Below are 72,089 nucleotides of genomic sequence, written 5' to 3'. Positions count from 1 at the left end.
ATCAAATCTGCTGCTTACCAGGCATTCATCTTTGTGCATGATACTTATTGCTCCATAGCTTAGTTTCTCCATCCATATTACAGAAGACATTATAGTACCTAGCTCATGGAGTTGTAGGAATTGAGATGCCTTGTACTTATTATATAGCAAGCATTAAATGAATGCTATTTATCTATTATTATTAGTATTATCAATATTGTTGTTACTCTATTCTTCTCAGTCTTCCTCATAGCTGAGCTTTTGCTGCCTTACCCATGTAGTTCTTTCTCCCTGAAATGTCTTTTAGCCACATTAAACTCAGATAAGGAAAATTAGTTTAGTTTTGTATTCCGGTACGAACTAGCTGGTGGTGGCTAGCTGAGGGATAAGTGGAGAAACCTTTAGTGTTACTGTCTCAACTCAGGGTAGATGGCTGGAGATGGGGTGGGAAGGAGGCTATAAGCAGTTGTTAATGGGCAGCAGAAGCATATATGTATTTTCTATCCCTGCTCTAAAAGCTCTCATTGTCAAGTTCTACTTCAAATGCAGTACTTCATGGTTTCCCAACTCAAGTACCTTAATCATAATCTTATCTGCAAAGTCCTTTTGCTGTAAGGTAACACACTGATGGATCCAAGGAATAAAGCATGGAATGTCCTTTAAGATAGCATTATTCTGCCTACTACATCCCATAGAGTAATACAGATAATATTAAAATTTTATACAGTGTTTGTAATGTACAAGGTACAGTTTTAAGTGCTTTTCTTAATAAATTAATTGTCTGAATATTTCTAATGAGGTGGGTACTATTATTCTTCTTCTCCTAGTTGAGGAAACTGAGGCACAGGTAGGTTAAGTAACTTGATCATAGTGCAGCAGTAAATGCTAGCACAGCCAGGATTTGAGGTGGGTACTCCTGGATCCATGTTTTAAACCATTATATTAAATATCTTGTTAAACAATATTTGCTGATCTGAGACTTTAACAACAAAATTAGTTTTAGGAGGCTTGAAATTCATATGAGCTTCTTGCTATCATTGAATATTCCTCCTCAGTGTTCACATGCATATACACAACCTCTACAACATACAGAAATATATTTCATCATGGCACAGTTTATTCTAGGTCTCTGAGTTATTTTTTATTTACCTCTGAAAATCTTATTATTATGATCATTTCATGTTTGTCAGTTTTTGAGGATCCGTTGTTCTTGTGATTAACCTGAAACCATGCTTTACATATTTTATATAGTACTACTGATTAATGGGTAGATGCACAAAAATCAAAACCTCCCATATCCTCTGAATATAGGCCAAGTAAGACAAATGTCGTATATCCCAAATGTTTTCTGCTGCCTTGATGCTAACATTGTCATTGAGGGTCATTCAGGACTCAATGCAGTTGAATCTATATGAGGCTCCATCTATACCTTTACTTGCCTCAGAGGCAACATAAAACATTTTTTAGCCTTTTCCTCAGATTAATGGGAGAATTTAAGTTTTTAATAATGTAAGTAAAGTAATTTTATTTATTTTTAAATTTTTTTATGTTTATTTATTTTTGACAGAGACAGAGAGAGAGAGAGAGAGAGACAGAGCATGAGCGGGGGAGGGGCAGAGAGAGAGGGAGACACAGAATCTGAAACAGCCTCCAGGCTCTGAGCTGTCAGCACAGAGCCCTATGTGGGGCTCGAACTCACAGACCGCAAGATCATGACCTGAGCCGAAGTGGGATGCTCAACCGACTGAGCCACCCAGGCGCCCCAATTTTATTTAGCTTTGAACAGATCACTTTTGCTGCAGGTGGGAATGTTGGACATTAGATGAAATAAAGGCTATTTTAGCATTTCGGGAAGACAATTCTAGCTTGGACTAAAATTGTGTTTGATACATAGAGAAATTAATATCTTCAAGAAATGTTTAATTAGTAAATGTCTTGGTAATGAATTAGACATGGGGGCTAAAGGAGAAGAAGTCTTCAGTTTCATGTCATTGGATTAAAAATAATTATATTTAATTTGTTAGGTCACCATGAAGGATGACCAGAATTAGAGAATTTGGTGAAGATCAGGAAGTTTCTACATGATGAGTTTGATGCACTTTAGAAACATTCATGGAGGGAGATCAGGAAGGTGCTTGAATATATGTCTAGAGCTCAGAAAAAAATTGTGTACCAAAAAAATATATGTGTGTCATTTACATATATTTATAATGAAATATAATGACTTGTATGATATTCTCAATAAAGGGTTTAGACAAGTGAGAAAAAAAGGGGGCCTATAGTTCAGCTTTGAAGAGCCTCAGTCACTAAGGTTTAAATAGGAGAGGATGAACTTGCAAAGTCAGAGTGGCTCTGTATTCAGTTGGTGAGTTACTTAGTATCCCTTTCTTCCAATTTACCCAATATCAACACTGAGTGAATACATAGAAATTAAGCTTCTGTGATTGCAATGGAGAAATAGAGAGGGCAGACAAAGAAGAAAAAAATCCTATTTAGGGTGGTCTGACTTTAAGGGCAACTATCTTCATTAGATCAGCTTCTGAAAATCACTGCACTATCACAATAGATATCTTTTGCTTTGTCTTTGTGTATCCAGAAAAGTGCACTTTACCTTCTTCCCTCCTACTTGCAGTAAATTTCTCTCCCATCACTCCAACACTGGTTTCCAAGAGAGCTGTTATACTTTTATTGACCCAGCTTCCCTGGACACAGTCATTGGTTTAAAAGCAGACCCTTGACCTAAGCTGGATAGGTTGGAGACCTTTTCTTTTCTTTTTTTCTTTTCTTTTCTTTTCTTTTCTTTTCTTTTCTTTTTTTCTTTCTTTTCTTTTCTTTTCTTTTCTTTCTTTTCTTTTTCCTTTCTTTCCTTTCTTTTCTTTTCTTTTCTTTTCTTTCTTTCTTTCTTTCTTCTTTCAACTTGAGACATAAAAGAGTCAGCCTCCGTACCTCACTGGTGAAAAAAGTTTTTGTCACACCCAGTGGCACATATCCAAGGGCCAGGTTGAATTCAGCCATGTGGGAGATGTATGTCTGAGGGACAGAAGCCAATCTACAAGAAGAATACATGAAAGGGAAATAGTCCCGATCCCTGACAATGTCTGAGATTTAGTTATTCATGAGGCACAGCTGCATCCTAGCCCTTAATGTAGTTTACATCCTTAAAACAATAAATTACATTATTTTGCAAAGGTAATATCTCATTATTGGGTAGGCCCTTGACATGCAATTATGCTCTAAATGATTTTTCACACTCTATGACAGAGAGAGCAGCTATGCCTGTTGGTGATTAAGAAGTGGCTGAAAAAGGGGGCACCTAGATGTCTCAGTTGGTTAAGCATCTGGCTTCAGCTCAGGTCATGATCTTGTAGTCCATGAGTTTGAGCCCCGCATTGGACTCTGTGTTGACAGCTCAGAGCCTGGAGCCTGCTTTAGATTCTGTGTCTCCCTCTCTCTCTCTGCCCCTCCCCTACTTGCACTCTATATCTCACTCAAAAATAAATAAACATTAAAAAATTAAAGAAGTGGCTAAGGGAGGTTCACTGTACTCCTGGGCTGAAAGCCTCTCTCTAAAGGGGTATGTTCTGCACTGAGGGAAGGTGGCAGAGGGTCAGCTTAGGAAGGGGGAGGATATGTGTGGTTTTTCATGAATGATGTGTTATAGTTTGGTAATTGCCTCTGGGATCTGGAGTTGCCATTATCTCTTACAAGGTAATGAAGTTGCAGGATGACACTACTGGTCCTGATCTGTTGAATTCTGCTGACTCAATTTTAGTCACTCAAGTGAGGAGGGGGTGGAAGAATGAGCTCTTCTGCCTTTGTAGGCTGCCTCTGAAGCCTTATGACTAAGGACCTCTTCCTGACCACATAGTTTACTTAGGACCTGCCTGAGGCAGGTTGAACTACAGATTATGTGGAAACACTTAGGATGGGGATGGAAGAGTACCTGTAAATGCAACATAATCCAAAACAGTATTTCTTTATGAAAGAATTATTCCTTCCTGATTATCTGAGCTAATGGAATGTGTTTTTTGATGAATTTTTTTCAGACTATCAGGTTCTTTACAGATAGTAATGGTAAAGTGTTTATGTATTGTGGCCAATTATATACCAGAAGGGTGTTGACATTGTCCCTATGTTGCCCTTAATTTACACAGTGAGTTTATAGAGTGAGCATCAACATGCTACTTTACAGGTGAAAAAACTGAGGCTCAGAGAGATTGAATTATTTTAAAAACTTATCCCACTGGTGAAAGGAAGAACTTAACCTCAAATATGGGTTTTCTAAAATTTTCTTAACGTTTCATTTATTTCTAAGACAGGGAGAGACAGCATGAACAAGGGAGGGTCAGAGAGAGGGGGACATAGAATCTGAAACAGGCTCCAGGCTCTGAGCTGTCAGTACAGAGCCCGACGCGGGGCTCGAACTCACGGACCGCGAGATCATGACCTGAGCCAAAGTCGGCCGCTTAACCGACTGAGCCACCCAGGCGCCCCATTATATGGGTTTTCTAAAGACGCATCCAGAAAGAACTGACCTCTGAAATTCTCCTAATATTTAGATCTCTGTAATTATAACAAAGATTGTTATTTCATGGGACAAAATTGCCTGGTGAGCTTGCAACAGAGGGATTTCTTTCTGGGAGCTCCAGCCTCCTCACTTCACCTTCCCAGCCCCGGGGCATGGGGTCCAGTTGGAGGCAGTAGACCTCTAGATGGATCTGATGACCTCTAGAATCTCCAACCCCAGCCTGAGGTTCTTCTTTTTAGACAGAGTCTGGTCCCTGCCAATTTGTATTATCAGACTGCAGTTCTCCTCAAGAAGCACAATGCTAATGAGAGAAAACTTTGGTGAGTTTCAAACAAGAATTTTCATGCCTGTCTGAGTTGATAATCAGGCTTATGCCTTCTTATTAATGACCCTTTCTACTCATGCACCATGATTAATGCTGAGTCCCAGTGGCTTTGTAGATCTGGACCTGCTGGTGTGGAAGCATTTGGAGCACATTGTCTTACATCATGGTTCCCCCAGTACCTCTCCTAAGGCCTTTGTCCCTATCATGAGCTCTGGCTCTAAGGGCAATATTACTGTCACAGCCAACATCTTCCTATAATGCTAAACATTTAGCCCTAACAGGCAGGTTAAGAGAGGAAACCAAAGTGAACCTCTTCCAAGAACAAAGTGTCTTTGCTATTCAAGTGTACTTCTAACACAGTGTGCCCAGGCTCAGAGCCTCAGCGTATAAGGAGGGCACAGTCATCTCAACAAGGTAGTCACAATTCAATTTCATGAAGGGATTAACTTTTTTTTAACCTACGCTAGAGAAACACCAAAGTTGGAATAACAGCCTCTAGGTTTGTTAATCACACTGCAGTCTGGCCACCTAGCATAAAGCTTGGGGCTGGGGCTGGCACTAGACCAGAAATAGGAGGAATTACCATTTATTTTCACCTCACCATCAAACTCAGCTATGGAGTCCTGAGATGGGGTAAGTGTGGGGGGCATCAGAGGAAAGAGAAGACACAGTTCTCTCTGGCCCAGCCAACATCCTTCCATCTCTGCTCACTGAGGTCTCTTTCATGTGCTAGCTGCTTTTCTTCCACTAAGCTCTCAGGTATGACTCCCTTGCTCTCTGTCTTTATACTCACTTCTCTCTGTGTTTTGCAGGCTTTCTCTTGCACTGTTTTTTCTTTCCATTCTCTCACTGCAATATACTTTGTGTCCCTTTTCTCTCCCTAATTCCCCTCCACTCCTCCATGCACATATGCTTTTTAATCCTTTTATTCCTTTTTCTCTTTTATTTTCCCTCTTTGTTCTTCCACTTCTTGTCTTCCCCATTCTTATCTTCACTTTTCATTTTACCTTTCTCATCACCCCATACCTGTCTTTGTCTCATATCCTCCTGATTTCATCTTTGTCTGCCTCTCTCCTTCCTCTCCTCTGAACATCAGCCTGTGCCAGTCACTTCCTGTCAGGTGTCCATCTTGAATACCAGGTTTCCAAAAAAGCTAAAAAAATACAAACAAAAAACCCTCTTCTGGGATGAAGATTCATTCACATTCCAAATATCAGTTATTTTATTCACCTGAATCCTTGCCCAAACTCATCCCACTCAGTACCTTAGAGAAGACCTGGTTCCTGCCATGAAATAAAATCAAGATGATTGGAACACACTTAAAAAATGCTCCCTGAGTCAGAAATTTAGCAAGGTTGGGAAGTTATCAAGGCATAATATAGCAAAGGTCATTTCCAGGACATCTATAAACAGAAAATACATTTTTCCCCTATAGGGATTCATGATTCAGGCCTTGTAGGCTGATAGATTTATTTAATCTTTACATAAAGCCATCACAAGATCATCTTCCCCTCACTCTTAGAAATGAGCATATGTCTTAAATCCTATAGGAAGCATGACCAACCTTCCTCATTAGCTTATTTTGCCAGGTAGATACCTAAGGATGGTGTGAAAAATGAATACTATTTTCAAGATCTGGTGATTCACAGATATCCTGACACTTCTAAAACTTATCAGCACTTAAGGTTGCAAATTTGGGGCAAAAAAGTCTACAGAAAATAACTACTTTTCCCAGGTCTGGCCTAAGAATGCAGCCATAGTTGGAAGATGGTGCTGGCTCTCCCTCATCCATCTTTCCAAGAGTTCTTTTAGGACCTGGAAATTTCAGCACCATGTTTTCACCACTGTTTGTGCTGCTCCAAGAGAGAATTCTATTTTTTAAGACACCCTGTGAGTTGTTTGGAGTCCAACTTTGTTTCCCTTTAGAAATACAATGAAGTGTTTCAAATAGGGGACTATTTTATCCCTAAGGCACAGTTCTATGTCTGAAATGTCATTACTAGATCTATAATTAATATAGTAAATGAAATAAAGTCTTTAAAAAAAAGAAAGTCCTGCCCACCCTGCTTCCACAAAGAACTAAGCCTTTTTCTGTGTGGACGTGGTGAGTTGTCATATCCCAGGCCCCCCGTCCTACATATATGAGGTTATATGTCATTGTGGTTTTGATTTGTGCTCCCCTGACAATTAGTGATGTTGAGAATATTTTCGTGTGTGTGTGTGTGTATGTGTGTGTGTTTTGGTTTTGGTTTTGAGTTGTATGTATTCTTTACATATTTTAGATATTAATCCCTTATGAGATATATTATTTGTAAATACCCTTTCCCATTCAGTAGGTTGTCTTTTTGTTATAGACAGTTTCCTTTGCTGTGAAAAACGTTTTTTGCTTGATATAGTTCCAGTAGTTTATTTTTGTTTTTTCCCCCTTGCCTGAGGAAACACAGTCAGAAAATTTTTGGTAAGGCCAATGTCCAAGAGATTACTGTCTAGGTTTTCTTTTAGGAATTTTGTTGTTTCAAGTCCTATATTTAGGTCTTTAAAAATATTCAGTTTTTATATGTCCATCCACCACAGAGTTTATGAGTCTCTAGGGGAGAGACTTGATAAAAAGAACCTCATCAGAACTTTGCACATAGCACAGGTGAAAATTCTTCCCTGATTTTTATACTATGAAATATCAGAAATAATGGTTCTGTTTCTCTTCCACCTAGGATCCATAAACCAACAGCTGTGCCAGAGATGAAAGAGTAGACCACATTGGAGCCAGTCTATGTGCCCCCTGCATCCTGAGGCTTTTCTCTACTATTCTTTCAAAAGTCAGGTACTAGCCCTCCTGGGCCTTGCAGCTGCCCTTCTTTAGAGCTGTTCCCAGTCCTCTTTGTCACATCTTGGGTGATGACTGTGAGTTGTGGCTGTCTAGAGTAAATTGCAGTGACAGGAGTCACAGAGAGAAGCTGGAAGGATGCTCATCCACTGCTCTGATGGGTGGACACCAGGTCTTCCCCCCTGTTTTGTACTTCTGTAACTGGGGCCCTAGTCTTTTTTCCATAAGGAACATAAATTTGTACCTCCTGTGGCTGAAGAAGAGAAATAGTCAGAGAGCCCTGTACATCCTATTTGGCAAGACTATGTCTAGTCTGGGTGATAGGTCTCTTTGATATCCTTGGGCATAGTGATTTGACTGAAAGACCATGGCTGAGAAAAATAAATGTTTATTAACATCTAGACAAAGCAAAGAGAGCTTTTTAAAAAATCCTCATCTCCCAGGAAGAACTCATAGTTGCTGAAAATGTATCTTCCCATTAGTCCTTCTAATATAGTATTTGAAGACCCACTCAGCACTTCTGTTATCTAGAAGTTAACAGCTCCTAAACCATCCTACATGTTCAGAAATATCTTCTATCTGGCTGAGGCTGAGCTGGAGCCAGAAAAGGGGACTGAGTTAAATTAGATCCAGTGGCCAAGAGAATCCAGGGTCCTTGTATGGAACTTCTGGTGGGGGGAAACTATGTCTCCATGCGCTTCTGAATTAAGGTTGAATGGTTCAGCATTTCCTGACCTAAGTATATTGTTCTCCCAGGGCTGTCAACCAATATCCTATGTAGGTACTAGAGAGATTTGGTTAAGCAATTTACTTAGTAAGACTTTTAGCATGAATGTCTGATAAATCTATGGTGTGAGTCCCATAATCTGCCCCAGCCTTAAGAAGGCACTTGACAGTTAACAAGCTTTTAATCAACATCTTTCTATCCTCACTTATTTATTGCTAGATCCATTCATTCATCTGAATATCTGTCAGAAATAATGCACTGTGCAAGGCCCTGAGTCAATAAAGCAGGGTTTATTGACTTGGGTTCTACTTGTAACTACTATGTTGATAGTGAAAGATCTTAGTTCAATCACACAATCAATATGAGCCAAAGCTTCTTTAACTATAGAAAGGACCTAATAACACTTACCTCATGCTTAAAGTTCTTGTGAGATTTAGATGAGTTAATGTATTTAAAGCTGCTATATAGTGCGTAATAAGTACAAAAAATGATAATAATCATGACTGTTAAGGTGAAATGTCTAGACCCAGAAAGCTCACAGCTTTAAGAATGCAGATTTCTTGGCTCTCCCACAGAACATGTCTGTAATAGATCTTTTTCCTAAACTCCTGCTATTACCCAAGCCATGTTCCAGATGCTCATAGGCTAAATTAACAGTGGGGTTGAGATCGCACGGGATTCAACCTATTATTTCACTTTTTCTCATGTACAGGACAAGTTATTTTTGCAAACTTGCTAAATCATTTCCATGGAAACCATTTCATCATCTGGGAGTCATGTCACTGATACTGCTGTGGAATTTTGTTATTGATATCTTCCGGAAAAAAAAAAACAAAACAAACAAGTGACAATTAGGTGTGCATGGACACTTGTGTGTATGTGTGTTCAGGCACACAATACAATCTTTCTAATGTCTTTTTTCCTTAGAACTTTTGCAAATCAGATTCATTTTTGCTTAGGAAACCATGATATCAATGCCATCATGTGCATCAGCAAAGTTTCTATTGAAGGGTTGATTTGCATTCAGTCAGATTAACAAGAAAAGGGGTGGATCCAGTGGTGATTTAAAGATAGAAATAGATCAGTGGTGGCAGGTAGTCACCATCAATGAAGAAATTAAATATTTTTTAAAAAATCCGTTTAGAGGAAATCAGTCATGTCAGTTTTAATTGTCAATGCCCAATTTGGTGGAAATAATGACAGTGTGTTATCTGAAACATATCCCTAGGCTTAAAAGGCCCTCTTTCTTTTTGTCATTCATAGGTTGCTGTAGATGCTGTTCTCTGTTCACCACACCCCCCCTCCACACACACACACACACACACACACACTTTACTTAGCATAAACTCAATTCAAATCTTGAATGTTCACTGATCTTCTACTATGATCCAAACACTGTAAGACGTTCTAGGTTTGTATAAAAAATTGAAAAGGAAAGGCACATGCTCATAAAGAATTTTAAAATTAATAGTAAATGTACACAGGTATACAAATACTGGGTATGCAAGCCCAGGCAAAATTTCGTAGAAAGGTTATTTGTTAAGATGATAACTACACAGCTTTAGTCAACTCACTTAGCTTTCAATGTTTTTTATTTCCTCATATGCAAATTGGTGGTAAAAATACATAAATTGGCTTCAATGATTAAATGAAAGTTCTTTATGCAAATATAAGGTACATGTGGACATACATTATGCAGGAGTCATTAGAAAAGCCTAATTGTGAAGGGTGTAGCTGAGACAGGTCCTGGTTTCCAACAGTCATATTCCAGTACACAAGGCTCTGAAAGGATATTGCAAACAAAAGGAATGACATGAGCAGAATAAGATGGCAAAGTGCTGCCTACTTGGAGGAATAGTCAATAGCAGAATTGAACAGGAATGTGGGATGATACACAGAAGCAGAGGGGATAAGAAACTGGGAAGGTAAGTTGGGATCAGCAACTGAAGACCTTTGTGCCCAGATTCCAGAGAGATATGGATATTTCCATAAAGCTATGTAGAAGATATTCAAGACATTTGAGCACAGTCATTATATAAAACACAATAGGGACACAATTCAGAGACCTCGGGCTGAGGTCAATGTACAGATGTTTTATTAACTCAAGGAAATGTTTTGTTATCATTTAAAAATTAACTTATTCTCTATAGTTAGGGCCTGCTCATCACCAGTTTGCTATAGGAATCACGCTATTGTTTTATAAGAGCAAATTTACACATTTGTGTTCTTTCTCTATCCTAAGAAACATATGGGGTTTTAATATCTGATTATGTAAAGTTTTGAGAAAAATTAATCTGGTGCCAAGATAGAGAATGCAATAAAGACCAGAAGAGGAGGAAGAAGTTAGGATGGGTGAATTTCATACACCTATACATAGACTTCCAAGCACCATTCTTCTGGATAGAACCTAGACTGTGGTGTTGCAGCCTTGAGGCTGGAAGATTTCTGTGTAAGGGGTTCAGAGTCTGGAACACTGATATATCAGCTATTCATTTGTTTAACAACCAGCTTTAATCACTGATCGCTTACCTCAGGATATGGCCTATATGGAGCATAAGGTACAGAGACATTTTAAGGAGGAATATTTCTATATGTGCAGCCCAAGCTTAAATTTCTTACAGAGAATAAAATCAAAGACATAAACATCCACTATGCTCTGTAGGTCATATGCAAGAATTTGGGGAAATTCCAAAAATATATAATACATACTTCTGGCCTTCAAGAAGTTCACAATCTAAGTGAGAAAGCAAGACATAAATACACGGAAAAAACGTGATGGATTAAGTTAGAGTAGAAGGTATGTTTCAAAATGGAGTATGATTGATTGCCAAATGGATTTAAGTCTCAGTTTTTCTCCTAATTAGCTGTGCAAACTTAGACATATTGGTTAATCTCCTTGAAAATATTTTCTCACTTATACTATTAGAATTAAAATGATTAATTATGTTTTCTTCCTTTCCAGATAATGTGAAAATCAAAAAGAATCAAAGAAACAAAGTTTTGAAGTGTAAGGGACCTTGATAACATCCAATAATCTCTTCAATTTCTGGATAAGGGAAACTGAGGTACACAGGTTCCATGAGATGTTCCAAGGTTACTGAGTTGGTAATAATAATTTATACTATAAACTTATTTTTTAATGTACACATTTTTATCCTATTAATAATTGTTGAGAGTCTATGTTCAAGGTCCTGTTTAGGCTTTGCACACAGAATAGTGAACAAAATGGATATCATATCTTCTGCTCTCTAGGAACTTACAGTCTCTCAGGGAAGACAGACATTGCATAATTACAAGTGCAATAGGAATACCAAACAGAAAATTTATAGTACTAGGCAAGCACATAACAGAGGTACTAAGCCTAGCTGGTGAGATCAGGGAAGGCCTCCTGAGATGGGACATCTATGCTTAGAGAAAAAAGTAACACACCTCTTTTGTGAACAAATTGGGACTAGAACACATGTTTTTTAAATTGAAGGTCATTTTTCTTTCTTTAAAAGTATCTTACAGACTTTGGACTTAATATTCACATGCAAATAACTATACAACTACACAAAAATATACAAAACAACTAATTTCATGCACTGTACAACAAACAATAGATGGCTGATTCCTTAGATGGGAGACACAGGAGGTGAGCCTACAATCACCTGGCTTTCTATCTAGGGGGAATTTCAGGACTGTAGTGCAAGGAGATGAAACCTAACAGAGCCTGAAAGACTCACTATACTGACAAGACAGAGATCAGAGTTTGGGGAGACCAGGGCACCCAAAATTTGCAGAGCAGAGTACCAGAAGGAAGAAGCTATGCAGAGAAATAACCCCAGAAGTCTGCATAGTGTTCCTCTTGAGCATTTGGCTAAATACCAAACTACATATCCATAGGGTGAAAAACACCATGAGTCTAGGCAAAACGAAAATAAAAAATACAAAAATAAGAACTTCCAAGGAAAAAGGATTTATACCTTCTTTTTTTTAATTATAGTATAATTAACCAACAGTGTTATGTTAGTTTCAGGTATGCAATATAGTGATTGAATGATTCTACACATTACTCAGTGCTCATCAAGGTAAGTGTACACTTACTCTTGTTTACCTAGTTCACTCACAAAGGAACTTATAAGGTGCAAAATTCCCACACCTTACACAGGACTAAACATGGTTCAAATCCCAACCAGCCATATTGAAGAAATTTCATTAAATACATGTAATCTTCACTGGAAGAAATATTTCTTTATTTTTAATATGAAATTTATTGTCAAATTGGTTTCCATACAACACTCAGTGCTCATCCCAACAGGTGCCCTCCTCAATACCCATCACCCACCCTTCCATCCTTCCCACCCCCCATCAACCCTCAGTTTGTTCTCAGTTTTAGAGTCTCTTATGGTTTCCTCCCTCACTCTCTAACTTTTTTTTCCTTCCGCCACACCATGGTCTTCTGTTAAGTATCTCAGGATCCACATAAGAGTGAAAACATGGTATCTGCCTTTCTCTGTATGACTTATTTCACTTAGCATAACACTCTCCAGTTCCATCCACATTGCTACAAAAGGCCATATTTCATTCTTTCTCATTGCCACGTAGTATTCCATTGTGTATATAAACCACAAATTCTTTATCCATTCATCAGTTGATGGACATTTAGGCTCTTTCCATAATTTGGCAATTGTTGAAAGTGCTGCTATAAATATTGGGGGTAAAAGTGCCCCTATGCATCAGCACTTCTGTATCCCTTGGGTAAATTCCTAGCAGTGCTATTGCTGGGTCATAGGGTAGATCGACTTTTAATGTTTTGAGGAACCTCCACACTGTTTTCCAGAGCGGCTGTACCAGTTTGCATTCCCACCAACAGTGCAAGAGGGTTCCCATTTCTCTACATCCTCTGCAGCATCTATAGTCTCCTGACTTGTTCATTTTAGCCACTCTGAGTGGCGTGAGGTAGTATCGGAGTGTGGTTTTGATTTGTATTTCCCTGATGAGGAGTGGCATTGAGCATCTTTTCATGTGCCTGTTCACCATTTGGATGTTTTCTTTAGAGAAGTGTCTATTCATGTTTTCTGCCCATTTTTTCACTGAATCATTTGTTTTTTGGGTGTGGAGTTTGGTGAGTTCCTTGTAGATTTTGGACACTAGCCCTTTGTCTGATATTTGATTTGTAAATATTTTTTCCCATTCCATTGGTTGCCTTTTAGTTTTGTTGATTGTTTCCTTTGCTGTGCAGAAACTTTTTGTCTTCATGAGGTCCCAATAGTTCATTTTTGCTTTTACTTCCCTTGCCTTTGGAGATGTGTCAAGTAAGAAATTTCTGCAGCTGAGGCCAGAGAGGTTTTATCCTGCTATCTCCTCTAGGGTTTTGATGGTTTCCTGTCTCACATTCAGGTCCTTCATCCATTTTGAGGGGGTTTTTTTGTGTGTGTGTGTAAGAAAGTGGTCTAGTTTCATTCTTCTTCATGTTTCTGCCCAGTTCTCCCAACACCATTTGTTAAAGGGACTGTCTTTTTTCCATTGGATGTTTTTTCCTGCTTTGTCAAAGATTAGTTGGCCATACTTTGTGGGTCTAATTCTGGAGTCTCTATTCTATTCCATTGGCCTATGGGTCTGTTTTTGTGCCAATACCATGCTGTCTTGATGATGACAGCTTTGTAGTAGAGGCTGAAGTCTGGGATTGTGATGCCTCCCTCTTTGGTCTTCTTCAATATTATTTTGGCTTTTTGAGATCTTTTATGGTTCCGTGCAAATTTAAGATTTTTTGTTCTAGCTTCGAGAAAACTGCTGGTGTAATTTTGATTGGTATTGCATTGAATGTGTAGATAGCTTTGGGTAGTGTTGACATTTTAACCATAGTTATTCTTCCAATCCATGAGCACGGAATGCCTTTCCATTTCTTTATATCTTCTTCAACTTCCTTCATAAGCTTTCTATAGTTTTCAGCATACAGCTCTTTTGCAACATTGGTTAGGTTTATTCCTAGGTATTTTCTGATTCTTGGTGCAATTGTGAATGGGATCAGTTTCTTTATTTGTCTTTCTGTTGCTTCATTATTAGTGTATAAGAATACAACTGATTTCTGTACATTGATTTTGTATCCTGTGACTTTGCTGAATTCATGTATCAATTCTAGCAGACTTCTGGTGGAGTCTATTGGGTTTTCCATGTATAATATCATGTCATCTGCAAAAAGTGAAAGCTTGACTTCATCTTTGCCAATTTTGATGCCTTTGATTTCCTTTTGTTGTCTGATTGCTGATGGTAGCACTTCCAACACTATGTTAAACAACAATGGTGAGAGTGGACATCCCTGTCGTGTTCCTGATCTCAGGGAAAAAGCTCTCAGTTTTTCCCCATTGAGGATGATGTTAGCTGTGGGCTTTTCATAAATGTCTTTTATGATGTTTAAGTATGTTCCTTCTATCCCGACTTTCTCGAGGGTTTTTACTAAGAAAAGATGCTGAATTTTGTCAAATGCTTTTTCTGCATCGATTGACAGGATCATATGGTTCTCATCTTTTCTTTTATTAATGTGATAAATCACATTGGTGGATTTGCGATTGTTGAACCAGCCCTGCATCCCAGGAATGAATCCCACTTGATCATGGTGAATAATTCTTTTTATATGTTGTTGATGATAAGGGTAGGTATTATCTGTGCTTTAAATGTCTGGTAGAATTCCCCAGGGAAGCCGTCTGGTCCTGGACTCCTATTTGTTGGGAGATTTTTGAAAACTGATTCACTTTTTTCACTGGTTATGGGTCTGTTCAAGTTTTCTATTTCTTCCTGTTTGAGTTTTGGAAGTGTGTGGGTGCTTAGGAATTTGTCCATTTCTTCCAGGTTGTCCAGTTTGTTGACATATATTTTTTAATGGTATTCCCTGATAATTGCTTGTATTTTGAGGGATTGGTTGTAATAATTCCATTTTCATTCAAGATTTTATCTATTTGGGTTATCTGCCTTTTCTTTTTGAGAAGCCTGGCTAGAGGTTTATCAATTTTGTTTTTTGTTTTTTGTTTTTTTTTCAAAAACCAACACTTGGTTTCATTGATCTGCTGTACTGTTTTTTTAGATTCTATATTGTTTATTTCTGCTCTGATCTTTATTATTTCTGTTCTGCTGGGTTTGGGGAGTTTTGCTGTTCTGCTTCTGTTTCCTTTAAGTGTGCTATTAGATTTTGTATTTGGGATTTTTCTTGTTTTTTGAGATAGGCCTGGATTGTGATGTATTTTCCTCTCAGGACTGCCTTTGCTGCATCCCAAAGTGTTTGGGTTGTTATATTTTCATTTTCATTTGTTTCCATATATATATATATACACACACATACATATATATACATATATATATTTAAATTTCTTCTCTAATTGCCTGGTTGACCCATTAAATCTTTATTAGGGTGTTCTTTAACCTCCATGCTTTTGGAGGTTTTCCAGTTTTTCCTGTGGTTGATTTCAAGTTTCATAGCATTGTGGTCTGATAGTGTGCATGGTATGCTCTCAATTCTTTTATGCAGAGTTCTAAATATATCTGTCAAGTCCATCTGATCCAATGTATAATTCAGGGACCCTGTGTTTTTATTGATTCTGTGTCTAGATGATCGATCCATTGTTGTAAGTGGTGTATTAAAGTCCCTGGTAGTTCCCACATTCTTATCAATAAGGTTGTTTATGTTTGTGATTAATTGTTTTATATATTTGGGGGCTTCCATATTCAGTACAGAGACATTTATAGTTGTTAACTCTTCCTGATGGATAGACCCTGTAATTATTATATAATGCCTTTCTTCATCCCTTGTTACAGCCTTTAATTTAAAGTCTAGTTTGTCTGATATAAATATGGCTACTCCAGCTTTCTTTTGACTTCCAGTAGCATGATAGATAGTTCTCCATCCCCTCACTTTCAATGTGAAGGTGTCCTCAGGTCTAAAATGAGTCTTCTGTAGACCCAAATAGATGGGTCTTGTTTTTTTATCCATTCTGATACCCTATGTCTTTTTGTTGGAGCATTTAGCCCATTTACATTCAGTGTTATTATAGAAAGATATGGGTTTAGAGTCATTGTGATGTCTGTAGGTTTCGTGCTTGTAGTGATGCCTCTGGTACTTTGTGGTCCTTGCAACATTTCACTCACAGAATCTCCCTTAGAATGTCTTGTAAGACTGGCTTAGTGGTGATGAATACCTTCAGTTTTTGTTTGGGAAGACCTTTATCTCTCCTATTCTGAATGACAGACTTGTTGGATAAATGATTCTCAGCTGCATATTTTTTCTGTTCATCACAGTGAAGATTCCCTGCCATTCCTTTCTGGTCTGCCATGTTTCAGTAGATAGATCTGCTACTATTATTATGTGACTACCTTTGTAAGTTAGAGCCTGTGTATCCCTAGCTACTTTCAGAATTTTCTCTTTTTTCTTGTTCTTTTTTTGCCAGTTTCATTATGATATGTCATGCAGAAGATCAATTCAAATTACATCTAAAGGGAGTTCTCTGTGCCTCTTGGGTTTCAATGTCTTTTTCCTTCCCCAGATCAGGGAAGTTCTCAACTATGATTTGTTCAAGTACACTTTCAGCCCCTTTCTCTCTCTCTTCTTCTTCTGGAATTCCTGTGATACAGATATTGTTCTGTTTGAGTCACTTAGTTCTCTAATTATCCCCTCATTCTCCTGGATTTCTTTTATCTCTCTTTTTCTCAGCGTCCTTTTTTCCCACAATTTTATCTTCTAACTCACCTATTCTCTCCTCTGCCTCTTCATTCTGTGCTGTGGTCGCCTCCATTTTATTTTGCACCTGATTTGTAGAATTTTTTAGCTCCTCATGACTATTTTTGAGTCCCTTGATCTCTTTAGCAATAGATTCTCTGCTGTTCTCTATGCTTTTTCAAGCCCAGTGATTAATTTTGTGACTATTATTCTAAATTCTTGTTCCATTATATTGCTTACATCGTTTTTGATCAATTTGTTAGCTGTTACTACTTCCTGGAGTTTCTTTTGTGGAGAATTCTTCCATTTCATCATTTTGTGCAGTCCCTGCAGTAACTCCAAATCGCAAGGCACTTCCCCTGGGGTGTTCAGGGTAACTTGTGTTTGTGGGTGGGGCTGCAGTCAGACCAGATGTCTTCCCCCAGGCCACTGCTGGGGCCACAGTCAGATTGGTGTGTACCTTATCTTCCCCTCTTCCAGGGGCAGAACTCACTATGGAGTGGTGTGTCCCCTGTCTGGGCAACTTGTATACTGCCAGGCTTGTGGTGCTGCTTTGATGGGATCTGGCCAAGGGTGTATTAGCAGGGGTGGATTTGCAAGGTGCACAGGGGCGGGAGGGGTAGGCTTAACTTGCTTTGCCATCAGTGATCCCCTGCGGGAGGAGCCCTGCATCACTGGGAGGGAGGCAGGCCTGTTGGAGGGATAGATCCACAGAAGCACAGCATTGTCCATTTTAGCGGTACAAGCAAGTTCGGTGACAGGAACTGGCTCCTTTTGGAATTTCAGCTGGGGTATGGGAGAGGGGAATGGTGCTTGCCTAGAGCCTTTGTTCCCCTACCAAGCTGAGCTCAGTCTTCCAGGGCTGAATAACAATCTCTCGGCCTCGTCTTGCCCTTTCTGCTCTCTGAGAGCAGAGCTGTTTACTTTTTACATTCCCGATGTTAAGTCCTGCTGGCTGTCAGAACTAACGGAGTGCGAACTCTCTGCTTTTGCAAGCCAGACTTTGGGGGCTCTGCCTTGCAGGGTTGGTTGTCCTTCCACCGTCCTGGCTCCCTCCCCCCAGTCAGTGTAACATTCACTGCCTCTCCACCCTTCCTATCCTATTTTGTGGGCCTCTTGTATATTCTCGGCTCTAGAGAGTCCATTCTGCTAGTCCTCTGGTGTTTTTCTGGGTTATTTAGGCAGATGTGGGTGGAATCTAAGCGATCAGCAGGACAAGGTGAGCCCAATCTCCTATGCCACCATCTTCCCCTCTGAGCCAAGAAATCTTTCTTGATATTTGTTTTAGAAATTAAAAAAAGCAAGATCTGAGAAAATCAAACTGAGATACAAGTAACTGGATTACCTGTGAGAACAAAGTCCACCACTTTTTTAAGGAGTACCATGAAATTCAGTAATCAAAAATGTAAAAATTCCAGTCATCAATCAAAAATCATTATAGGCAAAAATCAGGAAAATGTGACCTATAATCAGATGAAAAAACTCAATTAATGTATAGATCCAGAAATGAGCATCATGGAATAAGCAGATAAGTATATTAAAACAGCTATTATAAACATGTTCAATATATATAATAATTTTAAGGCAAACATTGATATAATTAGAAAAATGAAATATATAAAAATGAACCACATGAAATATCTAAGAATAAAAAGTAATATGTGAAATGAAAATTTTACTGGGTAAGATAACTGTATATTAGTACAGGTAAAAAATAATGTTTATAAATTTGAAGATATAACAAAAGAACTTATCCAAAATAAACCACAAAGAAAATAAACTACTAGAACCAATAAACCAACAGTGATAATAAAGTGGAATTGTGAAAAAAATATTCAATTTTAATAAAGCAATAAAATTTAAAAAGATGAAGCATAGCACATATCGCACAAAAAGATGTAGAACAAAATAATAGTTTTAATCTAAAAAATATTGGTAAAAAATTGGATATTAAATCTAAGTGGTCTAAACACTTCAATAAAAAAATTGTCATAATTGATGATGAAACCAAGACACAGTTAAATGTCCGTAAGAAAATCACTTTCAATATAAACCCACAGGAATGTCAGAAGCTAATGGGTAGAGAAGGATATTCTATTGGAATATTGCACATAAGAAAGATGAAGTGGCTATGATAATAACAAAGTAGATCAAAGTAAAAGGACTCTTAGTGGAGTTAAAAAATATTTTCTAATGGTAAAGGAGTAACTAAGTCAAGAAGACATAACAATTCTAAATGTGTAAACACCTAATAACAGAGATTCAAAATACATGAAACAAAACCTTACAAGAGTGAAAGGAGAAATAGACAAATTCACAGTTATATTTAGGAACTGAAATACTCCTGGGATTGCCTGGATGGCTCAGTTGGTTAAGCGTCCAACTCTTGATTTAGGTGCAGGTCATGATCTCACAGTTCGTGGAATGGAGCCCCATGACATGGTCCATACTGACAGTCTGGAGTCTGGTTAGGAGTCTCTCTCTCTCTCTCTCTCTTTCTCTCTCTCTCTCTCTCTCAAACAAGTAAACTTTAAAAGAGAGAGAGAAAGAAATTGAACTACTCTTTGCCCGGTAACTTATAGAACAAAATGACATATAATTGTGATATAAAAGACCTAAACAAGTCTATCAGCCAATAGAACCTGACATGTATAGACCACTCTATCCAAAACCACAGAAGACACATTATTTCCAAGTGTTCATATAACATTCAACAAGAAAGACCATATTTGGGGTTGTAAAATAGCTATTAGTGAATTTAACAGTACTAAAGTCTTACACAGTTATTTCTCTAAGCACAATAGGATTAGATTAAAAATCAATAACAACATATTTCAAAAATCACCAAATAGGGACACCTGGGTGGCTCAGTCAGTTAAGCATCTGACTTCAGCTCAGGTCATCATCTTGTGATTCATAGGTTCAAGCCCTGCGTCGGGCTCTGTGCAGACAGCTCAGAGCCTGGAGCCTGCTTCGTGGATTCTGTGTCTCCCACTCTCTCTGCCCTTCCCAGCTCACTCACTCTCTCTCTTTGTCTCAAAAATGAATAAACATATTTTTTAATTGCCAAATATTTGTAAACTAAGTAAAACCCTTGTGAGTAATCCATGAATCAAAGGAGAAATCAAGAGGAAAATCAGAGAACATTTTGAAATATATGAAAGTAACATGATACATGACAATTTGTGGTTTTCAGCTCAAGAATTGCTCAAATAGAAGCCTACAGTTTAGATATATAGAAATCACCCTCAGTGTCTGCCTATGACCACATCACCCTTGGATGGGCTGTAAGAAAACTATCCTATCAACTATTTTGAAAGATAAGTCAAGTGAGTTTTCCTTGTTCTCTTGGCTTCTTTAAAACAAAATGCCAAACATTGATGGGCAAAGCTGAGAGGAGTATCTAGGTATTTTGTCTACTAAAGGCAAAACACTGAGATATTTGGAAATATTGATGTAGTTGTTGGAAGTCTTACTTTTTGAACTAGACTTTTTTTCTTTTTTTAATGTTTATTTAATTTGGAGAGAGAGAGAGAGGGGGAGAGAGAGAGAGAGAGAGAAAATGGGGGAGGGTCAGAGAAAGAAGGAGACAGAATCTGAAGCAGGCTCCAGGCTCTGAGCTGTCAGCACAGAGCCTGATGCAGGGCTCAAACTCATGGATCACGAGATTGTGACCTGAATTGAAGTCAGATGCTTAACCTAGTGAGCCACCCAGGCACCCCTTGAACTAAATTTTGGCATTCCATGAGTCTTAGGCCAACTTTCTTAGAGCTTGAGATGGGAATTCTTGTGGAAGTGATTTACTGAGGAATTGTCCTGAAGAAATATGTGTGATGGAGTAAGGGAAATAGGATAGGAGACAGAAAAAAAAAAGTGAGGTATACACACACACACAAAAGTGAGGTACATTTGAAAGTCTGACCTAATGAGATACTACTACATGCCTATTAGAAAAGTCAAGATCTGGAACACTGACAACCTGAAATGCTGGCAAAGGTGTGGAGCAATAAGAACTCTCATGCCTTGCTAACAGGAATGCAAAATGGTACAGCCACTTTGGAAGACAGTTTGGAAGACAGTTCTCACCATACAAAACCTACTTTTGCCATATGATCCACTACTCATGTTCCTTGGTAGTCACCCAAAAGAAATGAAAACATGTCCACAAAAATCCTGCACACAAATGTAGCTTTATTTTATAGAGTTTTATTTTATAGGAGCTTTATTCATAATTGCCAGAAACTTGAAAGCAACCAAGATGTCTTTCAGTAGGTGATTAGATAAACAGTGTGGTACATGTAGACAATGGAATATTACCCATTAGCTACCCAGAACTAAAAAGAAATGAGATATCAAGAAATTAATTATTACTAAGTAAAATAAACCCAATCTGAAAAGGTTACATATGATTGTATACATATGTATATAGTATTGTATGATCCCAGCTATATGACATTCTGTAAAGACAAAACTATGGAGACAATAAAAAGATCAGTGGTTGTCAATGGTTGAGTGGAAGAGGGGAAGGCAGTGAAAATATTCTATATTACACCATAATAATAAAAACATATCATTATACATGTTTTCCAAAGCCATAGAATGTATTATGTGAAGAGTGAACCCCAAGGTAAATTATGGACTTTTAGAGATGATGATGTATTAATAGTTCATATTTGGTAAGAAATGTACCATTCTAGTGAGTGATGTTGATAATGAGGTTCTGACACTGATTACTAACTAGTATATACATATACCTCCTGACATTGCTATAGAAGAAAAATGGATGGTTGGCTTCCAAGGGGACTCTGGAAAGCTAACATGTATTAACTGACTATAATGTATCAGAGACCTTGTTGGTCACTTAACATACATTATTTGGTTAAGTCACGTGCTAATCTGGAGAAACAATTATTTCTGAAGCCAGATTTTAGATGAGGAAACAGATTCATGCGGTTAAAACTAGGATTGTAACATGGCTATGTAACTCCAACTTCTGTTTGGCATGGGTCATGTGTGGACAATGACATTATGTTTATCATCATTATAATAGACGCCCTTGTTGGGCACTGTCCTTGTGTTTTCCTGTTAGGCAATAATGGGCATTTTTGTGGGTTGTGCTGATTCTCTGGCCCACCTCTGTGGCCTCATCAATCCCATGAAGTCTTCAAAAAACCCTTAAAAATGATGGAATCTGAGGAGGAGATTCCTACTTTCCTATGCTAGCTGGGGCAAAGGTGACCAAATGACAACCATCACCTCACCACCACACTAAGACAAAAACAATAAAAAACCTGAAGAGGAATCAATAATATATTGTTGCAGAGTACCCAAAAGATATAAATTGCTTTCAAAGGGAAACAAACATATCACTTTTCTTTGAAACTGACTAGTGCATGACACAGTCCTCTCTAATAAGAAAGAGTCTCTGGAGAAGAGAGCCAGCAATTAAAATTGTGTATTACTTGTTATAATATTCAAATGTTCCTAGTGACTAGTTACCTGCATGTAAATTGTGTGTCCACGGTAGTTATAATCACTCAGTTAAATATGCTCATGAGTAAGGAGAGAAGAATTTAAGAGAGAATCAGCAAGACTGTCTCACAGAACTTGGAGTATGTTTTAGAAATAGAAAACAAGAAAAAGGCCCATGACTCGGGATGATTACATGAAAACTGCACAGTAAAAGACATCACCTGGGGCACCTGGGTGGCTCAGTTGGTTGTCAGTGGTGTAGGTCATGATCCCAGGGTCATGGAATCCAGCCTTGGTTCTGGCTTGTGCTGAACATGGAGCTTTGCGTGGGATTCTCTCTCTCTCTCTCTCTCTCTCTCTCTCTCTCTCTCCCTCTGCTCCTCTCCCCTGCTTGTGCTCTCTTTCTCTTTCTCTAAAATAAAACATAATTTAAAAGTTTTTTTTAAAGACACAATTTTTCCACTTCCTGAAGGACAGCTTTTTGCTAATTTCCAACTATGAGCTAGGTGCTATCTAGAAACTGATATGCAGGGTGTTGGTGAAGTAGACTCTGAAATGCCCAGTTATGTCACAATGAGATATCATTAAGCAGCAAATGTTGGTGAGGATGCAGAACTGGAACTCTCAACTATTGGTGGAGTATAAATTGCTCTTTTGAAAAAGGTTCTACCAATGTCTTATGACCTAAAAGTATGTATTGACAAAAAAGTTGTTAAATAATATTAATAACAGCTTTATTTAATATAGTGAAAAACTGGGAAAACCCAGGTTTCTATAACTAGGATATGGATAAACATACGGAAGTATATGCATATAATGGAATGATATTCTACAATAAAAAGGAATGAACTGATGCTTCAAACAACATCATGAATGAATCCCTCCCCCCAAAAAATTACACTAAGTAAAAGATACTTTATACAAAGAATATACACTAATGATGTCACTATACGAAGTTCTAGAAAAAATCAACACATACAAATCTAATTCTAGCAAAACTAATCTATGATGAAAATAAAAATCAAAAGAGTGGTTGCCTGATCATGGTGGGTGGAGGGATTTGGAGGCTAATGTAGGAGACACTGAATGAGAAAAAATATTATGAAGAAACTATCAGAAGTGATGGCAATACTTTGTATCTTCATAGAGATTAGGGTTATACAAGTGTCTGTATTTGTGAAAACCCATCAAATGTTCATTTAATATTTTTAATACTTCATTGTATGTAATTTTGTCTCAAAACAAAAACAAATAAATTTTGAACTCTAATAAATATGTATGATGAAGTATTTAGTGAGAAGTGTACTAATGTTTGCAATATTTTAGCAGGTTTATTGAGGTATATTTCATATACAATAAACTTCACGTGTTTAAATTGTAGAATTTGATAAGTTTTGACCTAATATACACTTATAAAATATCACTAAATCTTGCTCATAATTACTCTGCTACACCTCCTTCAACAAATATCAATTTGCTTTCTGTTATGATGTACAGTTTTGAATTCTATATAACTAATTAAAAATATTTCAGTTGATTATTTTTAGAGCATTTTGGTTTAAAAAACTTGTGAATAAATTACAAAGTTTCCATATACTTTCCCCATATTAATAATATTTTGCATTGATGTATTAGTTACAATTGATGGATCAATATTGACACAATGTTACTACATTAGGGTTCACACTTTGTGTTGTACATGCTAAGGTTCTGACAAATGCATAATGTTATGTATCTACCATTACAGTATCATACAGAATTTCATTTCTTTCCCTGTTTTCCCTGCCCCCCAACTAGCCTTTAGCCCCTGGAAATCACTGACTGATCATTTTACTGTCTCTGCAGCTTTACCTTTTCCAGAATGTCATATAGTCGGAATCAAATAGTATGTAACCTATCAGACTGGCCTCTTTTTATTTTGTAATATGTTTTCAAGTTTCTTCCATGCCTTTTTAAATCTTGATTGCCATTTCTCTTTATATCTCTATGGCCAATAATATTCTGTTGCATAGATGCACGACAGTTTATTTATTCACCTGTTGAAGGATATTTAGGTGGCTTGAAATTGCTGGCAATCATAAATGAAAGTGCTATAAACATTAGTGTGCAGGATTTTGTGTGAACATAACTTTTCAACTCAGTTGGGTATATTCCTGGGGCATGATTGCTGGATCAAATAATAAAACATTTAGCTTTGTAATAAACTGTTTTTCTTACATTTTAAATTCCCACCAGCACTATGTGAGAATCTCTGTTGCTCTACATTCTCACCAGAATTTGGTGTTGTCAGTGTTTTGGGTTTTGACCCTTCTAATAAAGGTTATTAATTTGTTTTAATTTGAAATTTGTTAATGACATAAGATGAAGACCACTCTTTCCATGTTTAATAACCATTTGTATGTATGTCTTGTTTGGTGAGGTCTTTATTCTAATCTGTCCATTTTGAAATTGGGTTCTTAATTTTCTCACTGCTGAGTTTTTAAGAGTTATTTGTATATTTTGATGTCAGCTCTTTACCAGATTTATGTTTTGCAAAGATTTTCTTTTACTCTGTCTTTTGTTTTTTAATTCTCTGAACAGTGTCTTTTGCAAAACAGATTTTGTTGTTGTCAATTTTAGTAAAGTTAATATTTCCTTTCATGGGCTGTGCTTTCGGTATTGTATCTAAAATTTTATCAGTAGACTCAAGATCACCTGGATTTTCTTCTATGTTGCGTCTACAAGCTATAGTTTTTCACTTTACATTTAGATCTATGATCTGCCCTGTTCATTTTTGTAAAAGGTGTAAGATCTGTATCTAGATTTTTTTTTGTATGTGGATATCCAGTTGTTCCAGCACTATTTGTTGAAATGACTACCCTTTTTCCATTATACTGCCTTACTCTTTTGTCAAAGATCAGTAGAGTACATTTTTTGTGTCTATTTGTGGTCCACTGTTGATCTGTTCATTTATTTTTTTACTAATCCTAAACTGTCTTGATCAATGTAGGCTTTTAGTAAGTCTTAAATTTGGGTAATACCATTCTTCTGACATAGTTATTTTCAAGATTGTGGTGGCTATTCTGGGTCTTTTGTCTTTCTATTGTTATGCCCAGAATTCGTGATCCCCAAAGACCGCCAGGGAGCGAGTCTGATGCAAAAGCAAAAGAGCCTTCATTCGAGCTATCTCGAGCTCAATCCCGTACATGCACTGACGTAGCGGTGAGATACCAGGGAGAGAGAGCGAGTTTCAGAAGCACAAAGGTTTTATTGGGGCCTAGGGGCAGTTGGTGAGGTAATGGCTGTGGCCTCAGCCGATTGGCTGGGGAAGGGTCATGGCCTCGGCCGATTGGCTGGGGAAGGGTCGGAGTCCTGTTACACAGGTCGCTGGGCATGTTTTGATCAGGAAGTTTGAATGGGTGAGCGGGAGGTTACTCAAGGGGAGGAGGCACGGTCTGAGGTTTCTGCGATTTTCCCGGAAAAGGGGTCATGTCGGGGACATAGTCACTCAAGGTGGAGGACACAGAACAAGATGGAGTCGGCTGGCGTAGGCCTGCCCTTTCATTCCCCCCTTGTCATATAGCTTAGGGACCCAATCATGGGACCAGCTGCATTTATGGTGACAAGGGGAACAGAGTTTGGAGGTTTACGCAAAGTTCTGGGAAGCAAGTGTCCCTGGGGTGGCTCTGGGTGGTCTGATTAAGTATTGTCTCCGAGCTGGTGTCTATGATCTGCCAGGTGATGTTTTGTGGGGGCGTGGGGACTCCTGGCAGCATGAGCAATGACAAGCAGAGTTAACAGAGTTACCAATATTAGGTGGGTCAAATGGACTGTAGCTTGAGCTTGAGCGGGTTGTGTTGGTCCCGCCTGATGGCCCATCGCGTGACGAAGTCCTTCCGGATCGAGGAGGAGTCCTCTGGCCAAACGTGGGTGTGATGGACCCAGGTCGCGATGCCGTCTACTTTGAGAGCGGTGGGGGTTGTCAGCACCACGATGTAGGGTCCCTTCCAGCGAGTCTCAAGGGTCTCTCGGTGGTGCCTCTTGACATAGACCCAGTCTCCCGGCCTGTACTGATGAGGTGTCGGGGTCGGGCCAGCCTCGTAGACAGCACGGAGGCACAGCCAAATGTCCTCGTGTGCCCTCTGGAGCCCTCTCAAGGAAAGAAAAAGTTCTTGATCTTTAAACTCAGCAATAAGTTTAGCTCGAAGGCTGGGAATAACAGGGGGTGGCCTGCCAAACATGATCTCATAGGGAGTAAAACCCAGAGTGTAAGGAGTGTTTCTAACCCAGTAAAGGGCATACGGTAAGAGAGTCACCCTGTCCCCAGTCTCCATGGTTAATTTGGTAAGGGTCTCTTTTAGGGTCCTGAGCTCTGGGGCCTGTAAGCACAATGTAATTTCCAGTTTGCCCCCACTGCCTTGGCTACTGCCTGTGTTACCTGCGAGATAAAACCTGGTCCATTGTCTGATCCTACCATGGCAGGAAAACCATACCTGGGTAAGATGTCTTCTAGTAGCTTCTTAGCCACCATCTGAGCCGTTTCATGCTTGGTTGGGTATGCCTCCACACAGCCAGAGAAGGTGTCTGTAAATACTAAAAGATATTTATAACCATACTTTCCTGGTTTGACTTCAGTGAAGTTGACTTCCCATTGGGCTCCCGGTCTGGTGCCTCTGAGCCTGGTTCCTTTTTTATTTGATGTGGCTCTCACATTGGTGAGTTGGCAGGTCTTGCAGGCAGATACAACTTGCTCTATTTTGGTGTCCTGTTGGTGAATCTTGATTCCGGCATGTCGGATTAAGTCTTTTAATTTTCAGGCCCCCATGTGAGTAGACCAATGCATGTGCTCTAATATTGAGACTCCGAGCCGGTCTGGCAGCACGAGCTCCTTGTTAGGTGTATACCACCATCCCTTTATCTCCTGGGCCATGGGGAGTTTCTTGATCTGCTGTAACTCCTCCAGGGAGTATTTGGGCTGGTCTGGTAAAACTGGGTCTCCCGGGTTTTAGTTGTATGGTCACAGTGGGGACTGAAGTAAGGGCTACTGCCTTGGCTGCCTGGTCAGCCTTTTGATTACCTCTAGCTACTGGGTTATCAGCTTTTTGGTGCCCTTGGCAGTGGATAATGGCTAGCTTGGCAGGAAGCCATAAGGCCGTAAGCAGGTTAAGTATCTCCTGCTTATTTTTTATAGTCCATCCTTCTGCCATCAGTAACCCCCTCTCCTGATAAATTGCCCCATGAATATGAGCTGTGGCAAATGCATAACGGCTGTCTGTGTAGTCAAGGACACAAACTGACCCTAGGACAGGAGATCTGGATCACAACCGCACACACCATTGAAGGGGTCCTGAAACAGCCTCCTGATAGATGAATGAGCAACACACGTGTGACTCATTACCAGAGCCTCCTACTCAACCCTCCATGAGGGTCTAGTTCTTGGACAGGTAAGCCACTGGGCAGTTTCAGGGGCCTGAGGCTTGAGTTAGAACCCCTTTTGCTATTCCCTTATGTTCGTCTACAAAGAGGTGGAAGGGCTTCATAATGTCTGGTAGGCCCAGGGCTGGGGCACTTAGGAGGGCCTTTTTTAACTGATTAAAGGCAGTTTCTTCTTTTTCAGCCTATTTAAATGTTTTCCCCTCTTTGGTAGATTCATATAGGGGCCTGGCGATCTCAGCAAACCCTGGAACCCAGAGGCAGCAGTAGCCGGCTGATCCTAGGAATTCCCTCACTTCTCTTCGGGAGATGGGAGTAGGGATCTTTAGGACAGTTTCTTTTCTGGCATCTGATAACCGCCGCTGTCCGCCCTCCAGGATATATCCCAGGTAACTTACCCTCTCCCTGCATATCTGAGCCTTCTTCACGGATGCCCGGTAGCCTAAGGCCCCCAGGGTAGCCAGCAGGTCCTGGATCTCTCGCTCACAGTCTTTGGCCATGTTGGCAGCAATCAGGATGTCATCTATGTACTGTAGAAGGGTGAGGCCAGGGTGCTCCCTTCTGTACTCACCCAGGTCCTCGTGTAGTGCCTCGTTGAAGATGGTGGGTGAATTTTTGAATCCCTGAGGTAGCCGTGTCCAGGTGAGTTGCCCACTGTAGCCCTCCTCCGGATCATGCCACTCGAAGGCAAACAAGGGTTGGCTCTGGGGTGCCAGCGGCAGACTGAAGAAGGCGTCCTTTAAATCTAGTACAGTATACCAGACCTGGAGGGTGCCAAGGAGCTCAAGAGAGTATATGGGTTGGGAACAGTTGGGTGTATGTCCGCGACCCTCTTATTTACTTCCCGGAGGTCTTGTACCGGTCAGTAGTCATTTGTGTGAGGCTTTTTTGACCAGCAGTAGGGGGGGGGTGTTCCAGGCAGACTGGCAAGGAACTAGTACCCCTAGGCTTCGTAGTCTCTGGATGTGTGGCTGGATCCCCTTCCGGGCCTCCTGAGACATGGGGTATTGTTTGATCCTTACCAGACTCTCTCCTGGCTTGAGCTGTACCAGGACTGGGGTCCTGTGAGTGGCTAGTCCCATCCCCCCCATCTCTGCCCAAACCGAGGGGAATTCTTGTAGCCATTTGTCTATATTATCCTCTCTAAGGAGCGCCTCCTGGTGGAGGCGGTATTCATCCTCCAGTTTCATGGTCAGGACCTGGATGGGGTGGCCCTTGCCATCGGTGACCTGGTTTCAGACCTTGTCTGAAAGTTATCTGAGCTCCAATCTTGGTCAGTAAGTCCCATCCTAACAGCGGGTAGGGGCATTCTGGTATTACCATAAAGGAGTGGGATACCTGGCCGGTTCCCAAATCTACTGTTCTTTAGGTAGTCCATGAATACTGGCTCATACCAGTTGCCCCTTGTACCCAGGACTTCTTGCTGGCTAGTTTTCCTTGTGGGGTGCAGAGGACCGAATGTTGTGCTCCGGTGTCGACAAGGAAGTCAATAGGTGTCCCCTCCACTTTAAGAGTTACCCTGGGTTCGGGGAGAGGGTCCGAACCCTGACTCCCTTAATCACTTAGTTCATCTAGCTCTAGGACTTTTACTCGATCAGTCTTGCTTCCCTTCCCGCCGGCCCTTTTAGGACAATCTCGGGCCCAATGACCTATCTCCTTGCAGTATGCGCACTGATCCTTCTGCAGCCTCTGCTTCCCACCCCCCCCTGGGTGGTTCCTTTACCTTTTCTTGCATCGTCTGCCAGCTGCCAGAGATGGCGGTCTTGTTCCTTGGGGGAGTCAGCAGTGGTAGCTAGTAGTATTCTGGCCAGGTCTCGAGTCTGCTTACTGCTGGCAGCCGCCATGGCACGAGCCTGCTTGTCCTCAGGAGGCTCCTGGTTATTATATACCTTTTCAGCTACCACCAGTAAGTCCTGCAGACTTTTTTCTCTTAGTCTATCTATTTTCTGTAATTTTCTCCTAATGTCTATGGCCGATTGGTTTACAAAGGCCATGATAACAGCTGCCTTGCTTTCTGGAGCCTCTGGATCCATGGGGGTATAGGTACAGAAAACCTCCGTGATCCATTCTAAAAAGGCAGCCGGAGATTCATCTTTTCCCTGTGGTACATTTCCTACCTTGGCCAAATTGGTTGGCTTTCTAGCAGCCATTCAAAGACCCCCCCATTAGAGTCTGGTGGTAGACCCGGAGCCTCTCCTTACCTTCTGCTGTGTTGAAATCCCACTGGGGCTGAGTTAAGGGGAAGGAGGCATCTATCTGAGCCTGGTTGGTGCTGGGATTCCCGTCTGTGCTCGGAACTAGTTTTCGGGCCTCATTGAGGATTCTTTCTCTTTCTTCAGTCGTGAACGGGACCTGCAAAACCTGCTGGCAATCATCCCACGTGGGCTGATGAGTAAAAAGAACAGAGTCTAATAAATCAATAAGCCCTGCCGGTTTCTTGGAAAACTTAGGATTCTGAGCTTTCCAATTGTAGAGGTCACTAGTGGCAAAAGGCCAATAGTGATGGGGCTGATTCCCCTCCGAGTCTGGGGGTCCAGTGGCTCGCAGGGGCAGAATAGTGGAGTCGGCGGCAGAGGCAGATTGCTCCCTCTGAGCCCTTTGTCTGGTAAAGGGCGGGCTACCCACTGGAGCGTTTCTGCCTCCCGCTCTCGGAACAGCGTCTGCCTCCCCCGGAGGGGGAGGATGGTGTTCTTCTGGCATCCTAGAGGGGTTATACAGGGGAGGAAAAATTAATTCTTCTTCAGTACCCCCCTGTAGGACAGGGAAGAAGGGTGCTGAAGGCTGGGAAAGACTTTTCTTCTTTGCCCCCTGCAAAGCAAGAATGGGTTTTGGCTCCGGAGGGAGTGGGGCTAGGAAGGGCTTAAGCCAAGAGGGTGGGTCTTCTACAAGGTCCTGCCAAGTGATAATGTAAGGGAGCTGATCAAGATGGCCCGTCTTAGGCCAAGAGATGATACTCCTGATTTGGTGGATGGTAGGGAAGTCGAAAGTCCCCTCTGGTGGCCATCCGACATTGAAAGTTGGCCACTCACTAGAACAAAAAAACTGCTACCGACCCTTTCAGACTTCCACACTGAGGTTGTTAGCTCTTCCCCTCACATCCTTAAAGTGACCAATCATAATACTTAGAGGAGTAGTCTGAGTCTGTCCCATAACGTCCGTCCAGTAAGTCCACAGAACAAAACAGAGAAACACAAAAACAGACAAACAGAGGGCCCCTAGAAAGTCTTCCAACTCCATGGAAGCAAAACTGAAAGCTAGCTTAGACCTTTGAGGGGATTCCACGTCCCTGCAGAAGGGAGGATCAGAACGTCTTCCAAAACTCCCGGCCCGTGGTCCTCCAGTGCGTCCACTTAGACCGTGTCGGGCACTACCAGAATTCCAGAAATGAGCTCACACAGAAAAGACAGAACAAACAGACAGACACTAACCATGGCCAGTCAGGCTCTCCGGGTCGGGGGTCCCTCGGGGGTTTTGGGGATCCCGGGCCGAGCCCCCAAATGTTATGCCCAGAATTTGTGATCCCCAAAGACCGCCAGGGAGCAAGTCTGATGCAAAAGCAAAAGAGCCTTCATTCGAGCTAGCTCGAGCTCAATCCCCTACCTGCACCAACGTAGCAGTGAGATACCAGGGAGAGAGAGCGAGTTTCAGAAGCACAAAGGTTTTATTGGGGCCTAGGGGCAGTTGGTGAGGTAATGGCTGTGGCCTCAGCTGATTGGCTGGGGAAGGGTCATGGCCTCAGTCGATTGGCTGGGGAAGGGTCGGAGTCCTGTTACACAGGTCGCTGGGCGTGTTTTGATCAGGAAGTTTGAATGGGTGAGCAGGAGGTTACTCAAAGGGAGGAGGCACGGTCTGAGGTTTCTGCGATTTTCCCGGAAAAGGGGTCATGTCGGGGACATAGTCACTCAAGGTGGAGGACACAGAACAAGATGGAGTCGGCTGGGGTAGGCCCGCCCTTTCACTATGTGCACTTTATTTATTTGTTTGGTTTTTTTTTGTTTATTTATTTAAAGTGCACAAGCAGGGGAGGGGCAGAGAGACAGGGAGAGAGAGAATCCCACGTAGGCTCTGCCTGGTTTCTGTCATTTTTGCATTGCAGCCTAGAAACATCCTTGGGGCAGTAACCTGAGTCCATTGTAGAGCTCATCTCCTTGTTTCATGTATCTCAGAGATCATTATTCCATGCTGTCTTGTATATAGTGTCTTAAAAATCTTATTTCATGTTTGTCCAGTTTTTCATTGTTTTACCCAAGAGGAAAAGTCAATCCCTTTTACTCCATTTTGCCAGAAGTGAAATTCCTCAATGTCTACAATTAGTTTTGAAAAGCAACAGTCAGATTTGGTAGGTGAATAAAATGTGAAAATAGGAGGGTAGATATGGGGTGCAACATATATAATAATACAATGTTAATGGTAGAATCTGAGTTTGAGTAAGTGATAGGTCACTATACAATAATTTCAACTTCTGATGTTTGAAATTTATTTTCTTTAAGTTGGGGGCAGGGGAAGTTATGCCCTAGATTTGGATAGATCTGGCCCATCCACTGTGTACCCTGTGGCGGTTACTTGTGCAAATCATTTTTCACTGTGAGGAAGTTCTGCAGGCAGGTGAGATTGGAAGGTCAATCTGAGTAGCCGGAACATTTTTCTGTCTATCTTCTGAGGAGGAAGATCTTGGAGATAAAGATGAGTGACAAATTAGTCCTCCTCCATATCCATTTCCACCAGGCAATCTGCCAGTCTAGCAAGTGAATGAAAAGAAGGGGAGATATGGGGAAACTTAACAATACGGCAAATCAGAGAGCATAGCTTAGAAAGTCCTATAAAAGGAAGAGTATGTATAGACTGCAATGTTTCTTTCTGCTGCCCTTCTTATAGAAAATTATAATATGTCTGGCCCCTTGATGCCTGGGGCTGAGATTTTTTTTTTTCAGTGTAAACTATTTTTAAATAAATTGAAAGCAACAATATTTCCAATGGGGGTCCTGAAATCGCTTTGGGGGCGTTTTAGGTGGTCAAATTCAGAGTTCCCATTCACATAATGCAATCTCTGAGTCTCCCTAATGGTTTGCCAAATGAAGGAAATAAAAGGACAAGCGTAAGAAGCCAGCAGTGTTTTGGGTAGCCGTGTGAGAGTCTGCATGAGCTGATCCAAAGGCTGGTTGACCTTATGTCTGTTTATCTTAATGAAGTAACAGTCCTGGTGTATTAATGGGCTTATAAACAAATATAACAATGCCTCTGCTTTAAATTGGCTTTTCTAAAGGTTTATATGAGACAGGACCATCATTCCATGTTAATCTGCAGATTCAAAACAATCCCAATCAAACTCTCAGAAGTTGTGTGAATGTGTGGTTGTAAAACTGACAAGTTATTTCTAAAAATCACATGGAAATACAAAGGACAAAGGATAATCAAGGTAATGTAATTTTGAAGAACAAAACCAAATAACTCTTGTAGATATCAAGGTCTATTATAAAGCAATACTTGTTTAGGCAATAATTTGGTAGTATAAGGATAGACATTCTGACCAATGGAACAAAATAGAATCAAGAATGAGATATGTGAGTATATGACCACCTGACTTATGATATTAGCATCACTCAGTACATTGGGGAAAATAATATTCTTTTAATACATGTTGCTGAGATAGTCAGACATCCCAGACTTTGATTCTGGAGTTCTCTCTTGTTCAGCAAGAAAGCAGACACAGAATTGAATACAGGAGAGGCTAATGTCTGAGAGGAGACAAGAGCCCTGATTAAGAGTTCTTGTTTCTCATTTCTTAGGATCAGAAGGCTTACAAATATGGACGTTCAAAAAGAGACAATAAGACAATGATCACTAACTCATGCATGTGAGAGAAAAGGGGGTTTCAAAGGTAAGTGGTATTAGGGGTTTAGGTAAATTCAAAACAAAACTCCAGCGCCCAGCAGATGGTTGTTTATAGCAGGCATCATGTCTGTTTATCTCAACTTCTCTAGGGGATAAGACAGAGCATGCTAACTCAGAGTTAACAAGGTTTTTGTTGTTGTTGTTTGTTTTTGTTTTTGTTTTTTACTAATTAGCTCTGGGAAGTTTGCCCAGCTGCAGCGGTGTTTTGCCCTGTTTGCCTATTTTTGGACGCCTTCATCCTGTGGATGCTTTGTTCTATGGTACGGGTGCTTTTTGCCCTGTGACCACTTTCTGCTCTAAGCCTTGTTAACCCATTGGTGCAAGCTCAGGGAATTCTTGAACTTATTCCCCCACATATGTGGAGACTTTGGGCCTGCAAATCAGAGACAGATCCTTACTATACCTCTCATCATAAACAATAACAACAACAAAATGCCATTCTGGATGGATTGCAGACTCAATCTGAAAATCAGCCAGTAAAGCACTTAGAAGCATACACTGGAGAACAGCTTCATGACCTTAAAATAGAGAAAATTCCAAAATATTACATAAGATTTTTAAAAAGGAAAACCAGCAAAACATGTTAATTTATATTATATGATAATTAATAACTTTTGTTTATAAAAAAATTCCATTAAGAGTGTGAAAAGATAACACAGATGTGCAATACACATATCTGAAAAAGAGCTAATATCCAGAGTATCAATTGGAGGAAATACAGATGACCCTTAAAAAATGGGCAAATATCATGAAAAACTCTTCATAAGAGAATATTCAGTTGCTGATAGACATAAGAAAGTAACATACTTATTAGTAATCAGAAAACAAACAAACAAACAAACGAAACATCTGAACTACCATAATGGTTGAGATGGGGAGAAAAAAAGCCCGACAAGAATAGGAAGATAGGAAACATCTTGTCTAGGACAGACTTGAGAATTAAAAAACTGAAGAAGAGAGCCAAGCGAGGAGAGGTCAGATCTTTTTCTAAAGATTCCAGCGACACCTGACCTTGCAAGTAGGGGCTTGCCCTGGCTGCACCTCACTATCCTTGGAGACTCAATTTTCCTGCATTCTAAACATACCTCCACACTGTCAAGCAAATTACCTCACCAGACCATTGCAGGCAACACAGCAGGACTTTTTGATATTCTATTGTGGACCTAATTGTCCTGGCACCATGTATTGAAAAGCCTGTTCTTTTCCTCACTATATTGAGTGACGCCTTTATCATAAATTAGGTTGCCACACATGTCATTTTTGACTATTTTGTTCTATTAGTCAGATTGTCTATCTTTACACCAATAATATATTTAATACACCAGAATTACTTTATAATAGATCTTGAAATCTGCAAAAGTAAGTTATTCATCTCCTGGGGGCTAGGTGGGGGATGTAGAGAGGTATGATTATTCATATTTCCCCCAATAGTTAGGCAGGGGGCCTTTCAACAAGTAGTCAGACAGGGAAAACTTTGAAGCCTGTGTAGCATGCTAAAGATCAGATACCTTTGACATGAAAGATCAGAGCTTTCTTTTTCACATGTCAAGTGTACCTCCACCAATACGTGGTCCAGTGTGTTGACTGATTTTCCCGAGAATGTTGCCCTCTCTCACCACTCTGCTCAGTGGTCCCAATGGACAATTATTTAACCTAGAATAACTCAATATGCACTCACCAAATACTGCCTAAACATGATCACTCTGCTAAGATGTGTATGTGTGGGAAGGGGAAGAACTGTTAAATGCTACCTTCCTTAAAGAGGTGGGGGTCTACAGAAATAAACTACCTTCCCCAAAGAGCTTGTGGTCTAGAGAATTAAACTAGATTAATGCATCAAACATCTAAATAATCCAAAACAGGATATAATTTATATAAAAACAATAGTTTATAGAAAACAATATAGGAATTCAAAGAAAGGTGTAATCAATGAGAGTCATGACCAGTTTCCTTAGATCGGTCTTGAAGCATGGGAAATATCACTGAAAATCCAGCCATTGCTGTGGTTACAGCATCTTAATCTCTGGAGAACCTCACATAATCTTGCCCAGAAGTCACTGTGATTCTCTACTAATAGAGGAAAATGCTGAGTGATGAGTAATGGACCACAGCATAGTCCTACAGGAACCCACCTGCTCATCCCATAAGAATATTGTATTCAACCATATCTTTCCCCAGCTCTCAACCCACAATTCTATACTGTTCCTGTGCAGGGTTGAAGTGGGTAAGCCTTTGCTAGCATTTGCTGGCAGCATGGCAGAGTAGACTCAGTCATAGCTCATCTGCTCTGAGGTACTCTTTGGTTTAGTGTGAAAATCTCATGCAGTGAAGAAAGACCAGAACACACCTATCCAGTGTCTCTATCACCCTTGACATTGTCCTAGGCACAAGTTCTTGGGAGAACAATGTCACCTATAATGAGGATCTCATGGAATATCCTGCTGAGGGGAGATATCACAGTGGAAGCAGAACTTGGTACGCATGATTTTAATGTTCATTTCAAAGACAGCCAAAACCATACTCCACACCAATAACTGAGCTAGAACTAAATTCAAGACTCTGGATTCTTATCAAACAGATTTCATTAAAAAACTGGAATTAAATTCTTTCCAGGTGAAAAGAAAGAACAAGTTTGAGATTAGTCTGGATTTTTGGCCAAAGAAAAAGTGTTCACCCACTGAATTACCTAGGCACTAGATAGATATGCATCAGTAGGAACTTAGAATTCAAGATAAATACAATTTCATGTGCGTACACACAAGGAATAAATGACCTTGAGAGTATATCCAAGGGTGGGTTGGATATATTTTAGTTGCAAAATAGGAGTAGGAGAAGCATAAAAGTGCGTTTAGGAGAATTATGGTCTAAGAAAATGGGTGTGGATGTTTTCTCCTTGAGCTCTCCCTGCAGCTTGTGCACCTTCTGCCAGCCTCTGGGACGCTGTTGTCCAGGGGTGATCTGTCCCTTCTCTGACAATTTGAAAACATGTTAGGGTGGGCCAACATGGCAAAGTAGGGGGATCCATACTTCCTTCATCTCTCAAACAATGAAGTGCTGAAGCCAAAGGACTTTGAACCCCAAAAATCTGGGAGGAAAAGAGACTGAATCTATCAGGAAAAAAATGGGACAACTTGAGAAATGATAGGTGGGTGATTGTGAACTGGGGGAGATAAAATGGGCCACATAGGCATGGAGGGGAGGGATCCCTTTCTTTGGAGAGACAAGGGGAAGAGAAAGAGTGGGGAAGTGTAGGAATGTATCTGGACAAGAGAAAATACTGGGACTGGGACTGGGACTGAGAGGGATCCTATCTCTAAATGTGGGGCTTTATTCACACTGGGGCCAACTCTCTGTTCCTGCACTTGTGGAGGAGCGGAGCCAGCTCCGGGTTCATTGGTAGAACAGGGGCACAGTCTGCAGTAGGAGAAACTGGGACCCTCCCCAGAGGGCTGCCATGATAGAACAAAGCCTGCCTGTGTCCCCTACACCCAGGCAAAGCAGTAAGGACAGCGGTCCAGTGGCAGCAGGAAAAGGCTGTCCTCCCTGAAGTGTGGTGGCAGAGACAAAGCCAGCCTAGACCGCGTATCGAGCCACACAGAAAGGCGCTTCCCCAATGTCACAGTGCAGTTGTTTAACATAGTATTAGAAGTCCTAGTATCAGCAATCAGACAACAAAAGGAAATCAAAGGCATCAAAATTGGCAAAGATGAAGTCAAGCTTTCACTTTTTGCAGATGACATGATACTCTACATGGAAAACCCGAAAAACTCCACCAAAGTCTACTAGAACTGATACATGAATTCAGCAAAGTCACAGGATACAAAATCAATGTACAGAAGTAGTTGCATTCTTATACACTAATAATGAAGCAACAGAAAGACAAATAAAGAATTGATCCTATTCACAACTACACCAAGAATCATAAAATACCTAGGAATAAACCTAACCAAAGATGTAAAAGATCTGTATGCTGAAAACTATAGAAAGCTTATGAAGGAAATTGAAGAAGATACAAAGAAATGGAAAAACATTCCGTGCTCATGGATTGGAAGAATAAATATGGTTAAAATGACAATACTACCCAAAGCTATCTACACATTCAATGCAATCCCAATCAAAATTACACCAGCATTCTTCTCAAAGCTAAAACAAGCAATCCTAAAATCTGTATGGAACCACAAAAGACCCCGAATAGCCAAAGTAATATGGAAGAAGACCAAAGCGGGAGGCATCATAATCCCAGACTTTAGCCTCTACTACAAAGCTGTGATCATCAAAACAGCATGGTATTGGCACAAAAACAGACACATAGACCAATGGAATAGAATGGAGACTCCAGAATTGGACCCACAAAAGTATGGCCAACTAATCTTTGACAAAGCAGGAAAGAATATCCAATGGAAAAAGACAGTCTCTTTAACAAATGGTGCTGGGAAAACTGGACAGCAACATGCAGAAGAATGAAACTAGACCACTTTCTTACACCATTCACAAAAATAAACTCAAAATGGATGAAGGACCTGAATGTGAGACAGGAAACCATCAAAACCCTAGAGGAGAAAGCATGTAACAACCTCTTTGACCTCAGCCACAGCAATTTCTTACTTGACATATCTCCAAAGTCAAGGGAATTAAAAGCAAAAATGAACCATTGAGACCTCATGAATAAAAAGCTTCTGCACAGCAAAGGAAACAATCAACAAAACTAAAAGGCAACCAATGGAATGGGAAAAGATATTTGCAAATGACATATCGAACAAAGGGCTAGTATCCAAAATCTATAAAGAACTCACCAAACTCCATACCCAAAAAATAAATAATCCAGTGAAGAAATGGCTTCTCTAAAGAAGACATCCAGATGGCCAACAGACACATGAAAAGATGCTCAACGTCACTCCTCATCTGGGAAGTAAAAATCAAAACCATACTGAGATATCACCTCACGCCGATCATAGTGGCTAAAATGAACAAGTCAGGAGAATACAGATGCTGGAGATGATGTGGAGGACCGGAACCCTCTTGCACTGTTGGTGGGAATGCAAACTGGTGCAGCTTCTCTGGAAAACAGTGTGGAGCTTCCTCAAAACATTAAAAATCAATCTACCCTATGACCCAGCAATAGCACTGCTAGGAATTTACCCAAGTGATACAAGAGTGCTGATGCATAGGAACACTTGTACCCCCAATGTTTATAGGAGCACTTTTAACAATTGCCAAATTATGGAAAGAGCCTAAATGTCCATCAACTGATGAATGGATAAAGAAATTGTGGTTTATATACACAATGGAAGACTACATGGCAATGAGAAAGAATGAAATATGGCCTTCTGTAGCAACATGGATGGAACTAGAGAGTGTTATGCTAAGTGAAATAAGTCATACAGAGAAGGACAGATTCCATATGTTTTCACTCTTCTGTGGATCCTGAGAAACTTAACAGAAGACCATGGGGTGGAGGAAGAGAAAAAAAGTTAGAGAGTGAGGGAGGCAAACCATAAGAGACTCTTAAAAACTGAGAACAATCTGAGGGTTGATGGGGGGTAGGAGGGATGGGAGGGTGGGTGATGGGTATTGAGGAGGGCACCTGCTGGGATGAGCACTGGGTGTTGTATGGAAACCAACTTGACAATCAATTTCATATTAAAAAATAAACAAGAAAACCAGTGTAGAGGCTCAGATAGGCAGAATTTGCTTTTTTAAAATAACTGAACTGAGATATGAGTAATTAGAAAAAAATTACACCAGTACTTTTCTACTTTGTGATCATCAAAGAGCATCTGTTAAACTTCTGGTTATATGGGATCTCCTCAGAAGTACTGATAAAGGACAATTTCTCGAGTACTTTACAATATCCCATAGGCTCATGAAGTTGGCAGGAGACAGTTCAGTCATCTCCTAGACAATGTGGAAGTGGGGGCAAGATAGCCAGAATTAGATTTGTTATGGAATCTTGACCTCAATGCCGTGAATGTAGAAATATAAATACTACTTCTCATTATGGAAATAGCGAAGGGTACAGACAGGACCTAGTAACCTGGATGTCTTCATGAGGTCAGTAAGTACTTTTAGTAATCAAGCAATAAATCCCTCCACCCTCTATATTAATTATTGTGCAAATCCAATGCTTATCTGGCAACACCTTGGTGAATTACCAAGAACTATGTTACATTCATTACTTCCGCCTTTGCTTTCCTCTTCCCTCAGAATGCTTCTTCTCTACAGTTTATCTATATTTTTAATGTCTTTGCTCCTCTCTGCCCTCTTACTTAATGAACATGGAATTTAATATCCTCAATGTGGCATTTAACTTGCTTTTTCCAAAACACTATGAATACACAAGCTAATTATGTGCAGAGAATTTTACCGAGGATTTGAGAGTCTCAGAGGAGGGTTACAACATAGCCAAAGCGAAAAACAAACTAACTAAATTACTTACTTAATAAGTTATGCTGTGCATTATACATTCTTGTACGTAACAGTCCTGTCGTCATTTTTTTGCCAAGAATTTCATGCTAGACTTGGGTTTGTTTCAAACCCAGCTGTCTTCCCACATTCTTGAATCTTCTCAAATTCATTTTAAGTAAAAGACTGAACATGTATATTCTAATTAAAAATCTAGAAAAATAACAAAAAAAGTAATTCTTACATAAGTTAAAAGGTAGGAGCTATTGAACATAAAATCAGAAATTAATCATGTAAAGAGAAACAGAAAAAATCAGTTATAATTAATAAATCAACAAATAAACCATTGTCCATTGAGAAAGAGTAGAAGCACATATATAAAAACAAGTGACTAGAGATAAATAATCAATTAAATGGAAGAAATATTAAAATTGACTATTTGTACATCATTACAAAAGAAAAAGTGAAATGGATAATTTCCCAGGAAATTATAGGTCCCAAAAATTGATCCCAGTAGAGATAGGAAGTTTAATCAGATTAATTGTAATTAAATAAACACTGAAAGTTATCCATATTCTAAACTCCCAGACTCAAGAAAGTACCAGGCCCCAATGGTTTCATAGGTGAGTTTCACTAAGCTTCAAAGAACAGATAGTTCCAATGCTAAATAATTTTTTGCAAACAAATGAAGATGAATTAAATACTTAAATTATTTATGAAATGAGTATAACTTTGATATAAAGCTGACAAAAATATAAGGGAAGGAAAATTATAGACTATTATGTACAGATATTGATAAAAAATCCTAAATAAAATATTAAAGAAAATAACCCAATAACAGTATTTGCTTCAAGATCTAAACTAAAAGGTTCATTTGCTATAAGATTATCCTAAGTAAATAATTTTATTATTTTTAAATAAATTTTGTTGGCACATGTATCCGTACATAATTTTAACAATGGTATATCCAAAGATGGTATGATTTACAAACAGATTTAAATATAACAAATCTAATGCATTCTCTTTTGTTCTCTCTCGAAGTTTCTGTCATGGAAGATAGTTTATCACAGTAGTTAGTAATCTCAGTCCTACTATACTACCTCTGTGACCTTAGAAATTGTGACCTTTACTTGTCTTTCAGAAGACTTTGTTTTCTCATCTGCTAAAAAGGTGCCAATAATAGCTATACCTTCTGGAGTTGCTGTAATAAGCCAATGAATAATGTATGTAAAGAATACAGAATAGAGCTTTCCAGGTGATAAGAACTCAGTAAATTCTTGTTATTTGTCTATCAGTCACAATTTAATATATTCCAAAGCTTTAAGACCAGCCTTTGGCTACAATGCTCCCTGATCCAAACTTCCTCCCCCCCAGAGTTTTTCAAAAACTTGCCATAAAGTCTATCAAAGTACCAAAGTCAGCACAGAGCCCACTTCAGATCCTATGTACCCCCCCGCCCCTCCCCTACATGTGCTTTCTCTCAAAAATAAGATAAACATTGGGTAACTTGGTGACTCAATAGGTTAGACATCTGACTTTGGCTAAGGTAATGATCTTGCAGTTCATAGTCCTGCATTGTTCTCTGTGCTAACAGCACAGAACCTGGAGCCTGTCTCGAGTTCTGTGTCTCCCTCTCTCTCTGTCCTTCCCTCACTCATGCTCTATCTTTCTGTCTCAAAAATAAGCATTAAAAAAAACAATAAAACAAACATTTAAAAAATAAAGAATAAAAAATCAATACCCTTAAAAAGAATGTATTGAATATTTAAATATAATCTGCCTCTCCACTCAGCAATGGCTAAAACCTTTGCAACTTGTCTCTGTCTAAATAATTCCTGTTTAAAAATATCCAAGCTTTAATGAAATAGAGCATCTTGAATAATAATATTTAATATGATATTCTAGTGTAAATTTAAGTTACTTTATAATGTACTGTTAGGAATCCAAATGTCTTTATTTTTAGAACCAAAACAAGGCAGGGGATTTCTTGCCTCTCATTTTTCCATTATTAACCTTGCTTTATAACCCTTTCTTCCCTGGACTATGAAATTGTCTCACTTTCCTGCACATTTCTTATCTTTGAACTTGTCTGTCCCAGGTGTAGATCAGAGCATTCCCCATCATCTCTCTGATTTGTTGTAAAACCTAAAATGAAAGAATCATCCTTCCCCCAGCCATCTCTCTATCCTAGGGAGAGGGTATGCCACTGGGCCAGGATAAAAAGTACTGGCACCCCAGGGCATCCCTCTGTATGTCTGTGGTTCCTGCAGTGCTTCCTCTTTTCCACTGTCCTTTCAGAAGCCAGGATTTCTAGGGAAAGCACTTGTCCATGATATCCACAGAGTTCACAATCCTTCCTACCACACACACACACACACACACACACACACCCTTTTGCTCCTTTCAATTGATTCTACTATCAAGAATGAGTGATGTCTCCAAATGGGCTCTTATCTTTGACAACAGTATGTACTTCATGGAAAACTAATACATTTTGTTTCATTTGACTCATTAAAAAACACCACACTTTTAGTGGGTACACAGGGAAGGAGTTATTACTCATCTTAACAGATGAGCAAAGTGATACTTAAGAAAGATAATGGGGATGGTTTCAGACTACAAGACTAATTATCCACAGAACTGAAACCAAGAAACTAAGTCTTTCTTCTAACTTGAAAATAAATGTAAATGTCAACATTCTGGCTCTTAACACCCAAAAGTCTGAGGTGTCCTTTAGGCTTCTTGAATTTGTACTAGTGGGCGTGATTCTCACACACAGAATTTACAGGAGCCTGCAGTGGGAAATGGATATTGCTCTCTTCTTGGAGAGGAAAGGACACTGTTTGAGGTGGGATGGTATTCTTCTGAGCATCCTGAAGTCATGAGCAACACAGCATACATAAGTTTGCCTGGGACTGTTTACACCCATTATCTGATGCAAAAGTTTCATAGGTCTCCCTTTGACTCTCAGAATTTACCTAGTTTGAGCATGAATACCTAATTAATAACCAATATCATATGACAGTTTTTAAACCAGTCATGAGACCTCTTGGTTAAAGCTTCCTTTGGTCCAAATAAAACCAATAATGGTCTAAGAATTTACTTTCTTGCCTCAAACATAAGCCAGCTTCTGACCCAGTTCTTGATGAAATCTGTACTTGGGGATCCAGTCTTCCCCCTGTTCTACCAAGCAAACAAGCTTGTGTGCCCAGAGTCACATTCAGAAGCTCCTGCTATGGAGTCACTGGTGCTGACACTCTGGATATAATTTTGCTCTATGTGGAAATATTCTAATCATCACCTGTGTTCAGGTTTTCTGTAAGTGAATTAAAAAATTTCAGGTGTATAGTCTATGGCTAGAGCATGTTGCTAATTGAAAGGCCCCATATAGATGAAGACTGATGGCTTTGCTCTGTGATACAAACTGGCAGGCTCTATCTTGTAGCCAGTCTCAACATGTAGCCACTCATCGCTAAAATGAGGTCTTTGGATTCCCTCATCTAGTCTCCAGGACCAATTTTGAGTGCAACGCAAATTCTAGAGTTCTGTCAGTTGTAGCTTCATGTCTATAGATTAAGCATGAGTGGCTCACCATGGGATCTTGTGCCTGGACCTGAAAACATGACTATCGCTCAGTTTATGAGCCCCAGTCTGTACCCTAGTCCTAATTCCCATAGCTGGGTTTGTGCCCTAATCCCTGTTTAGTTAATGTCCTAATGCTTCAGAGTTCTTCTAGTCTGAGGAGATCAGCCCCTCCTAAGAACTGAGCTCTTCATTCCAGGCTAGTATCTGAAGGTCCCGCTCCATATGGAGAGAATTTCTTGATGCCAATGGCTTGTGCCTCAGGTTCCCAACCACACTGTACTATATCTTGCTTTGCTCTTCTACTTGGCCTGACTTCTGGAAGTCACATGGCCCACAATTGTCATATCCGCTTGGACATTGTTTTGCTCAGCCAGGTGAAATCTCCATCTGTATCAGCAACTGACCACTTCTCACCTGGATGGGAGAGTCATTTTATAATATCTTACTGGACCTTCCTCTAAGTCTTGCTCTACATAGTGAATCACAAGGTAAGTTCTAATCAAACAGGATAGCTAGATAAAGTATACTTGCCTCACTAGGTGTTGGACAGTTATCATGGAGGTTCTATGGAATTACACATGACCCAAGAGCTCTTGACATGCTCCAGTCCTCAACTTACCTTTAAGACATTCTGACCTTTTTTTTTCTATGAAAAATGAGATGAATAGACTGCCTGGAGAATGATAGTCTGGAATTATTTATATTGTAAGACCTTGCATTTTCTCCTTATTCTATATCTTAAAAGTCACGTGTTTAATCTCAGAGAAGCTGTTAGGTTCACTGATCATCCACACAAGAAAAGCATCCATTAAGAATGAATAATGGAGCATGGGCTTGTATGAATGACAGAAGACAATATACGAATCGATGTTTGACAAAACTCTAATGACAACTGTACTAATAGGTCATCAAAATTAGCATCTTCTTCACAAAATATTGCAAATTGTCCAGTGAAAGGAGGAAGTCTTGTTTGAATTCTACCTAGAAAACAATTTCACACTAGAATAAACAAGGATAGATTAAAAATGACAAATGCATTACACTATTCAGTTTCTAACTAAGTTATGACATAAAGATAGTAAGGAAGGGAGGTAGGAAGACAATTAATTACATCAATGACTGAAGCATGCCCTCTTTAGCAAAATGAGAAGAAGAGGTCTGGTAATGAAAAGGTAATACTGAAGAATGGTATGCTGAAATGACCAATGCTACAGACTTCCAACATACAGACATAAGCCAGTTCAGTTCTACTCAGTGAGCAGAGGAAAGAGAAAAGCTGCAGGAAAACATTAAGAGAAGGGAAGATATATTAGCCACCGGGGTGGGGGGTGATTGTAAAAATGTAGATAAAAACTATAAAAACACATAGTTATTCTTCCATGAAAACAACACATTTCTCCACAAACTTGTTAGTTTCTTGCTTTATCTTTCTGTGCAGCATCTTAAAAAAGCGTTTGGATTTCAGGATCAAAGAAAGAGCAGGAAGATATACATTTTTCTCAAAAATAAGATTGGGTTGTTTCTATTTCTCTCTGCTTGATGGTTGTACATTCTACATTTCTGCTAAACTACTCAAAAGACAAAAAGTAAGACTTTTGTCCCAAGATGATTGGATTTTTATCACTTTAAACCCATAGTGGTAAATATAAAAACTTCTTTGCCATTGAAAATCGAAATTATATTGGCTTCACAGAATACCGGATATACTAAAATTGTGACATGTAACTGGTAACAATGGGGAAAAGTGAAATGGTTTTCTGGGAAGTGGAAGATTAGCTACTAAGCCAGGATGGCTTTACTGTATAAATGCCCTACAGAGATGGTAACACAAAGCAGAAGCATGATGGGTACGATGATTCTTGGAGGATAGGGTATTCCTTGGAAAGTTCTCAGGATTCTTTGGTACATTAGAGTCTCTATTCCTCTGATGTTCTGTAATCTATTTTTTTAATGTTCATTTATTTATTTTCAGAGAGATACAGAAAAAGAGAGATAATGTGAGCAAGGGAGGAGCACAAAGAGGGAGAGACAGAGAACCCCAAGCAGGCCTCACACTCAGCGTGGAGTCTGACGCCGGCCTTGATCTCAGGACTGTAAGATCATGACCTGAGCTGAAGCCAAGAGTCAAAAACTTAACCTACTGAGCCACCCAGGTGCCCCTGATGCTCTGTAATCTAATGGTCTTATTTATCTATTTGTTTCCAGGGATACACCAGGGATGTGCTCTAAGAATTAGTGATGTCTTTAGTCATTGTTAAGGGCCTATTTGAGCATACATTACCACAATATTTTGAATGATTTTAAGGATTATGTCAATTGCTGGTCTAATTCACAAGGACATTTCTAAACAGGGAAAATGAAATTTATTAATCCAAGCAAAGGACATTTTTATTGACAAGTGATATTAAGGTAGGTTTTGTTTATGTGAACGAGATTTTAGATTCTGTCTTCCACAGGGCCAGAGACGTCACTGGTCTAATATACCAGTGTATATCAACACTAGCCCTGTGTCTGCTCATGGCAGACCCTCAATAAATGATTATTATAACCTCAATCAATCATAAGTATAAGCCATCTACTTTCCTTGCCACCTTTCATTCATGCTGATCTCGAGGGCCAACTAAAAAAATGACAGGACTCAGACTGAAGCTTCTCCTGAAGGAATTGGGGTCAGTGAGAACAAAGGGTCAACATAAGCCGAGGTCATTTTGTGTGGCATGGTTTTGGGTGGGGATTCATATTCCCACTAAGCTGAGGAAAGAAAAGCTTCTCCACTGGAGAGTCCCACTGAGCAAAAATGGGCTCAAGTGAGGACTGAGCATGTGGTATGAAAGTGAGAGCAGATCATTTAATGGGATGTCTGAACAGCTCAAAGTTACCAGATACAAGCCAAATAATACACAAAGAAAAATCAAGAGTATGACAACTGTTGCATTTTAACTTAATTAAAAATCAGTCTTTTAAATGTTAGATTTGATTTGATTTATTTACACATTGAAAGCTTATAGTTACCAGAGAGGAAAGACTTGTAAATGTATAATGTGCAGTTAACAGATGAACCCTTAAACAATACTGACTAAAGAAGCCTCACTTCTGGCTCTAAGAGAGTTAAATGGTACCAAACTTGACCTCCTGTCTCCACAGTGGGAAAATTGAACAATATGTGTGAAATAACAGTTTTTCCCATGTTAGAGAACACAAGGTACAGAGCTATGATGCCTGAGAGGAGATATTTTCTCTGAACTCCCTTCCTACCTGTGGCACAAGGTGAGGGAAACCCAGCAGAGCACAACTGTCTCATAGAAGGAAGAAGAAGCAATTGGAGGCCAGGGAGACTGAGGCTACTGGAATTTTCAGGGCAATCACATATGGGACATCAGGAAACCTGACAAAACTGAAGGATACAAAATCTATTGGAAACCACACTTGATTACATTTCAGTCAATTTGCTGGAGAAAAATAATAAAAAGAAAATCTTAGAAAAATCAGGGCACAAAACCCACCTCATTTTATAAAGGGAGAAAATATTAAAATGTTTGCAGACTGCCAGTAGAAACAATGAAAGCCCAAAGATAATGAACGTGGATATTTAAAATACTAAGAGGGAAAAATAGTGTGTTGGGTTTTTGTTTTGTTTTGTTTAAATATATATAATATATATAATATATATGTTATTATATATATTATATATAATATATATTATATATAATATATATTAAGTTTCTCTTTTGAGTTTTCCTTCACCTGTTGGTTGTTCAGTAGTATTGTGTAATTTCTACATATTTATGAACTTTCTAGCTTTCCTCCTGTTATTCATGTGAGAAGTATTAAATATTTGCAAAACATTAACCTGATAAGGGGTTAATATCCCCAATATATAAGGAAATAATCATATATTTGATTATTAATACATATAATAATATATGTTATATTATATATATAATCAATATCAAAATAATAATCAATATATATGATTAATTAATGGGGAGGAGCTGAATAGCAATTTTCCAAATAAGATAAACAAAGGGCCAGCAGGTACCTGAGAAGATACTTAACATCACTAATTATCAGAGAGATGCAAATCTTAACCACAAAGAGACATCACCTGACACCTGTTTGAATAGCTATCATCCAAAAGACAAGAGACAAGTAGTTGGCAAGGATGTAGAGAAAAGAAAAGCCTTGGGCACTATAGGAATATAAAGTTGGTACAGCCATTATGGAAAGCACTTCTGAAGTATCTAAAAAAATTAAAAATAAAACTACCATAAGGTTCAGCTATCCTGTTCTGGGTATATATATGAAGGAAACGAAATCAGGGTATTGAAGAGATCTCTTCAGTCCCATGTCCAAAGCCTATATATAGGATATAGATACTATAGTTAATAATACTGTATTATATAATTGAAAGTTGCTAACAGAGTATATCTTAAATATTCTTATCATACACACACACACACACACACACACACTCACACAAATAATGAATACATGAAGTGAGGGAAGTGTTAACTAACCCTACTGTCTATTTGCTATATGTAAGTTTATCAAATCAATACTTTGTACACTTTAAACTTACAGAATGTAATATGTTTATTATATCTGACTACATCTGGAAAAATGTATAAGGGGAAGTGAAAAAACGCTGTCAGTCTTAGGACACTGGTGAAACCTCATTGCAGCTAGAAGAAAGGAACAGAAAAAGAAATAACATCAACCTTGGAAGTTGGGAGAAATATGTGCCAGGATCAGAACTACATCAGGTAAGAGGTAGGATCACCTCACATCCAAGGATACCCTCCCAAGATCTAGGGACATAGTACCTACCTATGGCTGAGATATGACTTAATCAGATCAATAGAATTCCCCAGACTCCATCAAGGTAAGAATCATGGTGAATTCCAAGAGACAGATGCTCTCTGTGACTGATGCAAAGGGAATATTTATGGATATGGATGCAGCAGTCACTAGGAAAAAATATCCAATCTAACCCTTACCTTAAACTCTAGATATCTCTAGAAGAATTTAATATTGTTATGATCTGAGGGTAACCATAGAAACAACAAACTTCAAATCCATTTCATTACAAAATTAGATTTACTCAAACATTTGCCTAGTAGGCAAAATGGTGTGCCAACTTTTATGTATAGAACTATTTATTTATTTATTTATTTAATTTTAAGTATCTACTGTGCTATACAAGATGCATAGATTCCACAAGAACACCACAGGGAAGATGGAACAACAAGCAAAAATACATTTTTTAAGAATCAAATTAGGGGCACTGGGGTGGCTTAGTTAGTTAAGCCTCTGACTCTTGATTTCAGCTCATGTCATGATCTCATGGTTCATCGTATAGAGCCCCAGTAGGTCTCTGTGCTGACAGCAGGGAGTCTGCTTGGGATTCTCTCTCTCCCTCTCTGTCTTTCTCTCCCTCTGCCCCTCCCCTACTCATGTGCACATGCTCTCTCTCTCTCAAAAAAAAAAAAAAAGAAAGAAAGAAAAGAAAAGAATCAAAGTTATATTTAGAGACTGAGATATGAAACAGATGTTAGTACTATCAGAGGGGAAATTATACAGATAGCTTCATTGATTAATTTCATCAATATGGGAGTACAAAATAATACCAATACTATTCAAATTCTTTCTTAAAATAAAGGCCAAAGCATAAGAGACTGTTAAAAACTGAGAACAAACTGAGGGTTGATGGGGGGTGGGAGGGAGGAGAGGGTGGGTTATGGGTATTGAAGAGGGCACCTTTTGGGATGAGCACTGGGTGTTGTATGGAAACCAATTTGACAATAAATTTCATATATAAAATAAAAAAAAATAAAGATCTCTTAAAGGAAAAAAAAAACAAAAAAACAAAAAGAAACAAATTCTTTCTTAAAATAAAGGAAGGGAACATTTCCCCAACTCATTATATGAAGCCAGCATTACAATAATATTACAACCAAATAAAGTTATTATAAACAAGAAAAATATAGAAAGATATCCTTTATGAAATTAACATGAAAGTCTAACAAAATATTAGTGAATTAAATACAGTAGACACACATGCATAAATATACAAAGAAATGTAATTAATTATGTAAAATTTGGATTTACCTAAGCAATGTCAATGTGGTTTAACATTCATTAATCAATCAATATAATTCACCACATTAACCAAGTAAAAGAAAAAACAGCTATCCCAATGGAAAAAAAAATAAAAGAATTTCACAAATTTCTACATCTATTCATGATAAAATTCTTATATAACTATGTATAGAAGAAATTTTCTAAAATTGATAAAGGGTAGAACAAGGAAATAAAAAACAAACAAACAAACAACAACAAACCCCTGTATCTGATATCATACTTATCTGTGAAAACCTATGACTGGGAAAAAGGCAAGAATGTAACCTCTACCTCTTCTTTTAAACATTTATTAACATGTTACTGAAACTCCTACCCTGTCCTTTAGGTCAAATAAGATAAATACAAGATTATAGGTTAGAAATTAAGAAGTAAACTCTATTTAAGGAATATCTTATTGTTTTAATAGAGAAGAAGATCTATTAAAGAGACTACTGGAATCTAGTATTAAGTCCCAGGAGATGCTTATCCTCCTGGGAAGAGGAATCCCTGCCTGGGATTAGCTTGGAATACAGAGGCACATGTCACATACCCTAGCCAGATCAAGTACCAAAGATGGTATTAAGGTCTAAGGCTACTGTCCTCCTTTCCAGTCACCTACAGGAGGAAAAATAAATTCCATTCACACACTCCACTAGTTCTAAGTACCTGTATTACAGAGGAAAATGAATCAAGGCACAGAGTTTCCCCAAAGGGGAAGAATTAATCTGTTTGCATTTGACTTTGGAAAAACAAGTAAAATTCCTCCCAGGAGATTACCTTTACTACACATTGTAGTATTAACAAGCAAATCTGGGTAATTGAGCATGAGTCAGGGTATGGCTGTAACAATGTCAACCAAGGTCAGGAACATAACTACCCAAAAGGATTAGAGGTAACAGTGCCCAGCACTCACACAGAATAGGAATAGTACCTGTTTTCACCAGACATTTGCTATAGTGTACAGGAAGGTCTTGTCTCAGTAGTAGAAAATAATTATCTCTACACTGAACAGAGCTTCAGTCCAGACTAAGAAAAGTTAAAAGTAGGACACAAAGGACCAGACTGATTCCAAGTAATATAACAGCATCCCAGAACAAAGCCCAATAATATATACAGGAATGTAAAAATAATCCAGCACCTAACAAGGTAAAATTAACAATGGCATCAAGTAAAAAGTTACCTGGTATACAAAGAAGCAGGAATATATGATCCAAGATGAGAAAAATCCATTGAAATCAGCCAAAAACTGCAATAGGTGTTAGAATTAGTAAACATGACCACTGAAACAACTATTGCATCTGTATTCTATATTTTTAAAAAATGTAAATAGAGACATAAAAGATAAAAAGACTCAAATCAAACTTGTAAAAATAAAAAATTGTATAAAATGCAAAACATACTGGATTATGAATAATAGCAAATAGGTATCACAGAAGTAAAGATTAGTGTACATAAAAATTGCAAAGAGAAAAAAGAGAATTCATATATATTTAAATTGTATATAATATTGTATTCATATGGAACAGAATATCATGAGGTTTGAGACAACTTCAACTATTCTATTGTATGTGTAGTTTAAGTCCTTTACAGATATGAGAGGTAAGAGGGGAACAAAAACAATATTTGAATAAATGATGAAAATTTGTTTTCAAATTTGATGAAAACTATAAAGTCACACATCCAAATTCAATAAAACCCAAGAACAACAACAAGACTAAAATGCACAAAGGTGCAACATCGTCATATTGCTCAAAACTGGTGACGAAGAGAAAATATCAAAAGCAGCTAAAGAAAAAAGACAGTTTATATGCAATGGAACAAATATAGAATGACGACAGATTTCTGGTCAGACATAAAGCTTGTGAGGAAACGTGGGTCAACATCTTAAAAGTACTGAAATGTCAAGTTTGTCAACTTTGAATACTATATCCAGTGAAAATAACTTTCTGAGAAAAAGGCAAAACAATGTGTTAAACAAATCTAATAATAGAGGGGGTGCCTGCGTGGCTCAGTTGGTTAAGCATCCAACTCTTGATTTTGCCTCAGGTCATGATCTCCTGGGTTCATGAGATCAAACCAAGTCAGGCTCTGTGCTGACAGTGCAGCGGCTGCTTGGGTTTCTCTCTCTCTTCCCCTCCACCTGCTTCTCCCCTGAATGAGGTCTCTCTCTCTCTCTCTCTCTCCCTCAAAATAAATAAATGAACATTAAAATATCTAATAATAATAATAGTAGTAGCAGTAGTAGTAATAATTCAGTTGAATTACTGACTTGCATTATAAGAAAGATTAAATATTGACAAAATATTGAGCCTGGGTGCCTCAGTCGGTTAAGCATCCAACTTCGGCTGAGGTCATGATCTCACAGTTTGTGCATCCAAGCCCTGCGTCGGGCTCTGTGCTGACAGGTCAGAGTCTGGAGCCTGCTTTGGATTCTGTGTCTCCTTTTCTCTCTGCCCCTCCCCCACTTGTGCGTTTTCTCTCTCTCTCTCTCTCAAAAATAAATAAATGTATAAAGAAATTAAATATTGGCAAAATAAAAAATGATACTTGCTGGCATCTAAATAAATAAATCTAAACTAATAAATAAAAAATTTAATATAGATATAAAGGAATTAAAAGCCCTGGCAGAGATTGCTAAATTGGATAAAAATATCAAGACCCACTAGTATGCTGCCTAGCAGAAACCCATTTTAAAAATAAAGACACAGATAAATTTTTTAACTTTTTTTAAAATATGAAATTTATTGTCAAACTGGTTTCCATACAACGCCCAGTGCTCATCCCAACAGTTGCCCTCCTCAATATCCATCACCCACCCTCCCTTCCCTCTCACCCCCCCATCAACCCTCAGTTTATTCTCAGTTTTTAAGAGTCTCTTATGGTTTGCCTCCCTCTCTCTCTAACATTTTTTCTCTTCCCCCACCCCATTGTCTTCTGTTAAGTTTCTCAGGATCCACATAAAAGTGAAAACATATGGTATCTGTCTTTCTCTCTGTGACTTATTTCACTTAGCATAACACTCTCCAGTTCCATCCACGTTGCTACAAAAGACCATATTTCTTTCTTTCTCACTGCCACATAGTATTCCATTGTATATATAAACCACGACTTCTTTATCCATCCATCAATTGATGGACATTTAGGTTCTTTCCATAATTTGGCAATTGTTGAAAGTGCTCCTATAAACATTGGGGTACAAATGTCCCCATGCATCAGCACCCCTGTATCCCTTGGGAAAATTCCTAGCAGTGCTATTGCTGGGTTATAGGGTAGATCTACTTTTAATTTTTTGAGGAGCCTCCACATTGTTTTCCAGAGTGGCTGCACCAGTTTGCATTCCCACCAACAGATATATGGCCAAGAGGCACATGAAAAGATGCTCAATGTCACTCCTTGTCAGGGAAATAGAAATCAAGACACAGATAAATTAAAAGCAAAAGTGCTAAAAAACATACCGTTCGAGAACTTGTCAAAAGAAGGCTGTAGTGACTATATCAATATGAGACAAGGTAGATTTCAGAACAAAGAATATTGGGAGGAAATGTGTCCACAATAATGATAAGTTCATCAGGAGCACATAACAATTCTAAACACAGTTTTAAAATATCAAATGAATAAGAGTCAGACCTAATAACACAGTTATTACAGATATCAAACATATAAAATACAATACAATATTCAAGCAAAAACTATTAGAATTGCAAGGAGAAATTAAAAAATCCACAAGTTTAATCGTTTTTAATAACCATTTCTCAATAATTCATGGGACAAGTATAGAGAGAATCAATGTAGATAGAGGAGATTTGAAAAATACTGTCAACCAACTCGACCTAATTGGCATTTATTGAATATTATGCCCAAGAAAGCACAGTAATCATTTCTTTTCAACTGTGCACAGAATATTTTCCAAGATTAGACCATGTTATTGGGCCCAAAAAATCTGAATCAATTTAAAAGAATCAAACTAATACATAAAATATGTTCTCTGCCCACAATGGAATTATATTAGAGATCAATAATAGAAATATCTCTTAAAAAGTTCCAATTATCTGGAAAATAAATAACACACTTATAAACAAGCACTCAAATCAAAGAAGAAATCAACACTGAAATTCAAAAATAAACTTTGGCTGGAAGAAATTAAAATACAACATTAAACCCAAAATAAATTGAAGATAGGACTTGATGGCCTGATTTCAGAGGGAGAGAATATGGAAACTCTGCATTCAGGACTCTTCTATAGCTCACTCTGTGTCTCTTTATTTGGCTGCCCCTGATCTATATGCTTTATAGTAAATTAATACTCATAATACAGTGTTTTCCTGAGTTTTATGTGCCATTCTCATGAATTACTGAACTTGAGGAAGGTTGTGGGGGCCTTCTGGGTTTGTAGCCAATTAGAGTGCAGGTGGCCTAGGGACCCCAAAGTTTGACTGGTATCTCAAGTGAAGGCAGTGTTGTGGAGAACAGACTTTAGCTTAGAGGTAATTAGTGTCAGAATATATTAGAAAAATCAGTCAGTGTAATTCATCATATTAACAGTCTAAAATAGAGAAACTATGTGATTATCTCAACTGATGCAGAAAAAAAAAGTTGATAAAATCCAACATCCATTTATAATGAAAACTCTCAGCTATCAACCTGGTAAAAAAATATCAATGAAAAACCTTCTATAGTTAATGTCATACTTAGCAGCGAAGATTCAATACTTCCCTCAAAATTACTAACAAGAAAAAGACATATGGTCCTTATTTTGAACATTGGTTTAGAACCTTTAAACAGTTTAACAAGAAAATTAAATAACAGATATCCAGATTGAACAGAAATAACTGAAAATATTTTTCTCCACAGATTATGTGCTTACTTAAGTTAAAAAAGAAAGAAAGTCGAAAAACAAAAGAAAACCACATAGTAGAAATGATGAATGTGTTTAGCAAGTTTGCAGGATACAAAATCCTTGTACAAAAATCAATTATACATATCACTCTTATTATGCTTTCTAATATCATTCTCCAATAAAAGGACCCAGGGATTCCTGGAGAAATGGTTGATTCTAAGATTAGACAAGAAAGAGACTAGAGAATCATTGAGCACGCTATAGTGCCAGAACGTAAGAAAGTGCTAACAAGAACAACAAACCCACATTGATGCGAGGATGTCAATGAGACGTGGGAGCCAACTGAAAGTATACCTAATGGCCAAAGTTAAGCATAAAATATATATCCATGAACGCACACAATATAAATAAGTGGTTGCATAAACAAATACACTGGTAAGATGAGACAATCCCCATGCAGAAGAATTCCAAAAAATTTATGTAGATACTCTGCCCTCAAGCAAGGATAGCATAACTCCCCAGTCCTTAAGTGTGGTCTGCACATAGTGACTTCCTTCTAAAAAGTTCATTATGGGAAGGGGAGGAATAAAGAGTAACTTTACAATGAAGAAACCTGACAAACTCTGTCCTAGTCAGGTGATCAAGGTGAATAATAACAGTGTCATATCATGTTGATAGGATGGATCTTTGATATGGTGTGATGAGGATGGCACTTTCCTTCTGTGATCATCTATCCTCCACCCCCCCAAAAAAACAAAAAAAAAACAAAACTATAAACCCAGTCTAATCAGGAGAAAAACATCAGAGACATTTCACTTGAAAGACATTCTACAAAGCAACCAGTACTACTCAGAGCCAGGAAGAGACCAAGAAGACATGCTGCTAAAATGTGATGTGGTTTTCTGGATGGGATCCTGGAAGAGGAATAAGATAAGGGGCGGGGGAACTAAGGGCATGTGAATAAACTATGGACTATAGTCATTAATAATGGATCTTTGTAGGTCCGTTAATTGTGACAAATGTACCATACTGATATAAGATATTTACAGTGAGGGAAATTGGGTGCTGATATATGGGAACTCTCTGTACTCTCTTCTCAACCTTTTTTGTGAATCTAAAACTGTTCTAAAAAATAAAATCCACTTAAAAATATATATCCTTGACAACAGATGAATTATATTTTGTAATACTAATAAAGGATATTTTGGAGCTTAAGAATTTAAAAATACTATTTAGTAGAATAAGACAAAAATATGAAATATTTAACAATAAATCAGGCATCTTTTGTAAACTACAAGGCTTTGACAAGAGAAAAAGACCTATATGAGGGAGGAAATATACCTGTATAGGGGTCATGACTTAATATTATTACCAATTCTCCTCAAATTTATCTACAGATTAAGTGCAATTCCAAAGTCCCAGGAGTATTGTTTTAGAAATTGACAAAATAATTTAAAAAATTTGTAAGGACATGCAAAGACCAAACTTGAAGGCCTAATACTACCTGATTCAAGACTGAATATTCTCTGTGAAAATGTCACCCACAATCAGAGGAGGTGGTTCATGTACTTGCACATGAACAGTTGCCAAGGGATTTAACTCAGGGTGAATCCATCATTAGCAGGGAGCAGGGTGCACAGCTGCAGAATCTTTGATGTGTTTATGCTTCAGGCTTTTCCTTCCTAAGCAATAATGATTTTTAATTTCTCATTTAAACAAGTCCAATGTCAGTTCCTCTGGTGCCTGCTAAGCCTCAAAGTATAAAATGTAGCTTCTCCCATCTCTCAGAGTCCTGCAGATCTTCAGGAAGATGGCAAGGAGACCTAGATCCATATAAACACTCATGTCCTGTCCATTGTTCCTTCTCATTAATGTCAGCTCATGATACATACACCCTGTTGTGTGTGTATATGTGCATGTGAGCATGTGCACATGCTGGTGGAAGAGAAAAAAGGGATACGACAACACTCCTCTCCTTTGAATATTCCAGTCCAAATAGCTACAGGAAAACAAATACCTGGCAGCTCCAGAAGAGATCAGGTGATAATTTGCTTGTGCTCTGTGGAGCAGACACGCCTCTCCTTTCTCTATACCTACTTGCCCTCTGAGCTTTTTCTTCTGCATGTTTTGCATCTTCTTGGTTCTCAGAGATGACTTTCTGATTCATCTACCAGCCTACAAACTGTGACCATCTCCAAATGTGAACCTAGCATATATTTCCCTGAATATTTTATTAATCTAAATTATGCTTTAAACTTGAAACTTTAGCTTCTATCAAAACAGTTTATAATCTCAATGTTGTAAATGGCATGTTTTAACCCATAATATGTTAAAATTTGAAGAGACTTCATAATCATGGTACAGCTACTATCCCAAATGCTTCATGCCAAACAAAAGAAAACTGAGGCTTGAGTCAATGAGTTTTTTCAAGACCACACAGATGATTGAGCAAAAGTATAATGAGAATTCAGGTCTCCTGGGTTCTAATTAAAGGTATCACCACTATATCCATCCTACAGTCTCAGGTTCTGTGACAGATCAAGCACCACCTCTGTTAAGTTGCCAAAACTTGGAAGCAGTAAGAAGGGTAAGAAACATATTGTACCTTTCCTTTCACACAGGTGCATATACATCGGTGCGTACAGGTGCATGCACACACACACACACACACATTCATAGAGCCAGGTGATAAAATAAAAGCCATCTGTATGAATGAATACATCTATGTTTTATATTGAAAATACGCTTTTAAAGAGTATTTTAGCTTCAGAGAATTGGTGGTTCATAAGGTCTCTACCAAGACTAATGCTATGGGATACTGTGATTCTCATCTTAGATATGTCCTTTAATACATCTTACTCTCAGCTGCCCTCTCTGAGTCAGTCAGCCAAGGGTCCAAGCACTTAGAACACACGTTTTCTGGACTCTGAAACTCACACTCACCCTCTGCTTAAATCTCAAATCTATTGATTTTACAGCATAGGTCTTATTTTCCCCAAGTGCAGAGACTTTCCCTCCATTTCCTTTTCTTTAGCGCACTCCACACTGCACCTAGCCAAGTCATACACAACGAATGCCAGCCAGTTGGCTGGATATCAGGTTTGCCCATGGACTCTCTCTCCAGTCCCTTCCTGATCTTCATCTTCCCCACACACTTTTCATTTGCATCAGCCCATCGGCACATATCTTGTCTCTTCAGGGTTAACTGTTCATGGTGATACTGGCCAGTGGCTCTCACAGGAGTTCTGCCTCTGTGTCCACATAAACTGCCAGTATTGGCCTTTGGAGCTTTGGAGACATAATCCTGTGGTATTCATCCTTCAGGATGAGGCAGAAGGTAAAGGTCAATCCAGAAATAATGGGGTCAGATTCCTTCTGATGCAGATCCATCCCATCCCTCAGAGCTTTCTCTCTGTCTCTCAGCCTTCCCAGAATCTGAAAACCTGGCATCAGAGGGACAAGGCTGCTCTCCTCCATCCTCAATTATTCCCTAGGGTTCATTTCCCAAAGTCAGCTCTGAGCCATGAGTTTCAAATCCAGTCATTACACAGAAGCACCAAACTATATCACATACATCAACATTCCTCATTACATTTCCATCCATAAATATTGGAACAAATCATGCAACACATTTATTACATACATATAACACATTCTCCTCCCTCAGACTGTAATTAAATAATGATACCACAGAAGCTAGAGAAGTTAGCATTCACCACCAGATAGTTTTCCCATCTGCTCTGGCACCAGCTCTGGGTCTCAGCAAATCTAACCTGGAAGAGAATTCCAGGGCCCTCATCAATGACTGGTTGGAGCACAACACCCCTTCCAAAGCAGCACGGTCATAGGGACACCTGGAAGGCTGTAGTAGAGAGGCAGTGTCCAGATTCATTTCCCAGGAATTTCCATGAATAAAGTATAATTGTGGGATTATTTTAGGAAATCTTTCTGAGTTTCTAGGTCTATTCAGTACAGAGCTGCCTGGAGCTCACAGAGTGAGTGCAAAGCAAGAGTGGGAAGCTGGGTGCTTGAATCCATGGTCTGCAAGGGGCATCAAAGAAATTAATCCTCAGTTCAGGTGCCAGGAATGACAATGGCCCCAGTCATAATTGAGATTCATACAAAGGCACCAAGAGCTTTCAGGCTTGTTCACACTGATTTTTCACCAGCATGCTCTGTAACATAAGAATGACTAATAAAGATGGAATAACCTAATATAGACCTTAACACACGCTAGGTAGCTCAAGATACCCCATCTTGTTTAATCTTCACAACAGTCCTAAGCCTATAGAAACTATTATTTTATATAAAAATGGAGGGTCAAAGGGGGTTCAGTAACAGGCCCATGGGCATACCATGTCAGCATATAAATTCAGATTTCTCTAAATTGGACAATCAGGTATTTCCCTTTCACAATTCTGCTTTGCATAATTAGTAGTTAAAGAAAAATTATAATTTATATAAATATCAATTACTTTGTGTTTGTTCTCTTGATATTTTCTCTTATTCAATCTTCATTTCAGGCAAGTAATTAAATCCTTTTATGCTTTCAATTCCTCAACTCAGGGGCAGTTATCAAGATAGAAGAAAAAGACATCCAAAACTAAAAAAAAAAGGCTTTCCTGCCTGTCATAAAATTTTGGATTCATAAATTAATGATAACAGGTACGTGTCCAGATTGGCAAATGATTAAAAGTTTTAGAGTAAAAGGGAAGATAGAGGGAACCCCACAGGGGGGTAACCCTCCCAAGAGAGAAAGCTGGAGGTGAGTATCCACAGTCATCAGAACTAAATGATATGTTCCTGTCAAATCAAATGTTTGCCTTTCTGGAAAGATTTAAAAAAGTACACAAAGGAAAATTAGGATACATATATGCAGGGAAAGTAACTTATTATTTTCTGTGTGCTTGGGTGAGAATAAGGGAAAGGGTTAACAGTAACTGTTATACTCATGTCAGCCCTAGGGATCTCTAGGGATGACAATCCCGCACTTACCTCAATGGTCCTTTCTGATGTGTACAAACCTGGCATTTTGATTCTTTTTTTTTTTTTAAGTCTATTTATTAGGGCACGTAGGTGGCTCAGTCAGCTAAGCATCCGACTTCGACTCAGGTCATGATCTCGCAGTTTGTGGGTTCCAGCCCTGCGTCGGGCTCTTTGCTGACAGTTCAGAGCCTGGAGCCTGCTTTGCATTCTGTCTCCCTCTCTCTCTCTGCCCCTTCCCCATTCACACTCTGTTTCTATCTGTCTCTGTCTTTGTCTCAAAAGTAAATAAATGTTTTTAAAAAGTTTATTTATTTTGAGAGAGAGAGAGAGAGAAAGAGAGAGCATGTACACAAGTGGGGGAGGGGCAGAGAGAGAAAGAGAGAGAATCAAGCAAGCTCCACACTGTTAGTGCAGTGTTGCACTCGGGGCTCAAACTCATGAACTGTGAAATCACGACCTGAATCCAAACCAAAAGTTGAGTGTTTAATCGACTGAGCCACCCAGGCATCCCTGGATTCAATAAGTCCAAAATTCAATATATTTTTTTCGAATGTCTGAAAGGACATATGTGGGGATGCAAGAGAAATGTTGATCCTGATGGTGGTAGGAGCCAGCAGCAATCTTGGAGCCCACCAGTGGAACAATGAATACAAAAGATACAGTTGAAGTGCATTAAGGAATGTTATATAGAAAGAAAACTAATGTGCACACATAACAACATAGATGGTCTTGAATAAAGGAAACAAGTGAGAGAGAAAACATAATCCAAAGCAGAATGACATTTTATTTAGTTCCATCCATATCCAAAGAATTGTTATATTCAAACCCATATATCAAACCCACTGGGTATATGGTTCCTACGAGAAGATGGTCGGAATGGGAGGGAACAATAAAGCATAATGTGACATGAGGTGGCTTGCACACACCATGGATGTGCTGAGTATGATTAACCTGAGTCTGATCCCGAGTGCCGTGCAGTGGGTGAAACGCAGACTCCTATCCCCCAAAATAGTAGAATCAATGGTATTGGACCTGCCCCCTCATGATAGATGAATATAAAACTGGATATAATGTATGAAGCAAGTGCTTCAGGCATTGGGAAACAGGCTGGGCAGAACTCCATACCCTGGGAAAAAGAAAACATATGAAAGCATAGCAGGTGGCCTCATGTTCACCTGGATCCTTGATTGATGGCACTTTCTCAGTGTGATACAGGGAGGGCCTGTCTCAGCCAGAGCCATTCCTCTTTTCTGAGTTGAGGAGGCAGAAACCAGACACCAGGGTTGCTGAACTGATGAGAATATACCAGGCAAGTTACAAAAGAGAACAGAGACCCAAGACCTCTGTATAAGGACTGGGCTGAGGGCTGCAGATGTGAGGTCAAGATACCTATGAGGTCAAGCAGTGTAGTCCCCTCCCCACATTATGGCCCTGACACCAGGGTGGCACCAGGTTGACTCTGGTCAGTCACCAGGGTGACTTGCATTCTGAGCCCTTGAAAATTGGAGGAGGTGAAAACAAAGCTATGGACATCAAATTTCTGGGGGCCAAGAGCCTATCAGCCAAGCTGTGGGCTATTCTCTTTCCTTCTCTGCTACTGTCTATGTCCAGAACAGCCATCCCAGCAGCCAAGGTATCCCACCTCTATGTAGACGTGATTGTTATTGCAGTTTGTCAATAACATCAATGTAACAAAGAACATGGAATTATTTTGTGATGATAATTACCATTGGAAACAGAAAGGGCTCAGTTCAGGGGTACTTTTACAGAACTGAAAGGGGCAGCGTTCTCATTCGACCTCAGCCTAACCTCATCCACTTCTCTCTGTTCCTCACAGAGAAAACTGCTCTCTGCCCACAGTAGTATACATAGCCATAGTCTCTGCCCCACCACCTGCCTGCCAGGCCTTCACTTTATAGCTGAGCACCCTAATGGATTCTGGTAAATAAGGGAAACCCCACACTGACTATCCCAAGGAGGGGTTGGGGAAATAGTGGGGATTTCTGTCTCTGGGGAAAGGTCTTGCAGGGGGCAGCCTGTTTGGGTCACTTCCATGATGACAGAGTGATATGAGATTCTAGGGATAAGAGTACTACCTTGAGTTTGGTTACAAGACCCTGTGAGTTTTGTGGCCTGAGTCTCTAGGGCCTGCCAAGGATGATGTCTGAGACTTATGATGTCAATCACATCGCGGGTAGAGCAGTGAGTGTCACTAGGCAGGGGCTTTGCCTGTCAAATGTCTTGTGTCCTGGGCTCTTACCTGTGAAGCATGGCTAGTGGTCAGATGACTGATCTTGAGGGATGTCTTCTCCACATTCAGCTTTTTTTTCCCACTTCTGTGGTCCCTTCCCAAACTGGGTGAAGGATTGCATGTTTCATCCTATGGCTCTATAGCTCCCACCCATTTCCCTAGGTCCCAAACTCTTTCTTCCTCACTCCCAGGTCAAAAGTTGAGTGTCAGACTTGCCTTGGGAGCCTGCACTGACACTCAAGGCCAGGCCCCTGTGGGCCTTTTGTGAGAGCAGCAGCTCTAACTTGTCCCAGTTTGAATTATCTACTTTTTCACCCAGGATCTTCGAAGTTGGTCAAGACAGTGAGAATATTAGTCTGGGCTCAGAGTGGTAAGATCTCCAGAAGTTTGCACACCAGACCTACTGTGCATGGCTTTGGTTCCATTCCTGCTGAGGAGGTTGCTTCTCTTGGCTGAGAGGCCTCCATCAACCTGTGGTGTCTCTCCTTAACAACTCTGTCATTTGGTTTTCCCAGCTTCTTGAGTGACAGGATAATTCCTGTCTACCCACAAGGACATTCTGAAGATTTCCAGGACTCACAGACAGAAAGGGCAGTCAGGTAACACCCTCCACATTGATGACTTAAACCCTCATGTGTCAGGAAGAGATGGAGCATGGAGACCACTGGGTCATCCCTGGGCAGGCTGAGACTTTGGAGACATGTTAGGGGGATCATTCTTGCTGACCAATGTGTGTAGACTATGAGTAGACAGCCAGTAGTCCCACTGCCCACTTCAATCTGGGTTCCATGGACTCCCTTGGATAAGTCAAGGCCCAGCTCACCTCAACCAGCCCTTCTTTGATTAAGGTGAGAGAGAGATTCCTTTCTCTTGGGTTGGCTCTGTCTGAACCTGCCACAAAGCATCTATACAGACCAAATGATCTCTTAAAGGTAAACCTTTCTTCTGCACCCTTTTATCCTACCTTCTAGTGACCCTGGCTCATTGTTCAGGGTCACCCATTCTAGGCATATGTCACTTTCTCTTGCAAACTCCCCACGAAAACCTGAGGGACCTAATCTTGTGGGCAGAGCAGAAGTAGAAATTTTTCCAGGTGCAGCAGGAGCTGGGAAGCATATGCCATTCAAGGACAGCAAATGCTAGGCTGAAGTGAAGGGCAACCTGAAAGTTTCACCTCCCTGGGTATGGTGGTGGTGATGGCAAGGCTAGTGCTCCCTGAGTCTTGCCATGTGCTTGGTGCTGCACAAAGCCTTGTCACCCTGGGAACTATAGTATTTAGTCCTCACAGTGTGTCTGTGGGAGGTATTGTTATGATATCTGATTTACAGAAAGGAAAATGGGGAGTGAGAAGTTGGGAGCCTCCCTCTCATACCCACCCCTGGGCTATGCTCCCAGAAGACTGCATCACTGAGGAGAGCAAGGAGGTGAGCAGCAAACATGGCCTAGGAGGTAGTGCCCTGCTCAGGAATCAGTACAGTTGCTAACTCACCATGTGGTAGTGGACAGTTCCCACTCTGTGTCTCAACACCACTTGCCAGCAAGTGGGATGGTCGCCTCCATCCTCTGCACTCCCAGGCCCCTGTGAAGTTCTAGTGATCCAGGGCCTGGGGAGACTTCACTGCTTTTCTTTTGAAGCCATCAGCCCAAGCCCTTTCAGAGGGAGAAGGGGAGAGACACAGGCTACTCTCTCCACAATTCTCAGCTTATGCCCGGGCTGAACTTACTTCAAGTGCATGCCTGGGTAAGTGCCTCTGATTTCTCAATGAGAGTAGTAATCGATGGGGGCCCAGACTGTTCCCCCTACACCTGTCAGAGTCAGGTCTTAGGGTTAAGGCAAGGCTTCACCAAGCATCCCCACTCTGTGTCCTGGGAGCACCTCTGCCTCCAGGTCAGGGCTTAGTGTCACAGCAGCCTGGGGCAACAGGACCTCCCCACAGGAACACTGAACACGACTACTCAGGAGGCAGTTGAGGATAGATTGTCACCTGACTTTTCCATGCATAAAAGGGAGCTAAGAGGGGTCAGGTTACTCTGCCAAAGCCACACAGCAAGCTGGTGGGCACAATGGGATTTTTCCATGACTTTCCAGGATGTTGTGTTCTACCTAGTGGGTGCCAGGCTCTGACTCCTTGATTGCTAGGTACAAATGCTCAGAGGGCTCAGAGGGACCTTCAGTCCCCATACTCTTGCCTACCCATGATCTTCAGCAAGTGCAATGACCTATCTGACCCATTGCAGGATGAAATCTTCCCATGGGACTGGCTTCTCCTGGGGGTGAGTTAGTAGAGGGAAAAGCAGCCTCACCATCTGCCAGCTCCAGGTGAATATTCAACTCCACCAAAGTGCAGGACCTATATCATCAAGTGAATAGCCCTGGCCAAACACCCCAATTCACCATCTGCCCCTGCCCAGAACCTTTGGTGCCCCAGCCCCTAAAGTTTCTGTGAGGCCAGATAGAGATGGTATCTGCTGTGATGCCAAGCCCTGGGACTTTGGTGGGCTTTTCTGCCTTAGAATCAATTCATGTCTACTTTTAGGATCTGAAGGACTGGACTCCCTTCCCATCCAGGTGTCACTATTGGCCACTCAACTCAGTTCCAGGTTTCCTGGCCACCTGGAATAACTGAGCAGATCTGATCTCTGCAAAGTTTCTGTTATTGCCTCCAGTACTGTTCTGTCTCAGAGGCGTCCCTGCACCGTGAGAGAGGTACAAGGTTAGATAACATTTTTCTCAGGATGAGTGGGTGAGGGTCTGCCAGCACACCAGTAGAAGCATGCTCCAGGATAAAAAAAAATCTTCTGTAAATAGGAAGTCCTTCCTAAAAGGGAGGGTTGGGAAAGCCAGGAACCTTGAGGACTACACTGCAGCACCTCAGTCTCCTGGATTAAAAATACCTTTGTGTTTGGAGGTTTAGTCAGGATGGGTTGCATCCAGAGGGGTGCTTGGATTGGTCAGACACTGAGAATTCTGAGCAGAGATTCACCAGAGCAGCCAGGTCCTACAGTGAGTGACACCTCTTGATGCTTAACTGGCCTCCTGAAGGACAAGGAGAATGACAGGGTGTCTGTGATCAGACTTTCTTCTTCACTCTGGAACAGATACAAAACAGTCCACCAAACTCCCCCACCCAGCAGTATCTATAGAATCCAAAGTAACACTGACCCTCACAGAGGCTGTCTGCACTGTATCTGGGACCTCCTGACTCAGCAGGACTCATTCTTGAACATTTGCTATACCCCAGAAAAAAGAGGCCTGGGGTTAAGATATCCATCAGGTTAGACCAACAAGCATGTATTAGCCAGCTGTGGTCCAGGCACTGGGGAACAAAGCAATCAGATAGGATCCAGATTTTGCCCTCTTAAGCTGACAGTCTTGCTGTGGGGGAAGGGGATAGACGTGATAAGCGGAGGGCAATAATATGGGATGTTGGAGGGTGATATGCTGATTTGTATACTCCCAGTACCCCAGATATTGGAAGGAGAATTCACCCTGGGCAGGAGTGAATAAGGACAGCATGGGGGCAGAGGGCAGTTGATTGGCCACTGACCATGGATAGGATTGCCTTTCAGCAAATAGAAACATGAGGCATTTCAACATAGGTGAAACATAGTTCCTTAATTGTGGGCTGGGCATACTGACTTTCTTTAAAAAGTATGCAATATGGAAAAGGAAGTAAAAGAATAACTTTAAAGTGGATACACCATTCAGCCAGATAAGCAAGGCCAGCATCAGAAGAGGTAAGTCATGTTGATAATATGTATACTTGAGATGGTGTGATAAGCATGGCACTTCATCTCTGTGATCTCATTCCAAAAAATCCCATAACTTCTGTCTAAATATGAGGAACATATCAGACAAATCCTGACTGAGGGACAGTTTACTAAACACCTGACTTCAAAACAACAACAACAACAACAACAACAACAACAACAAACTATTTAGGTTATCAAAAAGAAGAAAAGCCTGAGAATGTATCATGTCCAAGAGGAGCCTGAGTAGACATGATGACCAAATGTCATGTGGGATTCTGGAAAAGGAACAGGACAGGGAAAAACTAAGGAAATCTGAATAAAGTAAGCATTTTGTTAATAATACTGTCATTGTTGGGGCACAGATGCATTTATGCATCTGACACTTGGTTTTAGGCTAGGGTCATGATCTCGCAGTTCCTGAGCTTGAGCTCCACATCAGGCTCCACACCAACAATGAGGAGCTTGCTTGGAATATTCATTCTCTCTCTCTCTCCCTCTCTCTTTCTCTGCCCCTGACCCCCTTGTTCTCTCTCTCTCTCTCTCTCTCTCTCTCTCTAAGGTAAATAAACTTAAAAATAACACTGTTACTGTTAATCACAATATGTTAAAGTGTTCATTAACTGTGACAAATGTACTATACTAATTTAAGAATCTAATAGTATAGGAAACCGGGTGTGGAGAATATGGGAACTCTCTGTACTATATTTGCAATTTGTCTTTAAATGTAGAACACTTATAAAGTAAAAATATTATTAAAAAATACAAGGCTCCTGGTTAAATTTGAATTCCAAATAAACAACAGATCATCTTTCAGCATAAGTATATCTCATGAAATATTTGAGACAGACTAAAAAATGTTTGTTTACTTCAGATTCATATTTAACTAGACATCTTGCCTTTTACCTGACATAAAATACCCACAGAGTGGGTAGACTTCAGAGAAGTGGGGGGAAAGACACCCCATCAGCAGATGGCAACCTCCCCTCTCTACTCCTGCATTAAAAGTCGTTTTACCAAAATCCACCCTGAAGGCTCAGCTCCTTAGAAGTTAGTTTCAACTAGGTCTTAAAAGAAATCATGTACCCTGAGCCTGAGGTTTTTAGTTTGTTTGCCAGATTTTAAAAAATGTTCCTTTCATTACTTTGAGTAAAAATAACACAATTTTCTTATAAATGTTATATATATATATATATATATATATATATATATATATATAAATTAGAAGTACTATTTACTAAAGTCAATGTTAGATTTAATTAACATTTTGAAAATATTAGTGAATAATTAAAATGTTTACAAATGGAAGGAAAGATTTTTTTTATGTGTGACATTAGAATAATTAGAAAAAAGGAAAACAACTGATTAAGGGACTATTTGAAACCTATATGAGGTGTTAAGCACTGATATCACTCCTAGCCTACTGTGTAAAGAGCACTTACAAATCATAGAGGGATGGGGACCCAAGAAGAAGGATGGGGAGGGGTAAAGAGAAAGAAACACAATCTTCTGCCAAGCTGCACTTGGATTTAAAATTTCTCACCCTGTATTACCCCACCTAGGCCACATTTGGGGCCAAACCAGCCACATCCTCAGCCTCACTCCAAAAGCCTACTGCCTGGGACTGAGGCAGGCCATGACTTTGCTCTTGAACCCTGCAGGTGAGGCTGAAGGCAGTGCAGAGCTCCCCAGCTTTAGAGCAATGATGACCCCATGCATAATGGGCTTCTATCCTTGAAGGCTGGGGATTCCCACATACTTACCAACTGATCCTCTTCTAGGGTGACCTTCTGTCAGGGTGTGGGTGCCAGGCTGTACCCCCTCCCCACAGGTCACTGCTGCCATGAGCTGGGAACTGATTCTATACAACCTTCTTCCCAGAGGGTGGAGGATATGGGGATAGAGGACAGAATGCAGAAACCCAGAGCAAAGCCTGTGTCTCAGATATATCCACTGTCAACCAGTCCACTAAGGAGGCCCCCAGCCACTTCCTCAAGAGCTCCCTGCAAAAGAGAATACATAGGAAGACAGATGAATAAAGATTCTATGCTCTGGAAAAGCCTGAAGTTCCATCTCCCAGCTGTGTGCCCCTGCACAGATGTGGGTGAATGAAATACTTCTCAGGGCATAAGGAGACATAGGAGGATCTCAAGGGTGCATCAGTATATAAAAGAGAAATCCCTTGTCTTTTGTTCTCTGGGATCCAGGGCAGGGCAGGGTTCAGGGGAACCGTCATAGTAAGGCAAGGAGGCAACACTGTCACTGGGCCCTTGGAACTGCAGGACTCACTGACACTAATCTTAATGCCTGTAGATAGAACTCCCACCCTCATTTCTGCAGATGTGGCTCTAGAGGCACAGCAGGAGGTGCTGTGCCTGGGTGGGTCCCCAAAACTTTCTGAGGAGCTTTGAATAGCTGCCTGTGCTGACTTCAGCCTCCCAAGCAGTTATTGTCATGAGTTCATTTGGGGCCAGGCATAGCCATTTAATTCCCTCTGCAAGGAGCTGCAGGTGGTGAGGCCATCAAACCTGCACTTGACCTCCACAGGTAAGCAATGAGCAGAAGACTTAGGGGACTAACACTGCTTGCATTATTGCCTCTCCTGACCCAGACAAGCAATCAATGCCCTCCTCCCCCACACTTACCCCACCCATCTGCACTCAAGTGTCATGCATAATTTGAATGATAGCTACTGCATTTCCATTTTGAAGGGAAAGCAGCGTTGCATAAATTCCCAACTGCTCTCCCATTGCCATCTCTTCCAAGCTATTTTCAGTGGGAGAGTTTGATGATTATTCAAGATGATTAAGATGATGAAAGCTGTGTGTGGCACTAAGGACTTATGGAGAACATGCCAAATCCTCATAGTTACATTTCCCTTACTCCCATCACTTAGGGCTTGTGGGGTCTGAGAAGAATATGTATTTTATTTGGTATCATAGAGAGTTTCCACACAGGTAAGTTGAGCTAAGTTGGCTGCTGCCCAGGGAGCTCAAATTATATTTGCAGAGACACAATCTTACCAAGATCCCTTATGGCCCTTTACAATTATCTAGAGCTTTATGATTTATAGAATGCCTCACATGTTATCTCATGGACCCCTCCCCTGAGCCCAGCTTTACTTCTCACACATAAGGAGGGTCTCAGAGGACCAGGTGGCCTGCCCAAGGTCACATAGACAGCAGATGGCAGAAATGGAAGACAAACTCAGCAGGGCTTCCAGAGCCCAATGGTCACCTCACACACAGGCCCCAGACTTTCCCAGGGGCCCAGAGTCTCTGACTAGAACCTTGTGAGTCCTGGGCAGGCCCAGAAGGGGTTGTGAAATTGGGTATGCTCTGCAGGCATCACCAGGCTGAGGAGGCATGGGAGAAGCATCACAGTCAGCTCTGCTTGGTAAGCTGCAATTTCATGGAGATAACAGGCCCAGGGAAGACAATTTTTCCTAATCTGGACACACACAAATAACTTTCTAATTCAATCAAAAGTGCTACAGTGTAGAGATATGGGTCCTCTAGGAATTTACACAGGTCAAAGCCAAATTGTAGCAGGATTCTCACACAGAGAGTTGTGACACTGAAGGTTTTCTTTCCAGGAAGCATCTTTATTCGTGCCAGCAAGTCTCAGTTGTGTTCGTACCCCAAGAACTGAGACCCGAATGCCACATGGCATAGTTTTTTTTTTATACATTTTTTATTTCTTTGTCTCCCATATATGGTAACATGCAAACACGCAGTCTGATTAAGTGGTCTCATGTTACAAGGTCGTGAGGGGCTTCATGTGTGCTTATAGCCAGGTTGCCTTGAACATTTATTTTTCTCACATTCCTTAGGAAGGGGACCCTACCACAAAATAGAGAGCCCGTCATTTCTCTGTATTTGTTCAGACTCTGCAATACAACTGAATTCAGTGTTAGTGAGGTGGAGCAGGCAATGTGGTATAGACATACAATCATTAAATTGTGGTTATAGGCATACAATGGAAAACTATTTAGCAGTAGAATTCAACAAACTAATACATAAAATGATATGCATGATGCACAGAGATGGCATGCTGAGTGAAAAGACTCAATTAAAAAATGCACACTGTGTGCTCCTGTGTATATGAAGATGCAGATCACACAGAGTTAATATATGGAATTAAATAGTTAGAAAAGTGGCTCTCTGGGAAGGGGCACTAGGTAACTTTCTGTGAAGAAGCAGGTGTTTTATGTCTTAATACAAATGTGGGTTTCATGGTGTATGCATTTGTCTACAATCATTCATACAGTTAAGATTTGTGTATTTCACTGCATGTACATTTTTCCCTGAAAAAAGTACACAATGTATGGTTTCACATATATTAAGTCTGAAAACCACCAAGTCTATCCATGCTGTTAGAAATCAGAAGTGAATTATCTGCAGTGGGTCTTAGGATTAGAGCATGAGGAGACCCTCTAGGGCAGTGGTGATACTCTTCTTTTTGAATTGAGCTCTGAAAATTCTGTGCACTTATGATTTGTGTGGTGCTCTCTATGTTTGTGACACTTCAATAAAAAGTTTATATCAAAATATTGAAGTCATCTACATTATGTTATTTTATTCCTCCCCAGTCTTATATAACTCTGGAGAGTAGTCCCTATTCCAAATGTATTTGTGAGCCATTCTGAAATGCTGAGGCCATTTTGGGTTCTCTCCACAAGGAACAGGAGTTTGAGTGGTTAGCATGGCAAAAGCTAGGGATCCTTGTCTCTCATTGGAGATGACTTTGTGTCTGAGAAGGGCCTGGGCCTGCTCTGTTCTCAGCCTGGCCAAGAGTTCTCAGGGGATTGTGGCCCAGCATGGGCATGCTGCTATGCTATGAGCTTCAACTCAAACCTCTACTGAGCACAGAGCCAAGAGTAACACACACAAATTTTCTTACATTGGATAATGTGAAATCATAGCCTGCCACAGAGCTCCTAAATCCATTGGAGTTTACTGGCTGACAGCAGTAGCTTTTGTGCTAGTGAGGCGACTCTGAATATGTTCCTGGATGGGGGCTGGATGGGATCTGGTCACTAAAAAGGCAAAGCTTAGAAGCTTGGAATTTTCATGACTAGAAGTTTGGAGTTTTCAGCCCTGCTCCCTACCCTCCAAAGAGGAGAGAGGGTCTGGAAATTGAGTTGATAATTGATCATGCCTATGTGATGAATCCCCCACAAAATCCCAATAGTACAAAGTTTGGGGAGCTTCCAGGTTGGTGAGCACATCTGCACACCAGAAGGGACATGCATCCCAACTCCATGGGGATAAAGGTTCCTATGCTTGGGACCCTCCCAGACCTTGCCCTCTGTATCTTTTCATATGGCTCTCATCCATATCCTTTACCATATTCTTTTACAATAAACTGGTAAACAGTAAGTAAACATTTTCCTAAGTTCTGTGAGCCATTCCAGCAAATAATACAACCCAAAGAGGAGTTGTGGGAACCTCCAATTTATACCTAATTGATCAGAGGCACAGGTGACAATCTGCATTTGCAATTGGCATCTGCAGTGGAGACAAGTGGTGGGCAGCCTTGTGGGACTGAGCCCTTAACCTGTGGGATCTGATGCTCTCTCTGGGAACATAGTGTTAGAATGAAGTTAAATTGGAAGACACCCAGCTGTTGTCACAAAATTGCTTGGTGTTGGACCACCAAACACACACATCTGGTGTCAGAGTGTTGTGAATGTGGCAGTCATGTGAGTACAGGAGCCACACAGGAGGAAGAGAGAGGCTGCCCACTCAGGTAACATGTGGGCTCAGGATTGAAATACATCCTCATTGTTATTCTCTTCAACCTGGGGCTTCCATGACAGAGCAGAGAGCTTTTGTGGGTGAGAGATACCTAATCCCCAGGATCCTGAATCCCCCTTTCCTGGTGGGTAACCATGTCAGAAGACAGGGTCCTCCCATCACTGAGAACTGGAGAATGCCTGGACCCAGAATCCTCTGCACTAAACAGTGACAGGTCTCCTTTTCAAAGAGAATGTCCCCCACCCCCATTAGGCAACACTGACATCATAAGTTTATACTCCACAGACATGAACTATTTGACCTTCACAGCAACTTAGGCAGTCTTAGATTACCTTGCAGACCAGGAAGCCAGAGCCAGGAAGGTCACCTGACTGGGGCCACAGTCTCTGACCTAAACTTGAGATTGGGCTTTTTCTATTACCTCTGACCCCTCTGCAGACCCTAGACCCTTGTTGTGTGCCTGAAGAGATGGGGAACATTGGACACTCCCATCCCACCTCCCTCTGCTACTCTCCTGGGCCCAAGCTATTCTTCTGCATGGGCTGCTGCAC

The 72,089-nt window shown here is 40.0% G+C and overlaps 1 pseudogene; it reads right to left on the bottom strand.

The window, feature by feature from the left end:
* Window positions 1-26,344: 26,344 nt before the first annotated feature.
* On the bottom strand, window positions 26,345-56,959 carry LOC124505893 (uncharacterized; annotated as a pseudogene).
* Window positions 56,960-72,089: the final 15,130 nt, after the last annotated feature.

Source organism: Lynx rufus, unplaced genomic scaffold (assembly GCF_022079265.1).
Source record: "Lynx rufus isolate CCGP_SWC_20201006 ecotype Redwood Valley unplaced genomic scaffold, mLynRuf1.p SCAF_9, whole genome shotgun sequence".
NCBI classification, from domain to species: domain Eukaryota; kingdom Metazoa; phylum Chordata; class Mammalia; order Carnivora; family Felidae; genus Lynx; species Lynx rufus.
Note: the sequence above shows the minus strand (reverse complement) of the source record. Positions and strands in the feature narration are given on the sequence as shown.